Source organism: Clarias gariepinus, chromosome 11 (assembly GCF_024256425.1).
Source record: "Clarias gariepinus isolate MV-2021 ecotype Netherlands chromosome 11, CGAR_prim_01v2, whole genome shotgun sequence".
Classification (NCBI taxonomy): Eukaryota; Metazoa; Chordata; class Actinopteri; order Siluriformes; family Clariidae; genus Clarias; species Clarias gariepinus.
The window spans coordinates 20,117,378-20,189,466 of NC_071110.1; the positions used below are offsets into that span (position 1 = coordinate 20,117,378).

A 72,089-nucleotide genomic window follows, 5' to 3' on the forward strand; every position below is an offset into this window, starting at 1 on the left:
AGGGGCAAAGGTGACTGATCAGCATGGGCTTCCTTGGTCAGCAAGTGGCCACTTAAACAGGTAAGCAACTTTTGCTTATATACTTAGATTGTGTTGTTTGCTGGGGATCACCCATGGTGGTAAGGACGCCTGATAAAGGCCTCTCCAACTTAAGTAATTTAAAATGGGCTTTGTTTTCAGAAGAGAATGCATGCATCAGTTTACTAACTGTTGTACTGATAGTAAATTGATAAAATAAGCATTGCATTGGTCTGGTTTGTTGTCAAGAGGGCATTGATTGATGGCAGCAATAACAGACGGTATGAGAGTGCGCATTTGAGTGTTTATTTGTGTTGTCAAGTGGGCTTTGATAGATGTCAATGCAAAATAAAGGTAGATAGTGTAAGGGTCCGCCACTAGAGGGCACTATTTTTTATTTTGTAGTTTTTTGTTGGCTGATGCGAGTGCACACCTGAACCAAGGTAGCCATCAATCCACCTCTATAAATAGTCATTTAGACTGGGAAACTGGGTCGAGCATTTTTGGTATCACCACTGTCACTTGTGTGGGCATTTTGTTTTAGTTTGTTTTTGTTCGTTGTTTAGTTTATTTTGATTTTAGTTGTGTTGGCTTGGGCTCTCTTATTGGCAATGTTTCTGTGTATGTTCTGTGTGTCTGTGTTAGTGGAGCTGATTCAGTCCTGTCCTCCTGTGTTCTTGTGTGTTTAGCTAGAGTCAGGTAAGTAGTTAGGTGTGTGTTTGGCTAGGAGTGTGTTTAGCTAAAATCTATGTTGAGTTACAGTAACTAGCATGCTTCTAGCCATAGCCCCTCTGTGTCTCTAGCTGTCCTGTGTTTCCTACCTCCCTAGTTGCCCAGTGAGCCTAGCCTAGCCACTGGGTATTCCTCGTCTGTGTTTCTGTGTCCCATTCCCTAGTGTGTGTTAAGCTATTAGGTAAGTGTAGCTTAGTGCATGTTGGGGCTAAAGACATGCTTAGCTAGGTGTATGTGTAGCTAACTGCCAAGGTTAAGCACAGCTTAACCATGTTTAGCTAAAAGCCATGCCTAGCTGATTGCTATGTCTTTAGCCCTCGTCCCGTCTCTCTCGGCATCTCGCCTCTAGTGTCTCTACGTGTCTCCCTCTAGTGTCTCTCGTCTTTTTGGTGTCTCCCTCTAGTGGTTCCCCTCTCTCTAGTGTCTCCCTCTAGTGTCCAGTCTCAGCTCCATGCATAGTCTGTGTCCTGTTATGTTTGTCCTCCCCCTGCCTGTGTCTCGCCACAGGGCGTGCTATGTGTCTCCCCCTGCCTGTGTCTCGCCACAGGGCGTGCTATGTGTCTCCCCCTGCCTGTGTCTCGCCACAGGGCGTGCTATGTGTCTCCCCCTGCCTGTGTCTCGCCACAGGGCGTGCTATGTGTCTCCCCCTGCCTGTGTCTCGCCACAGGGCGTGCTATGTGTCTCCCCCTGCCTGTGTCTCGCCACAGGGCGTGCTATGTGTCTCCCCCTGCCTGTGTCTCGCCACAGGGCGTGCTATGTGTCTCCCCCTGCCTGTGTCTTGCCAGAGAGCCCCTGTTAGCACAGAGTTAGGTATTGTTTGATTTTGTTCCCTTGTTTGTGTATTTATTTATACTTTGTGTTTAAACATCATTAAAAGACTCTTTTTTTGATTACACCACCCCTCTGCCTGCTCCTTCCGCCCACGGCGTTCAACACCTGCCACTACACCCCGTTCGTGACAGTCTCTATATTAATTTGTACTTATTGTCAAGTGGGCCTTGATGGATGACAGAGTGGAAAGCAAGTTAATAAGGAATTGCGCTTAATTAGTATTATTGCTTGTGTGAGGATACGCAGCAATTGATAAAAATACCCTTTTGTATGAGGAACACCTTAAAATTTTTATTGTTTAAGGTTGTGTGGCTTTTATTGATATCTTTTCCCATGAGGAATGTACTGTTGTACATAAGTATTGTGTAGCCACTCAAAAAAGGTATTGTATGAGTTTTTGTGGCTTTTATTTTATATCTTTTTTCTATGTGGAGCACTATTTTGTGCCAATAAGTTGAATGCAATTGTTTGTGTCTAATTGATGTTGTGTCTGTCTGTTACTGTCTGAGTGTGTGAGAGCTGTATGTTTGCCTAAGTGTGTGTGTGTGAGAGAGAGAGAGATGGAATCTGGGTAAGTGATATCATAAGCTCTGTGTGTGTGTGTGTATGAGCCCTAATTAGCAAAGGGGACAAGTATGCAAAGAATAAGCCCTATTTTCTAGGAAAAGAGGGACAAAGTATGAATGCATAAGCCTATAAATAAATAGTGTGGAGTGGTAAATGTGTCTAAACCCCATATTAATACTGTGGCATTAATCAGTTATTGATGGAAGTGTTCACTGTGTATAAGAATACTGTGCTTTTTGGCAAGCTAATAGGCAAATAGTGAAATATTGTATATTAAAAAGTGGTTATAACTGTAAAGCGTTGTTAAGGGAGGTGGATATTTTTGTGATTATACAATATTGTATGTTGTAGGTAAATTTGGTCGCTAAATAAGTGCATAAGCATAAGATAACGTAAGAATATCTAAGTTGTGGTGACAGGCTATAAAGCATAATGGCAGCCTCTCCAGTGGAGATATTAGTGCTGAAGCATCCTTTATGTGCAGATCTCATAACTAAGATCTCCAATAAATGGCAAAAGCGAACTAAAGATATGATTACAAAATGGCCAAAGGAGGGGACCTTAGATGTGGCATAGTGAGGAGATGGAACCTTAATTATAATTATAAAACGGCGGCAAGAAAGAAAAAGCGTGTCCAGAGAAGTTGAAAAGATAGCACGAAAGAGAGGTCCTAGCTCTGTTTTAGGAAGAATGAGTAGAGTTGGTAAGAAAGAAAAAGCAAGTGAGGAAAAAGTTGAGAAGGTCAGACAGTGAGGCACAGAAAAAGAGAGTAATGGATAGGAAACGCTAGTTACATATGTGCAGACAGAAGGTCATTGTGAAGTCAGGTGTGAAGTTAAGAAAGGAGAGGAGAAGGAGTAGGGAAGAAAGCACACCATTTGATTGTTATAAGAAAGTAGAGGCAGATTTACAGAGAATGAAAAAGCTATGTGGGGAAGAGGATAAGATAAAGGAACAGAAAAGGGTGCAGATAAGTGAGAGAGGTTAGACAGGAGCACTAAAACACCAGGACAAGTAAGAAGTCAGATAGATACAACATTAAGGACTGGGCATAGGTCTTTGTACAGTAGAGGGGATGAAGGTGAAGAGGATTTGTTATTTAATATGGGCAGTTGGAAACAAAGAAGGAACACTGGAAGACTTAGGAACCTAGCTCCATAATTTCCAATTTACCTTAAATTTTAGTTAAAGGTGCACTGGGACAGTTATACCATGGGCAGCTCAAGATCTCGAGGGACTTGTCAACCGCCTCCCTAACATTCACGAGGGTGCAGGGAAATGGATTAAGGTCATAGAAGAGGAGACCTCAGGCAAGCTTTTATCGGTGCTTGATATGAAAAAACATGCTTCTGACTCGAGTGAGGCTGTGAATACATAACACATGGATGAACTGTCTTTGAGGCTTACCGCCCTGTTGTTTGGAAGGCCTTGCGTGCCGAGTATCCACCTAAAATTGACCCAAAGACATTAAAGGGGCGACCTGGAGGCAGTTACAGCTTGAAAAACTTACAGAGCGAACCAAGAAAAAGGTCCAAGCTACTCTGATTACCAAGGAACAGAGAGGGCCCCAAGCAGTCCTTTACCAAGGATCCAGCCAGCTGCAGAAACAGTGAGACATCATCAGCAGCACTACCTCCAAACTCAAACCAGATGCCTGCACCTGTCATTAACGTTTTCACTCAAAAGCCAGGGCAGAGGGAGTGGAGAGCCAATCAGCAACAGAGAGGACAAAGGAACACACAGTCTAATTTTCCCCCAGGCATATGTTGGGGGTGTGGACAGGCTGAACACAACCGATCAAACTGCCTAACATTCATGGCCCCACCCCCGAGTGATGCGATGGGAGGGGGGTGGCAACATCCTCCCCGAGATCAAGTTCAAGGCCCAGTAAATCCTTGAAGAGGGGGATCCAAAACAGGGGTGTTAGGGGGCCCAGAGAATCCAACCTGGGAGAATCAATCACCTATTTTGACAGCTAACAAGAACTCATGTTACACACTGAGATAGATGGTAAGAGTACACCCATGTTAGTTGATACAGGAGCAGTTTATACATGCTTAAATTTAAGTCATGCCTCACATTGCCTCATGTTTGGGGAAAATTTGCCAAGACAGTAGGATTCTTGGGACAAAAGCAGTTAGTTCCTACGACTGCACCAGACCGTCTACAAACTAACAATAAAAGTATGACCAACTCTGTATTAGTCATACATGAGTTAATTTACTAAGCAGAGAGGCAGTAGGTAAATTAGGACTGCAAATATGGTGTTTTCCAGAAGGTGTGTATGTTGATCACAGATTCCTGAAGCACAGTTACCCTGTTCAGACTTTCACTGTACAATGATGTATGACCCAACCAAAGATACTGAAACAAAGATATGACTATCATCATAGGCCGGCAAGGAGCAGCTATCAGTGTAGATGAGTGTGATTTTGTAAAGAGGTGGTTCAATGTAATTGATTCTGTTCTTCAGGTGACATTATATGTACGGTAGGATAAATTACAGCTCAAAGGACATAGGACTGATAAGGAAGAAAGCTAAAGAAGTCCAGTGGAAGCCAACCATAAAACCCGTTGATTTTTCATTCTACAAATAAAAACTATATTAAAATCTTGTGTGGTAATAATTTGATTGGTAACCCTTATAGGAAATTGTAGTTAGCCACAAGTCACAAACATAATTGGCATCAGCATCTAAGGTAGTTGAGCCTGTCGAAGATGAATTGTAGAGGGAAATGGAGAGTCAGGTCCCACCTGAATTTTAGGTTGGCATGACACAGTTGTAGGCCTATTTAAATCAGCCAGCTCAATTCAAGTACAACTTAAACCAGATGTAAAACTGCTCAGAATAAGACAATATCCTTTGCGATCTGAGGCAGAAGCTGGCATAAAAAACATTATTGAAGGCCTAGTAAAGGCATCTGTACTAGAAGAGACAACCAGTTTTGTAATTCTCCTATTTTCCTGGTGATCAAGCCAGGTACAAATAAATGGCGTCTTGTGCATGATTTGGATGCAGTTTGATAGTATAACAGATACTTGTCCAGCAGTTGTTCCAAATCCACACACACTGCTAACTAATGTCCCTCCCAAAGCCATATACTTCACTGTAATTGATCTTTGTTCAGCCTTCTTAAGTGTTTTAGTGGCAGAAGAGAGTAGATATTTGTTTGCATTTACATGTGCTGGTAAACAATATATGTACCAAAAATGCCATGAAGGTTTAACCACTCACTGCATATATTCAATCAGATTTAGAAGCTGATTTAGGAGGTTTAAGGATAGAAAATAGCCTTTGTCAGCATATGGATGAGTGTTTAATATGTTTATCATCATTAGAAGCATGCCATAGGGATTCCATTAAGGTACTCAGCTATGTAGCTCAGGGAGGGCATAGAGTGTCCAACGCTAAACTACAATACTGCGAGCCTCAAGTTGAATGGGTAAGGTGACTAATTTCACATGAGACGATAGCCGTAGTGCCTACCTAATTAGAAGGCATAAGTAAAGCACCAGTGTCACAACCAGATAAACAGTGATGACCTTTCAAGGGGTAACAGGTTTCATGCTGACTGGAGTAAGGAGTATGCAGTAAAAACAGATCCACTATGGGAAATAATGAGAGAAGAGAAACTGCAAGATCTAAGTGCTCCATTAAAATGGAACACAGATTAACTGTTAGCATTTGAATCCATCAAAAAGAAATGCAGACTGCACTTACTTTAGGTATACCTGATTATATCAAGCCGTTCTATCTGTATGTGGCTAACCGAGCTGATGGATCTGCCTCAGCTATATTGATGCAGGAAACTTGCAGTTGGAAAAACCAGCCCTAGCTTACTACAGCACTAAGCTAGATAATATAGCTCAAGAAAACCCACCATGCTATCAACAGGGTCTTGCAGCTGTACCTTATGCATATGGAAAATCATCTACGTTGACTACAGATTACCTATGGTTTGTATAAAGTGAAAGGAGGGGAAATTTGTTCTAACTTAAGCTCATTCTAGGTTATTCTTCACTGCTCACATATCCCGACATTACTATAAAGCGATGTGACACAGCTAACCCAGCTAAATTAATCTCTTATGCCTATGAAGAAGTGTCTCATGATTGTGTGGAGAATTCATTGCCATTTACGGCCTGATCGAGTCTAAACCAATATCTGTTGCAGAAATCACTTACTTTGCTGATGGGTCTAGTTTAGAGACCAGGTAGGAAGTCAAACTAGGTATTCGATAACAATGAAGAATGGAAAAGACTTTAAACCGTCTTATGTTCGTAACCATGTTCTACTCAATTAGCTGAGCTGAAAAGTGCCCCCAGTCACCTGCCAATTATGAAAAGGGCTAATGGCAATTATTTTTACAGATTCAGCCTCAGTTGGAGGATATTATTCGGGTTCAACATCAAGCAGGTCCATACGAGCACTCGATGTGGCTCCAGATGGGAGCGCAGAAGGACGCACAGGGTATTTGGCGTTCACATTAAGGTCTGATCATAGCACCCACAGCAATGTTAAACATTTTGATTTCAGATGCTCATAGATTTGACTTTTGTGCAAGAGAAGAGGTTGTGAGAAAAATCAAGCAACCTGGGTATTGGTCTTCATATCTGCATGCTATGCTGGATGAATTCCTAGCTTCATTTGAAATATGTGCTAAGCATAATGTCATGAAGGAAGCAACGACACCTATTGGTCATATACCGGTACCAGAATGACCATTTAAGCACTTAGTGGTGAACTATGTGGACATGATAAAGTAGGGTTCGAGGCGAAAGGTACATGCTTGTAATAACTGACAGATTTAGTAGATGGGTAGAATCAATACCATCTGCAGACGAAGGGGCAGGAACAGTTATCAAATCACTGAAAGTGATACCTAGATTTTAAATTTCGTTAGAGATCAGTTCAGATAATGGATCAGTATTCATTCAGAAAATGTAAGGCAGGTATTACAACGGTTGGTAACATAGCAAAGATTTGGGTACAGTATGTGCACAGTCCCAGAAGAAGGTAGAAAGTATAAATGGCAATCTCAAAGCCAAAATTAATAATATTTGTAGTAGTACAAGGCTTAACTGGGTTGAGGCTTTACTTTTTGCACCAATGAATTAACAAGCATGCAAACTAACAGAAATATCCACTTAACCCTGCATGTAATGCTTACGGGTCGACCCATGCCTCTGCCATTCTGTAGGAGCCATATAAAGGCCCACGGCTAAAACAACTGCAACAATCTTATATGAACATAACTAACTGCCATATATGAAGCAATTATGTGCAGGAAAAGAGCAAGGAGGCGATGAAGGAAAAGACGCTCCATGTCCCACCACTCCAGGAGACCAAATTCAAATTCAAATTTTATTTGTCACATACACAGTCATACACAGTACGATATGCAGTGAAATGCTTATACGACCGCCGGTGACCTTAAAAAGAAAATAAAAAACTATATATAAGGAATAAATATTAATAAAAGAAATAAAATACAAAGGAAAATGAATGTAACTAGTAAAATAAACAAACTGTACAAATAAGGGCATGTAAAAATATCACAAAATATAGAATATAAGAATATGGGGGAAAATATATATATAAAAATTTTAAAATGTTTTAAAGTGGCATTAAAATGTCTTAAAGTGTCAGAGTGGCAAAGTGTCAAAGTGTCATGTGCAATAGCAGGTAAACATGTATTGTATAAAGTGACTTGTGCAATGGCTTCAGATATGTAAATATGTATTGCATGAATGTGTCCATGATTGTCCAGTCAGGGTCAATGTTTAAAAGACATTACTCCTGTATGGTGTGATGTGATTGAGAGACCTTATCGCCTGCGGGAAGAAGCTCCTCCTCAGTCTCTCTGTGTTGGCCTTCAGGGAGCGGAATCGCTTCCCAGACCGCAACAGAGAAAACAGTCCATTGTTGGGATGGCTGAGGTCCTTCACAATCTTCCTGGCCTTGGTCCAGCACCGCTTGCTGTAGATTAAGTGCAGGTCAGGGAGCTCGGTGCGAATGATGCGCTCAGCTGATCGCACCACCCTCTGTAGAGCTCGTCTGTCCTGCATGGTGCTGTTTCCAAACCTGGTGGTAATGTTTCCCGTCAGGATACTCTCTATGGTACAGGAGTAGAAATTCCTGAGCACCTTAGAGGGCAGTCTACCAGGTCTATCTGCGAGTGTTCAGGAGGATATGGCACAAGCCCAGGAGGGAGGGGTCCCACAAAGTTGTGGCAGCCACTCAAACAGTGATTCAAGTGAAAGGCAAAACCATGTGGTATCACTTGAACCGTTACACAAGATTCCCCAAAACATGAGTACCGAAAACGATGGAAAAAAGAGAGAGGGACCTAACATCAAATAGTAACAAAAGTGCAAAGAAAGTAAATCTTTATTGGGAAATAACCAACTACTGGCACAAGTTGGATACCAAATTGCGCAACGTCAAACACTACGCTGCTCCAAATTAAGTATGAGAAACTGCTTAAGAGCAGCACCCCACTTCTGATACAGACGAGACTGACTGACTGAGACCAGTTTTCCCCCTTACACAATTGACAGGACAAAGAACTGTACAGATTATGTGTGACAATGATTCATGTCCTCTATATTGTATAAATGCATTTCTGTTTAACTAACACCATATTGCTTTCACAGATAAAACAGCAGAAGCGACAACTAATTTTAATTTCCTCCACAGGAAAAGTGCACGAGAAGGAAGCAAGCCCTAAACGAATTATGACAATGTGTAATGCCACTAAACAACATTCTCTTTTATTCCAGATGCAGAAATTTAATTGAAGCAGCTAATGGGTAATGTTATTGTGTCTAATGAATTTTATGAATGTGATTTATATTTAACCAAAGGTTTTCTAAAATTAACAGCATTTCCTAGCAACAACAGACAAGGATAAATTTCTGGACACGGTCATCAAGGATATCCCTAACTCACCCATATATAATTCTAATAAGAGACTTTACTGATTCATATATTGATGCGTATCGTCCATGGCATGAGCCCATAATGACGTGCTGGCAACCTCTCTTGTGGGTTCCAACTGACTCTCTACGATGCGCAAAGCATCTGGGTTAAAGACTATTATATTACGACAAGGCTGTCTATTCTTACAAAATTGTATTGTGTTATGTATGTTACATTGTAGGTTATATGATTTATCCAATTGATGTAATCCTAGAAAATCACTGTATTATTTACATGTTCCTGTAATATTATTGGGTTATGGGAAGTATAAGGTCATGGAGGTCGAGTCTTTTACTCTGTCCTAGTCAAATAAGGGCAGAGAAGTTTGGCTTGATCTTCCCTAGGATACGAATCCATAGGTTGGTCATTGATAAAAATCCAGTGATTTAATTTAATCACCAGTTAGTGTAAGGAAGACTAACGCATGGAGTCGCACTCTAGAGTAAACAATTAGCATGGGACTTATAAGCCCCAGAGGGGGGGATATGGGAGAAATTTTTATTAAATTTTATTTGATTTTACTTACTTTTGGGGAATAGAAGGTACCATATCTGTATATAATCGGGGATGTGCGTGCAAAGCTGAGACATAGGCTTTTCTGTGTGCGCGTGCATAGGAAACCAGAGCTTTACATTGGGGCCCCTTCATTGTGAGCTAAAGAGGGCCCCTAATGGGAAACAGATGTTGAAGGGATGTACAGCGAGCCCTGCATATATAATGGTGAAAACGGACCAGAGATTTAGTTGCGTCCATGGTGCAGCTCCGGCCGTTATTGCATGATAATAGGGGTCGTAATCTTCTGTAAGCAAAGCCTGACTCTGAGTATTTTTCCACAACAATACGTAGGTTACATTTACATAAAGGTACAACTGCAAGTAAATTACAAACTGCATGTAATGTTGTAAAATATGAATGAAACAGTATTAGACACAAATATATGATATGGTAGTATATACAATAAAAAAGCTATTTACACAAGAGTGCTCAAATGTAAAGCAAACGCAATTATTAGTTCATTGTGTATATTTAACATTATTCACGTGCCTACCAGACACTATTATTTTTGTTCCAATTTAAAGATGCCCGCATGTGTGCAAAAAGACAAAGTATAACAAATAATTTAAAAGTAAAAGTGAATAATCTTTAATAAAGTTAGCCTAAAACAATATTGTTTCCAATGCTAAAGCAAACATGATTTTGTTTTAATCTATTCACTACTCAGCAAAATAATTTGTTGATGGTGTGGGTGGAGGGGGGGGGGTATTTTGAAAAATGAACACATTTTATTTTAAACTTAGAATATCAGCCTAAAAATATATCACCATAGGAGCACGGCTCCGGAGCTGCAGCAGAGGCATGAAAGAGCTGCATGTGGCTCCGGAGCCGCAGGTTGGCGACCCCTGATCTAGGCTATATATTTAAATATATGCATATATATTAAAAGAAAGACTGACACAAACATAATAAAACTCGACCTAAATCCAATCTAGTGTTTTTTTTTTAAACTAATGTGTATGACGGCTGCTGGCCGCACGCACCCGACTTTGCAACCAATCTAAAGCGCTGCTATTTTAATGTTATGACTTTTAATAGCTTTTGTTTTAACAATAAAACCTCATAATATAAAGTTATGATATTAAAAACTAAAAATATTACAGTAAATATGATTTCCACACGTTTACTTAATTAAACCTGAGAACTGCCACCTAAAACATGACTGCCACCTACTGGTCTGAGACATGGCATCTCTTGAAATCTCGCACACTGCCGCGAGTCACCATTAGATTCCTGTCCCTCTGACGCGCATTTTTACTGCCCCATCTGTATAATAAAGCTAAGTTGTGATTTTCAAACAGAAACACTTATCTGTCGGGATTTATTTTTACATTTTTTTAAAGGTAACGTGCAGGTTAATTTGTTTTATTTTGACTTTATATTTTGTGTTAATTATTTTTATGTATTTATTTTTTTTGGGCTATAGAAAGAATAATTTGAGTTTCCATTATTTCTTATGAGAAAATTAAATTTGGTTTATTAGTGTTTTGGAATACGAGCTCACTTTCAGGACGAATTATGCTCGTAATCCGAGGTTCCACTGTTGTATGTAGTTTGATACAGCATTTTATATCTTAGGACCTCCCCTCCTGAAGATAGTGTGGATGTTTTGATATTAACTGCGTTTACAAAAACCTGGATTACCAGCTGGAACGACTGTGACATAGTTAGGACAACTACAGTATCACTATTTGCACTTGTAATCATATTTGTAGTTATCAAAGTCATTGTATGAAAACCATTTGTACTTAGTGTGAATAGAATCTAGTGGTATTTGTATTGGGCGTTAATATGTGCTAAACATGAGGATAAAAGCTAATAGAAATGCAAATAGGCCTATACAAAAACTTTTTAATACAATTTTTTTTTGTGTTTAAAAATATTATTATACTGTAGCAAACATCGACATGACACTATTTATATGTAATAATACATACCATACATATGCATATTAGAAAGGAGACTTAGGGCAAAGAGGTTTTAGTCATTAATGTCGTTTAGTCATTAAAGTCGTTTAAAGTCATTATAATGCATGATTTAACAGTAATATTCAGATAATAAAGTCAACACTAGTTGTAAGTTTTTCAAAATAAAGTTAACACAACATTGACTTTTTTATATTGTTATTATACTCATGCAATATAAAGATTAAGTCATATGCCAAGGAGGCATTTTTATTAACACTAGATTTACTAACTGCGCAAATGTGCCAGGCCTCACAGGTAATAGGTGGTTTGCACAACAAAAATATCAATCTGAAGAACTTTGAAAATCTCAGCAGAAGTGAATAACACCTCGGGACTTGCACCAGAAAATAAAAAAGTTATTAATTCTAGTGTTAATACATTAATTTATACACAAACATGCCTACTATTTTTATTTACATTTTAACTAATTTTTACTCAGTCTTAGAATATATATATATATATATATATATATATATATATATATATATATATATAGCATTAATCTGTTTTCCTTTTATAGCACACTTTTGAGTAAAGTTTCGCTGCATTCACCTGTCCTCATACAACTGTTTCCTCCACAGATGAGATAAGGCACTGTTTGCCAACATTAATGTAGTGTGTCTTTTTAAAAACAATGTTACAACAACAATATTATTATTATTATTATTATTATTATTATTATTAATAGATGTTTGATTTATTTCACATAAGTCCGTCACATAAAACAGACTTACGATTTACTGCAATAGACTTAATGACCATGCCTTGGATGTTCAGTGGTTGTAGAGGAGGATGTTTGTGCCTGCGGAAGTCTACCACCAGCTCTTTGGTTTTTCCACTGTTGATCTGGAGGTAGTTCCTTTGGCACCAGTCCACAAAGTCCTTGTTAAGTTCCCTGTACTCCTTGTCATCCCCTTCAGTGATGAGGCCGACTATTGCAGAGTCATCAGAGAACTTCTGCAGGAAGCAGTTGGTGGAGTTGTGATTGAAGTCTGCAGTGTATATGGTGAAGAGGAATGGGGCCAGAACCATTCCCTGTGGAGCCCCCGTACTGCAGACCACCATGTCCGACACACAACCCTGAGATCTCACGTACTGTGGTCGGTTAGTGAGATAGTCCAGTATCCATGTTGGGAGGTGATGATTCACTTTTGTGTACTCCAGCTTGTCCCTTAAGATTGTTGGAAGGATGGTGTTGAAGGCACTGGAGAAATCAAAGAACATGATTCTCACAGTGCTCCCAGCAGTCTCCAGGTGAGAGAGGGAACGATGCAGTAAGTGAATGATGGCATCCTCTACTTCAGTGCCAGGCTGGTAAGCAAACTGAAGTGGGTCCAGTGATGAGCTCACCAGGGGCCGAAGCTGAGCCAGGACCAGTCGCTCCAGGGTCTTCATCAAATGGGATGTCAGAGCCACCAACCTGTAGCTGTTTAGGTCCATGGGATGTGGAGTCTTCGGCACTGGTACCACACAAGAGGTTTTCCAGAGCTTTGGAACTCTCCCATGTTAAAAAATGAGCTCCATCACCCCACACAGTTGATCTGCGCAGGACCTGACAACTCTTGAGCTGATGCTGTCTGGACCTGCAGCCTTCCTGGCTTTGATCCTCCTAAGTTCCCTCCTGACCTAAATGGTTGAGAGAGATAGACTGGGGCTGTGTGTTGGATGTGTACTGGATGCTGTTGTTGGGGGTGGGGAAAAGTGAGCAGGATGTGTAGAGGAGGTGTAAAGTGATCCTTGGGTCAGAGGTGGAACAGCAGCAGTGGGGGTGGGAGTGTCTGCAGCCAATGTTAAAGACCTCCTAGAAGAATCAAACCTGTTAAAGAAGTGATTCACTTCATTTGCCCACCCCACATCCCTCATGAGTAGAGAGTTTTGATCTTTGTGGCGTGAGATGGTTCTAAGGCCTCTCCAGACTTTGCTTATATTGTTCCTCTGAAGCTAGTTTTCCATCTTCTGCCTATAGCTGTCTTTCCCATCCCTGATCAGTCCTCTCAGCTCTCTCTACACCCTTTTCAGCTCCTCCTTTCCTCCAGATTTGAAGGCCCTCCTCCCCGTGGTCGTCACAAAGCACCTCCCACACAGTAGACTCAAAACAGTCCTTTAGAGCCTCCTCGCTCTGCTTCGACCATCTCTGTACTGTGCAAGTGCAGGTGGCTCCCTGCGTACTAGGGGTTTGTACACAGGAGCAAGGTGCACCAGGTTGTGATCAGATCTTCCTAGGGGAGGGAAAGGTGATGAACTGTATGCTTCCTTTGTATTGGCATACAGTAAGTCCAATGTTTTATTGTCTCTGGTGGTGCATGTCACATATTGGGTGAAGGTGGGCAGTGTAGAGTCCAGTGATACATGATTGAAGTCCCCAGATATTTAAAAAAGGGCCCCTGGCGATTGCGGTTGCAGTCTGCTGGCTACAGAGTGGAGAGAGTCACAGGCTGCCTCTGCGTCGGCCAAGGGTGGAACATACGCTGTTATCGCGAGTACATGCGATAATTCTTGTGGAAGATAGTAAGGACGCATGCTAATGGCTAATAGCTCAATGTCTCTGCTGCAGAGTTATTTTTTCACAGTGATGTGCCCCGGGTTACACCATCTGTCGTTCACAAACACTGCCAGTTCCCCTCCTTTCCTCTAACCGCTCTCCCTTGTCCTGTCCACTCGCAGCAGCTGGAAACCGGGCAGCGATACATTCGTGTCCAGTGTTAGCGGTGTTAGCCAGGACTCTGTTAGCATCATGATGCTACACTGCCGGTACTCCCTCTGAGATCAGGTTAGCGCTGTCAGCTCATTCATCTTATTTCCGAGAGACCTCACATTTTCCATGATAACAGAAGGGATAGATGGTCTGTAACGTCTCCTTTTAAGGCGATGACGCTCCCTCCCGGCTCGACACCCCCATCTCTTCCTTCTCACCTCGCTGGGGATATCGGGTATATTCGCCGGCAGCACCACTGCTGGGCGCAGGGCTAACAGCTGATCCCGAGTGTAAACAAAGGAAACACGCGCTGGATCTCCAAACACAGGTGAAAAAAGAAGTAAAGACCACAGAAAAATGCCCAGAACTATAACGAAACGGTAGTGCAAAAAGAGTCTTTTAATATGGGTTGTCACAAAAATAGAGACACAAAACAAACAAAGGAACAAACAAACTCAAACAATACTTAATAGCATGGGGTTAAACATGGGCTCTCTGGCAGGACACAGACAACGGGACACCAACAGGCACTAATACCCGTTACACTACGTTTAAGATTGGTGAAACACAGGCAGGAGGACAAAACACGTGACAGGACACAAACTCCACGGGGAGCTGAAACAGAACACAACATGACGAGACTAGACCCCCGACGAGATGGGAGAGACGGGAGACACGTAGAGACGCAAGACACGTAGAGACGGGAGACACGTAGAGACAAGAGATAGACGAGAGAGAAGAGACAAGAGAGAGACAAGAGACAGACGAAAGACAAGAGACAAGAGAGACAGGACGAGGGCTAAAGACATGGCTTTTAGCTAAACATGGTTAAGAGCACTTAACCATGGCAGTCAGCTACACATTCATCTAGCTAAGCATGTCTTTAGCCCGACATGAACTAAGGTACACTTACCTAATAGCTCAACACAACACTAGGAAATTGGGGCACAGAAACACAGATGAGGGATACCCAATGGCTAGGATAGGGGACCCTCAAAGGCTAGGCTGGGGGACACTCAAAGGCTAGGCTAGAAGACACTCAAAGGCTCGGCTAGGGGACACTCAAAGGCTAGGCCCACTGGAAAACTAGGTAGGCAGGAAACACAGAAAGGCTAGAGACACAAAGGGGCTATGGCTAGAGGCATGGTAGTTAGCTCAACATAGATTTTGGCTAAACACACTCCTAGCCAAACACACACCTAGCTACTTACCTGCTCCAGCTAAACACACAAGAAAACAGGGGGACTAAAACCACAATACTCACACCACCACACATGACACGACTGAATCAGCTCCACAGACACACAGAACATATACAGAAAAGATTGCCAAACTGAAAGCCCAAGTCAACACAACTTAAATTAAAATATAAACTAAACAAAGACCAAAACAAACCAAAACAAAATGCTTACACAAATGACAGTAGTTAAACCAATAATGCTCGACCCAGTTTCCCAGACTAAACAGCTATTTATAGTTGGATTAATGGCTACCTCGGCTCAGGTGTGCACTCGCATCACCTGACCGAGGTACCTTCTGGGAAACTGAGTCAGCCAACAAAAACTACAAATGAAAAACAGCGACATCTAGTGGTGGTCCCTTACACCAAGTTTCTTTTTTGGGTTCTGCCAAAGATAGCTAGATAGATAGCTAAAAAAAAAGACTGCGTGACTTCGCGCATGACTTCGCGCGCGACTCCGCTTCTGAAAATGCACGCGACTTTGGCAGAACCCAAAGAAGAAACTTGGTGTAAAATTCTGAACAAATAGCTACAGTTCTTATATATTGTGTGATTTTGTGTGTGATCTTCACACAATCACTAAGTTTCATCTGCATATAGACTATATTGTACATTGCAGACTTTATACGTCACATTATATGTATAATCATTCAACTTTGCAAAAAAGTTCACGCTCAGGATTTTTTTTTACTTTAACCCCTGGAGCGCTCACCTGAACCGAGGTAGCTAATTAGTTATAAATAGTCTGCCTAAGTTCAGTTTACTTATCTAGCATCTGTTTATGTACGGTTATGTTAAAGTGCTGTTTTAGTTCCATTGTGGTTCTCCTGGTTTGTGTTTCTAATGTTCTGTTTACCTCCTAGTCTTGTTTATCTCTTAGGGTCCGTTCTTCGTACGTCGCTTGACACATCCGAGATGAATTGACACATCTAAGATGAGATCATTGTGCTAATTACGATGCGGCTAATTCGGTTCTTCGAGCTCACCTGTTGTTGATGATTAGTATATCTGGATTTAGTTGTCTAGGATTATTGCGCGCTCGTGCGTTGGTTTAAAAGGTGATATGCAAAACACTGATCACAAGCCCTCCGATTGGTTAAGAAATGGAAAAAGAGCAACTCAACTTTTTTTTTGTAACACGTGTGATGCGCTGAAATGCCCCCTGCCATGGATTGCCCCCCCACATAATCGCTATCAAATATTATATTAGAACATAAATTCATAGGTTAATGGTTTACAAATTACATGGGACAATAAAATTAAATAAGCAATATGAAAATAAATATGTTGTAAATGAAAAAAATAAATATGAATATTTTTTCAAATAATAAAATGTATACTTTTATATGGTTTATTTTATAATAAAATTAGTTTTGTGTAATTTATCATTATAAAATATTTATTTTTAATATATATATATATATAAATATTTATTTGCATATTTTTATCACAAACCCCTAAAAAATAAATGTGTTACAAAATAAACATTATACAAGAATTTGTATTAATGGTCTTGACGGCTGTCTCGTGCCTAGGGTTTATTACAATAGTAATATAATATTTAATAAACCTATGAATTTATCTTCTAATATAATATTTGATAGCGATTATATATGCAAGATACTTTTCTTTTCCCACGTGAGTCAGTCCGCGTCAGTCGGTGCTCTTTAACTAATCAGATTGACCTCGCCATTTCAACTAATCATAACCCGCCAGGAGCGCAGGCTAAATCCTGTTTACATGAAATAAACCTGCTTCCGAGCAGGTTCAAGCTTACGGATATGTTGCTATGACAGCGCATCGAAGAACGAAATAATCCAAGATCAGGACAAATCCACAACAATCAAATTCAGCTAACTGAGTTAGCGACGTACGAAGAACGGACCCCTAGTCTTGTTTATCTTCTAGTCTTGTTTATCTTCTAGTCTTGTTTGGCTCCTAGTCTTGTTTGGCTCCTAGTCTTATTTAGCTCTTAGTCTTGTTTAGCTCTATGTTATGTTTTACCCCTTGTTTAGTTTAGCTCCTTGTTTATGTTTAGTTCTTTGTTTAAGTTTAACCTCATGTTGATCCTAGCTCTTGTTTTTTTAATTACTGTGATGTTAGCTCCAGTTGAATGATCTTTCTGTTGTGTTTTCTATTATTAAAAGACTTTCAAGTTATTCACCTTCGCGTAATATGAATTTTCCAAAGCCTAGGTACAGCACCAGTTACAACACTCTTCTTCTGATCACACATCTTCATCGTATCAGAGTTCCTGCTGGATCAATAATACGCATCCTCTCTCTGACCCTTTGTCTTGAACTCTGTATCCCATGTCCACGACATTGAGATTTTTTTGAAACAACAAAGAGTCGATTGCCACTGCTTTTGCAAATATATTCAGCTATCATCCAAATTACTCAACTTCATACTGAATACAAGTATGGTACAATCAGGTGTTATAGCCATTTAGTGAAATTTGTTGGTATATGTAACATTTAATCAGCTTTATAGTACATCTAAAAAGAAAGGATAGGATAGAATATTTTTTGGTATACATTTATTGTAACAACTTGTCACAAATTCTAAATTCATTAGATGTCAAGTAAAATATTTAAAGCCTTTTATTTTAATTTCAATGATTACAGCTTACAGCAAAAATATTAGAATATGTACTAAAATAAATCAAAAAAGGATTTACAATACATAAATGTTCCACTTTGGTTTCACAAAATGGTTCAACCATTTATATTTATGCACTCAGTACTTTGTCTGCAATGTGGATATGTTCTTTTGGAAAAGGGAATTGGCATCTCAGTTTGTCAGCAGACAGACAAATTTTCAATGCAATTACAAAAAAACTACTTCTAAAGTAGACATTTGCTTATGCAGTGATTGTGGTACTCATCATTTTGGTGGCACTGACTAACAGGGTGACAAAAATGTAATATAAATGTTAACATATGAAACATTTCTTAAGAAGAACCATATATCTTGAGGACAGTATGGGGACACTCCTGCATCGGGCCACAGATTCTTATCCACATAACAATGTAGCAGTAAAATAATTACTTTTACTGACAGTAATTTATCAATCCAGGACACATTTACATAGAAAAACTAATTTAAAAAAAGGCTTGGCTCATGCAGTTTACTTACTGTATGATGTCTTGATGAAGGATCTCATGGACCTTTGATGCAGACTATTTAACAAAGAACCAGTATAATACATTATCAAGAACCAGTATAATTTTATCAACTCGATATGAGGCTTAAGCCATTGATACCGTAGGGAACTCCAGACATATATGTTGTATAATATATATAAACCTATATATACATATATCCAGACATATATATCATATAAATAAATAAATTAATTAAAAAAACATTTGTAGTTTATTCAGTAGAATAAATAAAATATTCTACTGGCACTGCTTTTATGACGTGCCCAAGTGACTAGATAACGTGGAGAGGTTGTACAGGTTGTTTTTATAATTTTCAGAGGTGTCAAGTAACGAAGTACAAATACTTTGTTACCTTACTTAAGTAGAAATTTTGGGTATCTATACTTTATTGGAGTAATTATTTTTCAGCCGACTTTTTACTTCTACTCCTTACATTTTCATGCAATTATCTGTACTTTCTACTCCTTACATTTTAAAAATAGCCTCATTAGTCCTATTTTATTTCAGCTTGTCAATCAAAAAAAAAAAAAAAAAGAAATTCAGGTAAATCACGCCATTCGGATGGAGCAAATTTGATTGTGGTTGGATGTATAAACATACCATTCCGACACCCTATTGGTTGGTACGCGATCCATCGCACCTGCACATGACGTCATTGTCACACACTCCAGCAAGGGCGTTTGAATAAAATAGCATTTTTGGTTGATAAGGTTGTGATTCGTAGATGAAGATGTCCGTGATAGAGACTTAAGATTCAAGCGAAATGTCACAACCAAGCACCATCGAGGAGGTTGGTAGCCAGAAAGACTACATACAGTATATATATATATATATATATATATATATATATATATATATATAATCCTTTTTTAATCACTTGGATTAATCATTCATTCTGACAACACTAATGTCTATTGCAGACAATTAGTGCTGTCAATTAGGGTAATTGTTACTAAGCCTGCCCTGGGTACACTAATTTTCTTGTATGTTGCACTCACAGATTCCTGCAGCTAAGCTTTGATGTACATTTACATTCCAATTAAGGCTACCGATGGCATGCCTCTGAAGTTTGACTTTTTGCACCATTAAAATACTTATAGGCAACTAGTTATCATAGCTTCTTCTCCATGAAACATGTTAATGCTCAGTAGTACACATATATGGTTCTTTAATGTATTTGCATTGTACTAAAATGCATTATTTTACAATTGTCATATACACTTGAAAAAATACAACAAAAAAAACAACATTTTTCTTTTTTTTTAATGAGGTGTTAGTGCAATATATAGGCCCGTGGCACAGCCTAAGCTTTTATCCTTAATGCTTTTTTTCCTTCTTACGTTACTTTTACTTTTATACTTTAAGTAGTTTTGAAACCAGTACTTTTACACTTTTACTTAACTAAAAAGCTTAAGTTGATACTTCAACTTCTAAAGAAGTCTTTTTAAACTCTAGTAATCTATACTCCTACTCAAGTAATAAATGTGAATACTTTTGACACTACCGATCATTTTCATTCTGAAATAAAAAGCGCTATACCTAACGTCATTACAAAACACTGGGTTGTCTCAGTGTGGGAAAAGTTTATCTATTTTAATAGTGATTTCTCATTAATTATAATATGCCAGTATACCAGTTATAAAACACAAGTATACTAGTGACTTAAATACACACAAGTGACACGATTGAATGAGCAACGGCAAATAACACGGAAGGAATTTATATTCGATGGAGATATATTTTTTTATGTACGAGACAGTACGGCACCGCCATCTGCTGGTTGTTGAGGCAAAATGTTGAAATTGTAAAAATATTTTATACACAATTACTGAACATGTTGTGATTATACACATAACTTTGAATCAAGTTAAAGATAATATACATGGTTAGCAACAATATTCAGGCAGGCAGGGCATTTAAACATTGCTCAAATGGTTACTAAGTATATGCCAAGAAAATATCCCCCACATCATCACAGCACCACCACCACAGGTCTAAGCCACTAATATAAAGCAGAATGGATCCCTGCTTTCATTGTGTTTACCCCAAATTCTGACCATACCATCCAAATGTTGCACCAAGATTAGTGAAGTAGGCTACAGCTATTGTACTGCTGAAACAGAGACAACATCAAAGCATCTTACCTATGAGAAAAATAACTTAGCCAGTGCACTGTGGTATGAAAGTAAATTTTCCATTTCATTTTGAAATTAAGCATTTGGAGCGTACATAGAGAAGCACAGAATTTAAGTTGGTTGAAGTCCACTGTCAAGTTTTCCCAGTTGATGATTTGGAAGTGCCATGTCATTTGCTGATGCTGGTCCACGGTGCTTTATCAAGACCAAAATAAGTGCAGCTGTCTACCAGGAGATTTTAGAGCAAAAACCCAGACCAAGTATTTAGTGCAAAAATTACCAAGTTTTCAGAATTGTATTGTTTATCCTTTTCTAAATGAGCTGAGGAAATACTCAGTATATAAAACACGTAACGTATTTTATTATTAGCCATAAGCTGTATTCACTGAAAATAAAACAAACAAAATAGGCTTGTAACATTTTACTTCATATTATGAATGTACTAAAAGAAAATGTATATATTTTTTTAAGACACATTGTGTAGTGTTAGACTCATTTATTTATTTTTTTTACCTTTAATTAGTGGATAGGCTCGATTTTTACTCAATGTCCCCTTTTTACATTGCAAATGCCTGTGGTTTTAACAGAGAATGTTCCCTTTAAAGAATTTATAAATCCAGCCTATTGTATGCATACAGTATATTTTATCATTTTATATACTGCATTAAAATGTCACAGTTATTTAGTTCTTTGCAGAGAGTATTTCTTTGCGCTGAATCAGATAATTCCATCTGTATCCACTACACACCTTGGTACTCTTCCTCTTACTGTTACATATTGTCCTTGTATTGCCATGTATAGTGTCCTTGTGTATAGTGCTGCTCTTCTTTCTTTCTCTAATGCTGTATCCAGGTTAAAGTTGCAGTAGATACCAAAACTAGCACTGATGCCAGTCCATCTCATTAATTAAACTCCTTTGTTTTGTGCTGTTTTACAAGTATGCTTTGTATTTGAATGCACAATTAACCTTAATTTATCATTAAAACACAGCAATAAATGCAAATACATGCCTTCTTGGTTGCGGGTTTGAGCCTCAGCCCGGGTAAGTTATTTAGCTGCCTCGGGCAAGAAGCAGTTTAATTTGGTGCCAGCTTCAGGACAGTTTCCATAGCCCTCAGCCAGACTGTGTGTTACACCACAAGGCTGCAGATACTAGGCTAGGACATACACACAATAAACCAAAACTGAGGTGTAAGGCAAGGTCTGGCTGAGGCCTATGGAAACGGAGTTCAGCATGCCCTTATGGCCCAGAAAGGACTTTACCATCCCAAGATTACATCAACAATACTGTACATCAACTAGTACATTCATAGAAAAATAAGGTTTTATTTACATAAAAAAAGTCAATATTACATGATTTTTTTGTAATCATCATAAAATTGTGTGTATACTTTCAAAAAGTTATGCTTATTAGCTTTTATGAAATGCATTTTTCCCCCTGATAAAACATAGATCATCCATAAGGTGACATGAAAGCATACTATACAAATATCCTAACTTTTAAATGGGCAAAACAAATTATTAGTCTACATTATGGCCTAAAATTGTTTTTAATCTTCACGGAGGTAAGCCTCAGGAACATCCTCCAAATCCTGTAAGTTAATACTTGATGCATACTCAGCCATTCTCTGAATCTCTTCGGCTTTCATTTCAGCCAAACTCTTCTGTGCCACCACTTGCAGTTTTCTCATTTCTTCTACTTTAGACTGTGCTGCCTGAATGCTGCATTTTAATGCATTGGATGCAGATTGTGCTCCTGAAAACAAAAACATAATTAGATGATTTAAATAACAACCATCAAGGACAATGTTTCCTCCACATACAAATACAGTAGTAGTAAAGGTGGCTCACAAACACTTGCCTGAATTGTAGGCGGCCTCAGCTGACAGCTCACAGATGTTAACAGCATTTAGCCAGTTTGATTCAAAACGTTTGCATTCATCAAGCCTGTCTCCAACCTGAATAAAGAAAAACAAAAAATTATTTTGGAATATATCTAAGTGATAAGCTACATCACAGTACAGAGGTACAGTACATCACATTCCAGGTACTTAACTCCAAAGTACAGTTTTCTAATTATCTTTGCAGAACACAAGCTGTTAAAATTAAGATAACAAAATTGACTTATTATAGGTACTTTAATTAAAAATATAATAATAAATACCTCCACTCGCTGACCAATGATCACTTGCCAAATGCTGTCTTCCTCAGCAGGGGTTAGCTTTCCAATTGAAGACAAATAACGCTTTTGAAGAGCAATGAGAGTGTGCAGAGCCTGAGAATAAAAATAGTTTGTGTTACTCACTGCACAATAATCTTATGTTATTGGATATTTACTATATGTGACCCAAACAGTATTCCAATAATTACATTTTTTTAATGTGAACAAACTACAAGACCACATGAAAGGTCAAGTTGGTGTTCTCAGCTGAACAATGGTTAACAAAAATTAAGACCACTGAATAAACTATTAAAAACAAGCAAAAGACCTTTGTATAGAGCGTGAGGGCATCTACAAGGGCCATGGTGGTTTGGGAGAGGTACGTATTGGCGCTGTCTGTGACCAAGCAGGATGCACGTCGAATCAGAGACTCATGTGAGAGATTTTCTGCATGCTGTAAAAGAAAGCAACAAAAAAATATATTGAGAATACAACCTTGGTGTATTTAATTTACTTTGTGAGTTAAATTGTCACGTTTGCATCCACTGTTAATAACAACTTACCTGTACAAAGGGGACAGTACATAGTCCACAACCCATGCTGAAGGACACAATATTTGTCTGCTTTATTTCTGGCATTTTTAGAAGACGCTGTAAAGTAGCTTTTTTGCTGAAAATCTCACTGGATGTGGCTCTAAAAAAATATGCGTTTAAAACCCATGTTTAAACATATCATATTTTAATAAAAATGTACGTCACCTTAAGTTGCATTGGCTACAAAAAAAAAAAAAAAAACATTTCTTAAAACATACTAAACAGAATGTCACGCTGTTATACTAGTTTGCCGATTAGAGTACTCAGAATACAACCGTGGCTTACAGTGCACATACGTAAACAACATACGAAGCACAATACTTCCATTTATGACATACCGATCTCTACTTTTTTATGTTCCAAAATCAGAACATTTATAAAAATAGACGTTTTATTTACCTGAATAAATGTAAACATACAGCCACTTGACGGATGGCAGCCATGTTGGCCCGCGTGAGCAGGAAGTCGGTCCGGCTGTAAAAAAGCCCTCTAGACAAACACAAGCCGCAATGCTTCCAAGCCTGCATTTCATCCGACGTTACAGATTAATCCGCTTTTGTTCAGCTGTCTGACTTTTATCGTAGTCTATGCCTGCTATCCAGACCTATATAAATTCCGCCTATGAAATTACAGTATTATGTATCCTGAGTAGCGGTAAGAAAGAGAGCCTGTTCTTTTGCTGTTTTCAGTTGCATTAAACCATGCAATACTCGCGCATTTTATACTTGGCGTGGACCAAGCAGTTTATTGACCAGTGTACTGAAAAAGTCCTATCAGAAAAAAATAAAGTTCAAGGAGAGACGTGCGATGACGCACAGACCCATACCGCGTCAGCAAAAACGCTGACCAGCTCGGTTTATAGTAAACACACAGGGCCAAAGGCTGATCAACAAGTGCCAAAAAAAAAAAAAAAAAGCAGCACGTCAGAGCAAATGGCAGGGAACAAATAACAAAGCTACGTGCAAATAAATCAAGGGACAAGACTAAGACAGGAGAGTTATACCCTTTCTGGTCATTATAAAAATCTTTACAATTTATAAATAACCAAAATGAAATAATTCACATTATATGTTTTTAATGTTTTAATATGATTTTAAATAGCTTGTATTGTATAGTGTTATACACTTTAAAACAGTGTGACAGACAATTCTAAACCAGTATATTCTAGTGAAAAAGTAGACTTTGTTTGCCGTTGTCTTTGCATGAGAAAAATACAAAACGTCCAGCAGGGCATGGACCATGAGAAACTAAGAAAATTAGTAATTTTATTAATATTAATTTTAATACATTTCTCCAAATTAAATGTGGAAAGATTCGATTACAAATGCAATTTGCAACATAACCAAATAAACGGCTAGTGTTAATTGTATTCAAGTATTAAAAATACTTATGAAGCATGCCACCTTATGGCATAAACATGCCTTGGTGCCAGAAGAACTTGTTCTTTTGTATTTATTGATTATGTGACTGCTGACAAAACTAAAAGGATGATTTCTGAATTGAACATGGCTTTATTATTTGCTCAAATCCAGTTAAAATTCCTTAGCCAGTGCTGCATAGTGCAAAAGGGACAATTACATGCAACTTTATTTAACAATTGCGAAAGTCAATACCTGTAATCTGTTTATTGAAAATTTCACTTGCTAAAGGATAAATGCTCCAAGAACCTGCAGGAACTAAAAGAATATTAGATAACAGTCTAGATGAGCAGCACTAAAAAAAAACAAAAAAAAAACCAGCAACTTCAGTAATGTCTAAGGATTAATTTTGTTTTTTAAAAAAGGGGAAGGGAACCCACATATAAAAGGTAATTTACAGTGGGGCAAAAAAGTATTTAGTTGCACCAATTGTGCAAGTTCTCCCACTTAAAAAGATGAGAGGCCTGTAATTTTCATCAGAGGTATACTTTAACTATGAAATAAAAAATAAGAAAAAAAATCACATTTTAGGATTTTTAAAGAATTTCTTTGCAAATTATTGTGGAAAATAAATATTTTGTCAATAACAAAATTTCATTTTAATACTTTGTTATTCCCCCCTTTGTTGGCAATGACAGAGGTCAAGCGTTTTTTGTAAGTCTTCACAAGGTTTTCTTACACTGTTGCGGGTATTTTGGCACATTCCTCCATGCAGATCTCCTCTAGAGCAGTGATGTTTTGGGGCTGTCGCTAGAAGATTTTCTGCTTCGTTGCCCGGGTGGTGTGTTTAGAATCATTGTCATGCTCAAAGATCCAGCCACGTTTCATCTTCAGTGCCCTTGCTGTTGGAAGGAAGGTTTTTCCTCAAAATCTCACGATACATGGCCCCATTCATTCTTTCGCATGGATCAGTCGTCCTGGTCCCTTTGCAGAAAAACAGCTCCAAAGCATGATGCCCCCACTTCACAGTAGGTATGGTGTTCTTTGGATGCAACTCAGCATTCTTTCTCCTCCAAACACAACTTTGAGTTTGGACACAACTTGAGTTTTTACCAAAAAAATTCTATTTTGGTTTCATCTGACTATATGACATTTTCCCAATCCTCTTCTGGATCATTCAAATGCTCTCTAGAAAACTTTAGACGGACCTGGACATGTACTGTCTTAAGCAGGGGGACACACACGATTAAGTCCCTGGCAGCGCAGTGTGTTACTGATGGCAGCCTTCGTTACTTTGGTCCCAGCTCTCTGCAGGTCATTCACTAGGTCCCCATCTGGGATTATTGCTCACAGTTCGCTCACAGTTATCATTTTGACTCTCTCATCCTTTTAAGTGGAAGAACTTGCACAAATGGTGGCTGACTAAATAAATTTTTTGCCCCACTTTAAAACAGTAACTTCCTACACACTTTCTCTGATTTGGATGTAAACCATATTTTAAAACATACCCATATGAATGTGCTTAACTTGAGTTCGTTAAACTTAAATTTTTTTTTTTAAACAAATTCATAATATAAAGATAACTTTACTTGTGATAGGTGGGTGTTAGTGAGCACTCTGACGGAGAAGATATTAGCACTAGAGGAGCGCATCCAGACTTTAAAGAGAGTTAGAGAGCTCGAGAGCAGCGTTATACTCGGCGGCATACTTGTTCAGCCAAAGCTAAGGCTAGCCCACCGGAGCACACCTCCTCTACGCTTCACGTGTCCAACAGGTTTGCTCTTCGCAGTGATGCACCCGCTGAGAAACCTATAAGAGCTCTGGTTATATGAGACCATGTTCGATGAATTAATATGCTCTGGTCCCATCCCAATGAGACGTGGCAACATAGCTTACAGCAGGTTATGGTCGCTAAACCACTGGATGTCCAGGTGGTGCCCCGAAAATAATGTGGGCTTCATAGATAATTGGTAGACATTTGAGGGCAAAGCTGGCCTGTTAGGGCGGGAAGGTGCTGCTCTAATTTCCTGTAGTATAGCTCATAGTCTCAGAAGAGGCCTAGTTAATCCGTGACAATCCAGAGCCCAGGCCAGGGAGCAGACAGACAGGCTAAACCTGCTGCTGCATAGAGTCGTCACTTAGGGTTCATCATATTGAGACTGTGTCTGTTCCCCGAGCTAAGCAAAATGGTAGAAAGACTCAGAAAGTCTGTTTTAATAATTTGGTTACTATAGATACCACAAACTTGGATCACACGGAATGCGCAGCCGGCACCTCTGATCTGAAACAAGGAGTGTTAAATATTAAATCTCTTGCATTAAAAGCAGTTATTGTTAATGAAATTATGACGGACCAGAAAAATGATATACTCTGTTTAACTGAAACATGGATTAAACAGGATGAGTATGTAGCTCTAAATGAAGATAGTCCTCCAGAATACAGCTACATACACCAGCCTCGGTTAACTGGTAGAGGAGGAGGCATCGCAAATATTTGACTATTGTTCAAAAACACGGACACAAATTAAATTCATTTAAAGTTCTTTATAGTAACATAACAAGTGTAGCTACAAATATAAAGGCAGCTCAGCCATACTCTGAATTTCTTTGTAAATTTGCATATTTGCTCTTAAACTTAGTTGTTTCTGTAGACAAAGGGTTAATTGCTGGAGATTTCAATATTCATTTTGAGAATCCAGAAGACCCTCTGCGTAGAGCACTTATGTCCATACTGGACTCAGTAGGAGTAAATCAGTGTGTAGTAGGACCCACTCATAAATCAGGTCACACTTTAGATTTAATAATATTTTTCAGATTAAGCATAAGAAATTTATTCACAATTCCACTGTCTAAAGTTATATCAGATCACTGTCTTGTCTCAATTAAAGTGTGTTATACTGATAATGTACGCGCAGCACCACGCTACCGTATTAAACGTACATTCACAACAAATACTGTACCACACAGAGCTTTACTAGTAATCTCCCAGAGTTAACAACTTTGATTGGATTACCGTCTGACCCCACAGAACTCGATCAGGCAACTGAATATTTAGAGTTGACATTCTGTCATACCATAGATATTGTAGCTCCAGTTAAAAGAAAAATTATTAGAGATAAGAAACTCACTCCCTGGTATAACAACCACACCCGCACTTTAAAACAGACAGCTCAGAAATTAGAACGTAAATGGCGTTAAACAAAATTGTTAGTATTTCAAATAGCATGAAAGGAGAGCATCCTGAACTATAGAAAAGCTCTTAGTGTAGCTAGATCAACATATCTCTCCATTTTTATAGAAAAATTACAAAAATAATTGTATATTTTTATTTATTACTATAGCCAAATTAACTAGAAATAAGACCACTTCAGAAGTCTCCACAACAATGTGCAATAGTGAGGACTTTATGAACTTTTCTAATAATAAAATTGTAAATATCAAGCATAAAATTGAGGCTTTAAAAACCAGACAATGCAATTGATGCAGATGAAAAACTGACTATGCCAGATCAGAACCTAGAATACTTTACTCCCCTAGAAGAGAATGAACTAATTTCACTCATCTCTTCAGCAAATTCATCAACCTGTATATTAGATCCTAAACCGACACATTTTCTTAAACAGATAGTACCAGCAATAACAGAACCCCTGTTGAGAATAATTAATTCCTCACTCAGCATTGAGTATGTTCCAAATCTTTTAAATTAGCAGTTATTAAACCAATTATTAAGAAACATGACCATGGCCCCTGTCAGCTGTCCAATTACAGGCCAATATCAAACATCTCCTTCATCTGTAAGGTTCTCGAAAAGATAGTAGCGGAGCAGCTATGCTCATATCTACATAGAAATAGCATACATGAACTGTTTCAGGATTTAGGCCTCATCACAGCACAGAAACAGCACTCGTTAAAAAAGTAAATGATCTCCTATTGGCTTCTGATCAGGGTTGTGTAACTATGCTTGTATTACTCGACCTAAGTGCAGCTTTTGACACCATTGATCATAGTTTTCTTTTTCACAGATTAGAAAATGTAGTAGGAATTAAGGCTACAGCCCTCTCCTGGCTCAGATCCTACAGATGGAGCCACACCAAATAGCCGCGACCGTGTGAATGGCGTGCGAAAGGTGTGTCAAGATTTCACAGTAAACACGCCCATTCAAGCCCTATTTATTCATTTACCTGGTTCCACCACTAGATGGCGTTTCGTTCTCAAGAACACGTTAACACACAAGCCAGCAATTTAGCTGTGCTGAGTTGCAATCACGTGATTTTAACAACCCACCCCCACCGAACTGACGCTACCAAACTGCACTACAGAGATGAAGATGGCGGCTTAATGGACTATTCGCGGTAAGTGGTGTTTTATTTTATAAAAATTTGTTTGGGATTAGTTTACAGTTTATTTCCCAGTTTAGTTTTTTATTGCCCGTCACTGGCAGCACCAGCAGCGGTCAGATGTGACTTTAGATACCTTAATGATCTGTTTACCAAGTCTGGAGTTAACATTACAGCCTACTGTCAGTGTCACAAACTCACAATGTAACTCATCTTTACCTCAAAAAGATGCTAAAGCTTCGAAAATACTATTAATGTGCCTATTACAAAAGCTGCATTACCCGATGAAGAGTGTTTGTGCTCTATAAAAATGCCTTTAGAGTCTGACCGCGTGTTGTCTGGATAAATTTAGCATTTATTTATTCTTTAGGTAAGTTAATCTGCAGGTTATATCTGTGAATATAATGTGATGCAGTTCATGAAGGACACAAGCTGAGGATAGATGTACAAGAGCTCGCGAGCTAAATGCTCATAACCAGGTTTATATTTTTCTCAATTTGGCCGTGACTTTGCGCGGTAGCGCGAGCGCTTAGTTAACGAGCTTGATAAAAACTCTCAAGTGTTTATCAGTTAAGGAGTGGGGGGAGGTGTGCGTGTGTGGGGGGCTTTAGTACTCGGTAAGTTATAGTTTGGCTTCAGAGATGAACTAATGCTCATATACGAGTGTTATATCGCTTAACTTATTTGTATGAAAAGTGCATTAAGTAAATTCTCAGTTAATTTAATGCAGACGATAATACAGACAGAACGCTAACAACGTTCACTGGTTAAAGTTAGCACAGGCAGTTTATTTACATTCCAAAATTCCCCAAAACAGTATTTTACACACTCTGTGGTGTAGGTTTAGTAATATCTTTTATATTTATTACAACTAAAAATTCTGTAAAGTTTATTTATCTTTGTCTTCACTAAATTCTTCTGTTGTCTTTAAGCAGAGCTCCGATGTGGAGGATTAGGGGGTCAGACGGATGACGGTTGGCCTTTTGAAGCAACTGGATGAGCCTGAACAAGCTGTTGAGGGAGCTGTAGGAGGGATGACGTCACAGTGCAACTGCTTTAGAATGATGTTTGGTCAGGTCTACTGTATATTCTGAACATAGAATTGCAAAACGTTTGATACTTTAGGGAGGAAACAAAGAATTAAACTGTTCCATCTTTAATATTTTTAAAAATTGATATTTTATTATAAAAGAACCAGATAGAGACTGATATGCAGCTGGTGTTATCCGGGTATTTTAATGACCTTTAAGCAAAAAATGTATTCACCTATTTTATACAAATTACTGTTTTACATTTGACTAGTTTTGAAAGAATACATTTTATTTTTAAAGTCATGTGTGTGTGTTTTTAATTGTTGGGGGATTGTTTGGGTATTTAAAAATACATTTACTTGAGCCAACAACTTCAATGTGCAAAAAATGGGAAACGACGTCGTTTTAAATAGTCAAAGAGTTAGGCTAATAATAATAATAATGATAATTATTAATATTATTATTAATATTATTACTGGTCATAGAAACAAATGAAAACAACAGTTAAACACTTGATCATATGTATCTGTGATAGTTTGTGTTTGTGATTATGTGACCCATAATAATTTTTTCTCAGTATAAAAATTTTGGGGGGTTTTAAGAACTCTATCAAAAGAGCAAAGACAAACTTAGAAGGAGTACACAATCGCTATTTTCAAAGAATAGCCACCACCGATTTTCATTCAAACGTGTTAGCGAGTGTTTTTCTTTCCCTGCGCTCGGTTTTGTGAACTCAGTTGCACAGATGGAACTCAGTAACACGATGGAACCAATTACCTAAACAGCAGCAACAACAACCATTATGATCACACTTTGTTGAATTTATATGGCTTAAATATTTCAAAGCTCTTTCCTATTTGCATTGCTACTTGTTTATTTACTTACCTTTTCGCATCACATGTATAATGCACTCTAAAAACTTGAAAATGATATAATATTCAATCAAACATCACGTTATTAAAAGTAACGAATTTGTCACTACTCTTCTCTAATGCAGCTCGGCTAAAAAGATAATAAAAATTACGCCAAAGTGCTGCAGGTTTGGTGTCAGTGAGCTTTTTCTAATCAGAGTTAGATGGGGGGGATAGGGGGTTACACTGTACTTAGATATTGCACAGAGGGGAGTTCATTTCTGTTCTCTTCATCCTTTCCAAGTTTTAGGAAGTCTGAGTTCATCTTCACAGTCAGTGTTGTGTATGGGCAGGGTAGCATCATGGCAGGGTTGTTGTAATTTTAATTTTATTTAGGCGGAAGTGGATGGTGTCCACTTCCGGCTAAAACTTTGGTTCGTTTCTCGTCCCGCAGTTTTGATAAAACCCACACATATGTTACATCGTTTCGTGCGGCTTAATCGGGAATGGTTTGCTATGACTTTTCTAAGGGATTCGTCAGGCGGTTTTCCCGAAATTCCCGAAAAACCCCATTTTTCCCAATTCATTTCTATGGAATTTTTTTTTGACGGCTTGTAGCGCAGAGGGGGAATTTTGTAGAAACGTCAAATTTACCACATCTGAAGAGGTTTGCAGCCTGTGTCAGAAGATACGATGCACAAGGGTATATGTTTTACCTTCGGGGCAAGAGAGGTCCCGAAATTTGCCCCATTGACTTATAATTGTGATTTTGGCAAATAACTAGTCCCGCATCGTTCGTCGTAGACCCACGATGAGTGAGGTGTCAAATCGTGCAGAATATTCGGGAATAGTTTTCTTTGACTCTTGGTAGGGATTCGTAGCACGGTCGTCCCAAAATTCCCAAAAAACTATTAATTTATTTCCCCACTAATTTCAATGGAAAATGACCCGAAAAAGGGTGACAACCCAGGCCACTTTGAAAGCCTACCGTTCGGCCATAGTTTGTCGTAGAAACATCAGTCGAACTTAAACAGGTCACAGGACTTTTACGGATTGAGTCCATGTCTTGTTATCTTTTACGGTTGTTTCACAAGAGCAGTTTAAGTTTTATGAACATTAAGTTTTCATGAAATGTTTGTGCCACTGTCAACTGCCATACTCACAGAGTGTGAAAAAAAAAAAAAAGGGATTTCTCCTTGTTTGCTGCCCAACCCTTTTGCCCTATGTGTATAATTTATTCATCAAAATGTAGATATCGTTGTCTACTTTCATGCAGTGTCTTTCTGATTCAGATCAGATCTAAGTTTTTTTCACAAATGCCATCGGAGTGCGGCCTCATCCCTCTCGTTCCCCCATAGACGGAGAGATTCAACAATTATAAAACTGCTCAAAATTTTCGTCTCAAATTTAAAATCAAAGGGTGTCTTTACACTGTCACTACATCGGTATAGTACACTCTACAGGCACAAGGATTCAATATGTTCTAGACGTTCCGGCCACTCACGGTGAAAATTTTTTTGCGATTACGGTTCTCCATTGGGAAGCATTTGTTTGAGAGCTTAATTCCTGTTTCCCGTTCTCTGTGTCTGTCACAGAGGAGTGTGCATGCGCCCCCAACACCCTCCCCAACCACCACCCCCTAGTGACACGGCATGCGCATAGACACACTAAAAATTTCTTCATAAATATTTGCTCTCTAGTTACTCTTCTTTCCTAGAAATCATTGCGCAATCGGTTTATTATATCCCTAAAAAAAATTTTTGTGCTTCCAAAATCCCCCAAAAAACGCCCCAAAAAGTCCCATAGACTTAACATTGCGACCGGCCTATTCTGTGACATCATGGCTGCGACTATGATGCAATGGAAGGCTCAACGACGCACTAGATGGTATTCATGCCCATTAGGAGTGGCCCGGCCGTCGCAGAGGCACACTTAAAATTTCTCCAGAAATTTTTGCTGTGGAAAAAGTGATGCGCTGTGAATACTTTCCGGATGCACTGTATATCCTATTTAAATGAGCAGGCAACTAAGTTTAAATAGTTAGTTATTGTTTTATTGATTTTGTAATCAACAACCAGATTAAAAGAAAACTTATTTATAATAATATGTCTAACAGAAGCTTCAGGTAAGGTTTGGAATATGGAAAACAAAACAAAAACAGTTTACAATTTACTTAAATTAATTTCACTTTTGGACACATATTGTATATGATTTTGTACATGCAATTTGTTGTTTTTCCTGGGCATCTTAAAAAGACAAAGATTTAAAGGTTCTGTTGTCCTCACATTTTTTATTTTCAGACCAGAAAAAGGTTACAGTAGAATATGGCTCGGGCTATATATAGTGACTTCTCTGAGATTTTTTCAGAGGTCATTCACATTTAAGAATGAGCAAAGTCAACAACTCCTACTTTGTACTCTGTACTCTCATGAGCCTCTCAATTTCTGTTTTACACACCATACACTTCTGTTAAAAATGGCATCATTTTATAGCTACAGTTGCTAGAGCTTCTGTAGCTCTTTTTGGACTGTGGACAGTCATCTAACCAATCAAAGATTTAGGAATAAAGAATCCTTATACTCCATGCTTGGCCTCTGGTTCATATAGTCATAGATTGATTTGGATTAGGTATGAGCTAAATATGTTACATTCTGTAATATACGACCACTGTCCACTTTATTGAGTGTCCTGTAATACTGGCTTGGAGCCGTCTCTTCTTTTTTGTCTATTGTAACAGCCCCAGTTCTGGCATGGATTTCAAGGAGCTGGAAACATTTTCTTGAGGTTCTGGTGGGTTCCAACATTATTTAGAGTGTTGATATAATTGAGACAGATCACATCTCTGCTGACCACAGGCTACCAAGCCTATTTGCCCCAAGCATCCACATGTTCATTGTTTTGAAATGCTTTTCTGATCACTGAAGTTTTAAATGATGGTTATATAAGTTACCATTAAAGCCTTCCTGTCAGCTTGACCCAGTCTCATAATTTTTCTTTGACCACTATTATTAAAAAGATGTTTTCTTCTTGCAAACCACCATACAGTGAAATCAGATCCACTGATGTCAGATATTCCCCATTTTAAGGTCTGTGAAGATCATTAGTTGAAGTTCTTGAACTTAATCATATGGTAGAAGCTCAGTGCATGTAATCAGGCAAATTATCATCAGTTTTTCCTAAGAAAGTAGATGGTGAGTGTCCCTCACTCACTCACTCACTCACTCATCTTGAGTACCGCTTTATTCTGTATTCAAGGTGGCAGAGGGCCTGGAGCCTATCCCAGTGTAAGTGGTTCTCAACTTTCAAGCCAGCGACCCCTAATTGAAGATCGACAAGATCTCGCGACCTCCACTATCAAAAACAAGCAATAAACATAACAAGCTGTTCACAGTATTTTGACTACATTTACTATACATCAAAATAATTTTGGCTTACTTTTGGAAGGGTGTACTTGTTTTTTGTTTTGTTTTTTTGCTTGTTGAGCAATCATGTGTTTTGCCGGGCTTCATACCTTCATGAGCAAGCAATTCCAAACAGATTACACATTGAGGGAAATCTACGTTGTCAACAGTAGTGCAAGTGAATCCATACTTTATGAATTCTTCCTGATATTTTCCTACTTTGGTCTGACGGTGTCTTGCTTTTATGCTTGGTCGATGTACATGGTTCCGATGACTCAGGCAATCTCGGCAGTTGCGGTTTTGTGTGCTGTGGCAATAACTAGTGAGTCAGTCGCTGCACAGTGATGTCATATCTTTAAGTCACGAATTTATTTTTTTAAAACACTCAGTTAAAACACTTACAATCAATCAGGAATATATTTACAAATCAGAAAATATTTATTTATAGCATTTACTGAAAAGTGTGTGTTATAATCACAAAAAAAGACATATTTTTTAATCCCTCTCGCGACCCCATGAAATTATTCCGCAACCCCCAGAGTGGTCGCGACCCTCAGTTTGGGAACCACTGGCTTAGGGCACGAGGCGGGGTACACTCTGGACAGAGTGCCAATCCATCACAGGGCACACACACATACACTCCACTCATACACTATGGGCAATTTGGGAATGCCAATTAGCCTAATCGGCAGGTCTTTGGACTGTGGGAGGAAACTGGAGTACCCGGATAAAACCCACCAAGCACGGGGAGAATATGCGAACTCTAGGCACACAGAGATGGGAATCGAGCCTGGCCGGGAATCAAACCCGGACCCTGGAGGTGCAAAGTGACAGTGTTAACCACTACAGGATGGTGAGTGTATATTTTTCAAATATGATTTTATATGTTCAGTCACATGTACACACCCCGTCTTGTATAATTGTATAACATATATATATATATATATATATATATATATATATATATGTTATACAAGACAGGGGTGTGTACATGTGACTGACAACTTTACTACTCTCATCAGTAGAAATTAATCAGTATTTAGCCTATTTACTATCTGAACACAGTCCTTGTTTTCCACACAAAACAAATAAGGTTGAGCAATAAAGCAGAGACTCAAAGTTCAATTAATAAGTAAAAGCTCTGTGTGTATTTAACAGCCATTTATACTACTCTGTTTAGGTCACAAAATTTTAAACAAAAAAAATTACATTTTGGACATATTCTTGATCAGTTATAAACGAAAAAAAGGATACTTCTAATTCTGCCAGAAAAGTCTGTTTTCACTGAAGCTTTGGATTTGCCCCCAAACCATTGTTTTACTGTAAAAATATAACACACACACACACACACATACATACATACATACTGTATATATGACCATGTCTCCAGGGGGAGAAAAACCCATTGATGTGATAACCTGTTTATTTAGTACATTCACGTCATCAGCTGACTTTTGACATTTTAGTGCCACATAGTGTTGCTGAGTCTAGACCTAACCAACTGTAGCAACCCCAGATCATAACCCTCCTTTCAGAGGCTTATACAGTGGGCACTGTCAATGATTGGTGCATAAATTTTTGTCCTTCCCATATTACCCTTATTCACCCATCAATTTGGAATAAGGTCTATGTGGATTTATCAAATCACATTACATTTTTTCCATCGCTCTAAAGTCATTCATTTTGCCTCTTAGCAAATTAAAGCCTTTTTCTGATTAGCCTCCTTACCAAATGGATTGCTTACAACATACCCCTTTTCAAATAAAAACACATTGATATATATTAATCATGATGAATTATGATAAAAGGCTAACAAGTTCATGATGTGCATCGTTCTTGCATATTAGTAGTCTCTAAATTATGCATTAAATGTGATACCAACTGATAAACACAAGAGGGTGCAGTCTGGACATTCCATAGAAAAAGTGATGAATAACTTTGAATCGCAACGACTGACAATTTTGTTATATGCTTACACAACAATTTTTTTATTATATTTTTATTCATATTTTATAACAACAAAAGAGCAGAGCCAGATCAATATACAATCGACACCCACAGCAAAAATTTAAACACAAACAATAATTTTTTAATATAAGAGTGAACATGGAAACACCCGAGGGCAAAACAGTACAGTAAAAGAAAACAAATAAGAAAGACAGTCATGATTGTTCAAGTAGATACCACAAAAGGGATTTGTTCTGTAAGTCGTATGTAAGTTTTTCGAATGGTAGAAGATTACCCACTTGTCCCAAACACATCTTTAAAGTTGGTACACGAGATGATGACTATAAGATAAGTATACATTTCTTTGCCAGATAAGTAATGAAATTTAATAAACAATTTAAATCAGAAGGAAGATCTAGTGATATTTTACAATTAAACACAATTGGAGACATAGTGAATTTTCCAGCAAGTATTTTTTTAACCAGATCATACACTTTATACCAAAAAGTAAAAATTTTCTTACATTCCCAGAATAGATGCATTAATGGTTCCCTTTCTAAATTACTGTAAAAAATCGCCACTAGAGGGCACTGTTTTGTCGTTTGTAGTTTTTGTTTTGCAGACTCCCAGAAGGCACCACGGGAGCACACCTGAACCGAGGCATGTCATTAAATGTTCAATAAATAGCTGATTAGCCTGAGAAACTGGGTCGAGCATTGAATGTTTGTTTGTCTGGACTGTTTATGTGGGCACTTTGTTTGGTATTTTGTTTTATTTATATTTTGGTTTGTTTTATATATTGGTTTTATGCTTTATATATTGCTTTACCTTGTACTATGACTTAAAAACTTGTCCCAAGGCACTACTCTATGTAAGTTTTTTGGGGTTTAGTGTGTGTGGAGCTAATTCGGTGTTGTCAAGTTGTGTTGTGAGAGCAGGTAAGTAATTAGCCTTTGAGTGTCCCCTAGCCTAGCCTTTAAGTGTGCCGAGTCCCAATTTGTTCTCAGGTCATCAAGAGTAGTTTCAGGCTTCCTTAAGGTGTTGTGGGCAGGGCTTAGCTACATATATTGAAGGTGTCTCCGCTACAGACACAAGTGTCTGTAATGGTTAATAAGCATATCCTGCAACAAAGTTAGTCAAAAATCTAGATAGCAAGTGCACAGAGAATTGACTCAAACTCTTGTTTACCAAAAAGTTGCAAGTTTTATAGACCATTACCTCAGTCTAGCATGTGTCTTCAACCTATCCCTGTTCTCACAGACCAAGATGCTCTTACTCACACAGCAGAGGCAGATCTCCCAGAATCGCCAATCTGCTGTAAAGAAAGCAGGTTTTATCTCTGCCCTAGCTACCCATTACTCTTTTGACTTTCTGGCACTATCTGAGACCTGGATATCTCCTCAGAACTCGGCTACACCGGCTGCCCTATCCTCTGCCTATGTATTCTCTCACTCTCCATGAGAAACTGGCAAAGGTGGTGGTACAAGTCTCCTGTTGTTCAAGAGATCCTTCTCGCCTATGCCCCTGTCTCATCTCAGTTTTTCATCATTTGAATTTCATGCAGTTAAGGTAACCCCTCCAGTTAACCTCCACATCTTGGTTATTTACCGTCCTCCTGGCTCTCTAGGAAACTTTCTAGATGAAATGGACATGCTTCTTAGTCTTTTACCTTCTGCTAACACTCCTCTCACTGCTCTAGGAGATTTCAACCTTCCATCTGACAAACTCAAATTCTCTTTCCTTCTCCCTCTGCTTAACTTCTTCTCTTTAACTCTAAACAGCTGCCCTCCCACACACAAGGCAAGAAATTCTCTCGACCTCGTTTTTTCCTGCCCTTCCCCAGTCACCGATATCACTACTATTCCTCTTCATAAATCTGATCATTACCTGGTATCCTTCACCATAACCCTGCCTATTCTATGTAAACCTAACCACCAAAATGTCTCTCTTACCCGCAGAAACCTTCACTCCGTCTCCCCTTCCTGTGTCTTCCTGCATCCTATCATCCCTCCCAGACTCCTTCTCCTCTCTACCACTAGACTGTGACTGAAACTTTCCTCTCCTCTCTCTCCTCATCCATAGATCTCTTTTGCCCGCTGTCTCCTAAACCAGGGAAGACTTCTTGCTCCTTGCCTATCTGATGTACTGTGCAACAACAGGGGAGAATTAAGAACTGCAGAGAGATGGAAGAAATCGCAACTTAATGCAGATCTCATCTCTTACCAGACTCTTCTCTATAATTTCTTATGCGATGTGACCTCTTCCAAAACTACCTTCTTCAGAGAAAAGTTGGAAGCCTTTGCACATGATCCTGGCAAACTCCACAACATCATTTCCTCACTACTCAACCCACCGACTCCTCCTGCCCCTTCCTCTCTGACTGCAGACGATTTTGCCACATTCTACGATTGGAAGATTGCAGCAATCCGCCAGTCCTTCGCTCCCAACCAAACTCCTACGGCAGAACCTCAGGACCTTCCCTCCCTTAGCAGAATTCTCCAACCTGTCATCTGATGAGATTCAGCAAATCATCTTGTCATCTAACCCCACCACATGTTCATTAGACCCAATCGCTTCCACAATGCTCCAGGCATTGTGGAATCATCATCTCACGAGACCTCCTTCCTTTCACCACAACCATCATCAACCATTCAATATCATCTGGTCATGTCCCTGCTGCTTTTAAGGAGGCAAGGGTTATTCCCATCCTCAAGAAACTCTGCCTGGACCCATCATAAGTTAACAATTATCTCCTGGTATTACTTCTCTCTTTTTATTTTCCAAATTTCTTGAAAGAACTGTTTATAACCAAATGTCTCTTTATCTCTCACAGAACAACCTAAATGATCCCAACCAATCTGGATTCAAAGTGGCACATTCTACAGAGTCCCTTCTGTCAGTCACTGAGAAGCCCCATGCTGCTAGATCTGCTAAACTGTCATCTGTCCTCATCCTCCTGGACCTGTCAGCTGCATTTGACACGGTGAACCACAAGATGGTTTTCTTCTTCTGCCCCACGTAGACTCGTTTTTAACCTTCCCAAGTTCTCCCACACAACACCACTCCACCACTCCCTGCACTGGCTTCCTGTAGCTGCCTGCATCAAATTCAAAATGCTGATGCTTGCCTACAAGGGATTGCATGGTTAAATTCCCGGGGAGGTGGGGATATTTTTTGACATCTTCCCAAGCCAAAAGGTTATTTAATAACAAAGTTTTCAACAACTGGCCGGATCTCCTTAAAATTATTAATAAATGGAAAAGATGTTAATGTTCTCGTGGCACATGCAAAAGATTCCATAGTGACCCACAAAGAGCCTGTATCATTTGAAAACCATCTAAGCATTTGTTTGATTTGAGCAGCCCAGTAGTAAAACTAAGCTGTATGTTGGGCAAAGATCCGCCTCCACACTCCCTTGGCCTAAGGAGAGAATTGAATTTAATCCTGGGTTTTTTATTATTCCATATAAACTTACTGATGGCTGTATTCAGACCCTTAAAAAGTTAGAATTCACATAACAGGGTATGCACTGAAATAAATAAAGTAAACTGGGAAGCACATTCATTTTAATTGTGCTAATTCTTCCCAAAAAAAGAAATTGGCAAAGAAGTCCACCTATTCATATCCTGTTTGAGTTTTGTCATTAAGGGTGAATAATTCTTGGAGAACAAGTCAGGAGTTACATGTATGCCCAAATAAAGAAACCCAGAGTCAGTGATGTAAAAGGGACCCTGTAATTTAAGATTCTGTGGGGCATTTAAAAACATGGCTTGGGATTTCCCCAGGTTTATTTTGTACCCACTATGCTGGCTATACTGATTAATTATCTCCAATACCCAAGGAATTGATCATTGTGGCTGCCTTAGGTAAAGAAGGACTTCATCCACATATAATGATATGCGGTGTTCCGTCCCACCTGCCTCCACGCCCTCCAATGCATGCGAATGCCTTCTGCCAAGGGTTCGATGAACAAGACGAACAGGATCAGCGACAGGGGGTATCCCTGACGGCAGCCTCTATGAATTGAGAATTTACCTGATAATAAACTATTAGTGTTAACCACAGCTGTTAAATCAGAGTAAAGAAGTTTGACTAGTCTGATGAAGTTAGAGCCGAAATTAAATTTTTGTCCAATATTTAATAAATGAAATAAAAATCTCCACTCGACCCAATCAAACCCTTTTTCTATATCCAGATATATTCAATTCAATTCAATTTTATTTATATAGCGCTTTTAACAATGGTCATTGTCTCAAAGCAGCTTCACAAAGATGAAATTAAAAAAAAAAAAAAAAAAAATATATATATATATATATATATATATATATAAAATAATAATAAAATAATAATAATAAATTGTGTATGTGTGAGAAAAATGTGTCTAGCTAATAACGAGATGAATGAATGAAATTTCTCTGATGAGCAAGCCAAGGGTGACGGCGACAGTGGCAAGGAAAAGCTCCCTGAGATGGTAATAGGAAGAAACCTTGAGAGGAACCAGACTCAACAGGGAACCCATCCTCATTTGGGTGATAACAGATAGAGATGATATAACACTATGTGTGTTATGCAGCTGAAAGTACAATATAACAGAAATTCTTTAAATTAACATGAAGTCCAGTTCAACATAGGGATGAGTCAGTAGGTGCAGAGGGCAGATGGAATCCGGATCACTGGGAGCACAGGAGCAGGATGTGTAGCTCCAATCATAATAAAGCAGAATTCAGCTGAAGCTGGTCCTTCTCTGGATGCCTTAGGATCCTCGCAGGATTGGCCTTTGTCTACTAAAGCTGGTACAATCACCAGATGCCTCGGGATGGGTAAAAAAAGTACAGAACAGATGGAGAGAATTAGCGTAGTTGCCATTCAGGATAGATGTACTGAAGTATAGAGTTATGGGATGAGTTACGCGTATGCCAGATTAAAGAGATGCGTCTTGAGTCTAGTTTTAAACTGAGAAACTGTGTCTGAGCCCCGAACACTGTCTGGAAGGCTATTCCACAGTTTTGGAGCCAAATATAAAAATGCCCTGCCCCCTTTTGTAGATTTTGAAATTCTGGGAATTACAAGAAGTCCAGAGTTTTGTGATCTTAAGGAGCGAGGCGGATTATAGCGTTTCAGAAGAATGGTTAGGTATGTGGGAGCTAAACCATTTAAAGCCTTGTATGTAAGTAATACTATTTTGTAATTAATTCTAAACTGAACAGGTAGCCAGTGCAGGGATGATAATATTGGGGTTATATGATCATATTTTCTGGATCTGGTGAGAACCCTGGCGGCTGCATTTTGGACTAACTGAAGCTTGTTTATTGAGGATGCAGGACAACCACCTAGTAATGCATTACAATAGTCCAGTCTGGAGGTCATGAATGCATGAACTAGCTTTTCTGCATCAGATACGGATAAGATGCTCCTAAGTTTGGCGATATTTCTAAGATGGAAAAAGGCTGCTTTTGTGATATTGGAAATATGATTTTCAAAGGACAAGTCTAATATTGCAAGTCTAATATTGCGCCCAGGTCTTTTACTGTTGAGCTAGTAGTAACAGTACATCCTTCTAAACGCAGGCTGAATTAAGAAGGCTATTGTGTGCTGGTTTTTGGGCCGATGAGTAATATCTCTGTCTTGTCTGAGTTTAGTAAAAGGAAGTTATTGGTCATCCAATTTTTTATGTCCTGGACACACTCGGTTAATCTAGACAATTAAGGTATTTCGTCTGGTTTTGTTGAGATATATAATTGGGTATCATCAGCATAACAATGGAAACTAATCCCATGTCTTCTAATGATGTTACACAGGGGAAGCATGTATATTGAGAACAGCGGAAGGTCCTAAAACTGACCCTTGTGGGACCCCATATTTCACTTATCCTGGCAATATTTCTGAGGTGAAAGAATGCTATCCTGGTAATATTATCTACATGTGCTTCAAATGAAAGGCTGGAATCAATAATCACACCAAGGTCTTTCAGTGTTGCATTTGATGGAACAGAAAGGCCATCTAAAGTTACGGTGTGATCTAAAATTTTACTCCTAGCTGTATGCGGTCCTATGACTAGAACTTCTGTCTTATCCGGATTTAGCAGAAGGAAGTTAATTAGCATCCAATTTCTTATGTCCTGCACACATTGCTCAATTTTAGTAAGCTGTTTTTTCTCATCAAGTTTTGCTGAGACATATACAGTAACTGTGTATCATCAGCATAACAATGAAAACTAATACCATGCTTACGGATTATGTTGCCCAGAGGAAGCATGTAAAGGGAAAAAAGCAGTGGACCTAAAACTGAACCCTACAAACAAACTCCATTAGAGAACATGCAGAATAATCACCATTTAAGTCTACATACTGATAACGATGGGTCAGATAGGATCTGAGCCAGGGAAGGGCTGTACCCTTAATTCCTACTACATTTTCTAATCTGTGAAGAAGAATAGCGTGATCAACGGTGTCAAAAGCTGCACTGAGGTCAAGTAATACAAGCATAGTTACACAACCCTGATCAGAGGACAATAGAATGTCATTTACTACTTTAACAAGTGCTGTCTCTGTACTGTGATGAGGCCTAAATCCTGACTGATACAGTTCATGTATGCCATTTCTATGTATATATGAGCATAGCTGCTCTGCTACTATCTTTTCCAGAATCTTAGAGATAAAGGGGAGGTTTGATATTGGCCTGTAACTGGACAGCTGACAGGGGTCGAGGTCAGGTTTCTTAATTATTGGTTTAATAACTGCTAATTTAAAAGATTTTAAAACATAACCAATGCTGAGTGAAGAATTAATTATTCTCAACAGGGGTTCTGTTATTGCTGGTACTATCTGTTTAAGAAAATGTGTCGGTACAGGATCTAATATACAGGTTGATGAATTTGAAAAAGAGATGAGTGAAATTAGTTCATTCTCTTCAAGGGGAGTAAAGTATTCTAGGTTCTGATCTGACATGGCTAGATTAACATCTGCATCAATTACATTGTTCGGTTTCAAAACCTCAATTTTATGCCTAATATTTACAATTTTATTATTAAAAAAGTTCATGAAGTCCTCTCTATTGCATGATGTTGTTGTGGAGATTTCTGCAGTGGTCTTATTTCTGGTTAATTTGGCTACAGCATTAAATAAGAATCTAGGATTATTTTTGTTATTTTCTATAAGAGTGGAGAGATATGTTGATCTAGCTACACTAAGAGCTTTTCTATAGTTCAGGATGCTCTCCTTCCATGCTATTTGAAATACTAGTAATTTAGTTTGACGCCATTTACATTCTAATTTCCGAGCGGTCTGTTTTAAAGTGCGCGTGTAATCGTTATACCAGGGAGCAAGTTTCTTATCTCTAATAATTTTTCTTTTAACTGGAGCTACATTATCTAAGGTATAGCGAAATGTCGACTCTAAATATTCAGTCGCCTGATCGAGTTCTGTGGGGTCAGACGGTGATCTAATCGAAGTTGGGAACTCTGGGAGATTACTGATAAAACTCTGTTAGTTGATGTGAATGTACGTTTCATACGGTAGCGCGGCTCATTTAGATCTACAAAATGGTATTGATCAGACAGGTATGATCTAAACCATTTTAATGCCTGTCCCTGAATACCTATGTGATTTTGTAAGCGATCTATGAGAATGTTATGATCTATAGTGTCGAATGCAGCACTAAGATCAAGCAAGACTAGAATTGAGGTGCAGCCTTGGTCCGAAGCTAAAAACAAGTCGTTTGCAATCTTAACTAGTGCAGTTTCTGTACTATGATGGGGCCTGAAACCTGATTGAAATTCTTCAAGGATGTTGTTTTCCTGCAAAAATGTGCATATTTGAGCTGATACTACTTTTTCTAATATTTTTAATATAAAGGGGAGGTTTGAAATCGGTCTATAATTTGTTATTTAATTTGCGTCCAAATTAGATTTTTTAAGAAGCGGCTTAATAACTGCCAACTTGAAAGGTTTAGGGACGTGACCAACCGTATGCATCACTTCTTTCAAAAATCTGGTTGGGATTGGGTCTAACAGGCACGTTGCTGAATTAGTTGAGGTGATAAGTTTATAAAGCTCTTCCTGTCCTACACCTGTAAAGCACTGAAAAACTAAATGTGAAACTTTAGGCTGAACTAGATCATGAGATGCTATTAGAGGTTGAACTTCCGTTATTTTATTCCTAATGCTATCGATTTTTTCATTAAAGAAGTCCATAAAATCTTCACTACTAAAATGTTGTGGAGTACTCTCTGCAGGCATCTTAGTTTTTGTTAGGCGGGCTACTGTACTAAATAAGAACTTGGGATTGTTTTGGTTTCTTGCTATCAGTTGGCTAAGATGCTCGGTCCTAGCAATTTTTAGAGCCTGTCTATAGCTGCACATACTGTCTTTAAATGCAATTCGAAAAACTTCTAATTTAGTTTTTCTCCGCAACCAGTTAGACGGGGCTCGTGCTTATAAAAATATCCTGACGGAGTAGACTCATTCAGACCAATATATTCATTCGGTTTAAGCCAGGTTTCAGTGAGGCAGAGTGCGTCAAGGCAATAATCTGATATCATTTCATTAACAATAAGTGCTTTAGGCACAAGGGATCTAATGTTGAGAAGTCCAAACTTTAGAGGTAGATTTTGATTACTTATTCGACCCTTTTCTGGTTTAATGGTTACCAGATTGTTTCGGCTGGATTTAACGAATTTATTCTTTTTTCTCACTATTCGGGGAACAGACACAGTTTCTATAGTACAAGCTATGTGTGTGCGTCTATTAGTATGGTGGGTTGTATTGTGGCTGATATCTAAAGAATCTAAGGTATGACTTACCGGCAGTCAGATGGTTGGTAGTGTCCTGGAGATGTTGTCAGAGAGGACCGCTGCTCCAGCTCTGCTAGGGTGCAGGCCATCTGTGTGGTAGAGCCTAGGACGCTCCCAAAAAACATTCCAGTTATCAACAAAGGCAAATAATCTACTGAACCTCTCGATTCCTCGCTGAAATGTAGGAAGTGGTCCAGATACGACGATCTTTGTCGTGGGTGATGTGCTGCGGACCTTCTCAACCAGGCTCCTGAAGTCCTTCTTTGGGATCTCCGTCTGCCTCAGCCTGATGTCGTTCGTGCCAGCATGAAGAACCACAGCTCGAATGTTCTTCTTCAGGGCCGCAGGTACCTGTGCAGCAACATGAAGAACACGTGCACCAGGTAAACAGCGCGTGTACGCCTTACCTTTAGCCTTGGTAGCACGCACGTGCCGAACGATGGAGTCTCCGATGACCAACGCATTGTGTGCCGTCTCGCGGAGAGGATCGAAGCGGTTTCGGGTCGCAATCTCGAAGTCTGGTGGTGGCGGAGGAGGAGAGGTCCTCGCCCGGGGCATGGCGCGCGTTTTCCGCTGCTGCAGTATCCAGGCCTCGTGGTATCCCGGCACCGGGGTGAAGGAAAACTGGGCGGGCTGTGTCCTCGGTGCGTTGGACCTGGGCAGAGAAGCACGCGGGGTTGAGGTTGTAGGAGAATTCTCATGCCGAGAATTTACCTGGGACACGTGAGCGTCGGTTCGCGACGATTCCAGCGTGGCTTTCCGCTGCTGTAGCCGGGCCAGCTTCACCTGTAGGTCGCTATGTAGATATATTATAGTGGCCGGGTCACCATCTGTATTCAACTCATGTATTATATTCAGGAGACGACGTACATTGTCTGAGCCATAGAAGATTTAACGTATCCAGTCTGATCAGGTTTAATGATCTTAGGCAGAATTCTCTCCAGACCAAGGCCTTGGCCACGATTTTAAAATCTACTTTAAGTAAACTTATTGGGCGATATGAGGCACAGTCCAATGAGTTCTTTCCTTTTTTAAGAATCAAGCTAATAGAGGCAGTCATCCAGGAACCTGGAGTAAGACTGTCTTCCAAAAGGTTATCAATTACAGGCATGAAAATAGTAGCGAGCTCGTGCCAAATTTTTTAAAAATAAAATTCCAGAGGAAAGCCATCCAAACCTGGCACCTTCCCACTAGGCATAGATTGAATAGCCGCAAAAATTTCTTCATTTGTAAGAGGAGTGTTAAGAAAAGCCTGATCCTCCTCTAAAGTTGAAGGTAACTGCATCTTATCCAAAAAACTGATGGGGTCTTGGGATGCACATACTGTAAGGAAGTGTACAGATTCTCATAAAAATCTTAGAAACTGGAATTAATTTTAACCGGATCATATGAAATTACTCCTTCAGTAGTTTTAATAGCCTTAATGGATCTTTCAGCTCGTTCACAGTTGCCTTGATATGCTAAAAGATGACTAGGTTTATTTCCATATTGATAAAACCTTTGCCTACTAAATGTTATTAATTTTTTTTACATGTTCTGAATAGCCCAGGTTTAATTTAGATCTAGCACCAGTTAGAAGATTCCAATTGTTTTGTGTAGGTGAAATTTTATAAAGCAGTTCCAATCTTTTTACCTCTTCTTCTAATTTTTTTTCTATTCTTAGCATTTTGTTTTTTATGCCAAGTAGTAAAAGAGATGATGTGACCTCTTAAGGTGGCCTTGGCTGCATCACATTTGGTGGCGCTATTTACTGAACAAAATTCATTATTCTGCCAGTATTGGGATATTTTTTCTTTAAGGAACTGGCAAAACAAATAGTCATTAAGGAGGTTACAGATGTGGCCATTAAGACTGCGTGTGTTTTCCCGCGAGATGCCACAATTTAGCGTGCGGCGTGCCGCGACTTGCCGTAAGCAACATTCAGGAATTTAAATAAATGTGTTGTGCTTTGACCTAATCTGGCTTATTTTTTTGGGACGTCATTTGGACGTCTATGGCAGTGGCAGTATAAGTGTATTTTACAAAATTGAGCCTGTCAACAATATATAAATAGATTTATATATTTTATATTAAAAAAATCATGGAAGCCTAGCCTATCCACCTTATTCATATCTTACAAAAGAACCGACAGCTGCAAAAGGATCAAGGAGGATTTCAACCAGTCAAAAACCAGTCAGCATCACTCTGATTGGCTGAAACAAGCACATCATCATAAACGCCACTCTGATTGGCCGAGGCATTTGGCGGCTTGGCGCGAGTCAGAGCCGTAGTGTTCTGGACGGCACAGCTTTTCAGATCGCTGGTGAACTTGTTTCCTGGAAATCGAAGGTAAGTTCGGTCAGCATTTATTTCAATGTCCATGTATACGTAGAGTTTTTGCCGTTATTGTCTTACAATAAAGCTGCAAATGGTCAAGGGTCACAGCACGCATTTTTTCGTTTTACATAGCTTGCTGCTCATGGTTCATTTTCAGTTTCGATGTTATTTTAGCTGTACACAAGATAACATGTCATGTCATGGTACACAAAACTGCACGTATACGTTACCGATAGCAGCATGCTATCGTAGTATAGTCAGAGTTCTGACTGACTAACATTAGCTTTTTGCTACCGTAACTAATGTTACAGTTTGTGTCTTTATAGCTGCCAGCTACGGGCTTTACAGATGATGGGAGAGGGGTAGCTCAGTGGTTAAGGCATTGGACTACGGTTCGGAAGATCCCAAGTTCAAACCCCACAACCACCAAGTTGCCACTGTTGGGCCCTTGACCCTCAACTGCTTAGATGTGTAATTTGATAAAAAATATAAGTCGCTCTGGATAAGAGCGTCTGCCAAATGCCTAAATGTAAATGATGCAAGGTTGGTTGATGTTACCGTCCCTTAGTCCCTTTAATCGTTCATAAAATTAACATTATACGTTTTATTGTAAACTATTGGTGTTTTGTCTCTAATACCACAGAAACAAACACTATAGGTTAATGGTCCACGTTGTTATCTGGCTGCTGGTTAGCTGCTACCTTTAAATCATGCTAACTCATTTTGGCTGTTTTAGGGGCTTTTTCCATAACATTTACATTTCTAATATTGTCAGACATATTTTTTTTATTTTTTTTTTTACCACGGAACAGGGTCATACAAACTCCTAATGTTGTATAACCTTATGTTATAACTTACTAAACCTTATAATTTACTCATCCCAATGTCAACCAAGATGTTCATGTATGTCTTTCTTCAGTCAAAAAAGAAATTAAGGTTTTTTTGCTTGCACATGTGGGGATTGAGTGTATGACTGCAGATTGCCTTTGAATATATTTAAGTAATTTGTCTATTTCTGCTTGTGCAGAGGGGATCATGAAATTCGATAATGCAGCCACTGAGGACTTCATCAAGGGGAACGTGTCTGAGCACCTCAAGCATGCGCCACAGAGAATAGGAGGTGGAGGATTCGCAATGCCCTGATGAGCCTATGCTGTGATGAGAATTAAAATAGTTTAAAGTAGTCCAATAAATTGTCTTTATGTTTGATGCCATTCAGGGCATATTGTTTCTTCTTTTTTATAAAGTTTGAAAAAGCAATTATTGAATTGTGATTTATTTGAATGTGTATAACTATACTGTTGTAAGTATGTATGTAGTCCCATGTTTCCCAGAGGGTGGGGGACATGTTTTCTGTGCCAGTTAATTTTCCTGTAGCTTAGTTTGACTTAGCAGCTAGTTTGAACTGGAAATGCATTACACCTTTGTATGCTTCTCAAGTTATCACCTGCTGCTGAGACAATCAAATGGAGTTTTGGGAAAATTATCTAGTCCTATTTCAGAAGGTGGCATACTGTTCAAGATCATTTCCAAAAACTCTATTTAATTTTCTCAGCAGCAGGTGATAAGCATACAAGGTGTAATGCATTACCAGTTCAAACTGCTGAGCCAAACAAAGCTACAGGAAAATGAATACATGATACAGAAAACATGTCATCCACCCTCTTGAAACATAGGACTACATAGAAGTTGTATAAAAATGACGTGTTAAGTCAAAATATTATGTTGAAAAGGTGTTAGACGTGTAAAATATTAGACGTTGAAAAAAGACATTGCTTGGCGTTACAAAAGAACCCCATCAATGGACGGAAATTGGACAGCCAAAAATGACATGGAAAAGACGTCACTACGACGTCACGTTGGGCAGTGGGTCTCCTCTTTAATTTACTACATAGTTTTAATTAACGCTCAGCCGGATGCATAAAGTTTTTCAGAGTGCACCGGCAGAAGTAGACTAATAATTATGAATGCGTCGGCAAAACAGCAAGCAGACTGACTCTGACCATTTAAAAAAACGTTTGCATTAATTTTCTGACGCGCTCAAGTTCACCAAAAACAATACAGAAAAGCGCACCTCATTTGCTTTCAAACATTTTTTTATTGCTTTTTATTGCATTTTACCTATGCACGTGTACATACAAATATCAATGTACCAGATAAAACATAAATCAACAAACAAACGAGCTAAACAAAACAGAACAAAACCAAAGGCTTTTCAGTATTTTACAATAATATACAACGTCTTTTCTTAGTGTTCTATCAAAATATTTCCAACTCCACCACATTTTACAAACAATTTGAAAGGTCCCCAAACTCCATTAAAAATTTCATATTTATTTTTTAATATATAGGTTATCTTTTCCTATGACATGTTTATTACCATCTCTTTCAGCCAACGACCTATACTTGGTGCACATGTACTTTTCCAATTTGAAGAAATAAGCCGTTTCGCTTGAAGAATACATATATTTATAAATATATGCTCTGGTTTTTTTTTTTACTTGAGATCCTTAGGGTAAAAATGAAATAAAAAGATTTAAGGTGACAGTGGTATATTTACATCAAGGATCTTTTCTATTATTCCTTTTGCTTTTAAGCATTTACAAAATCACAAAGTTTTTTCGTTATTGTGAGTGCGCTTAAATAAAAGTTGAGTCTTATAAAGGCTATGTAGTCTTATATAGTTTTATTATATAGTTTTTGCACAATAATCTGAGTCCTCATCTGTTACATTTTTGAGGACAATAGTTTTTTCAGCCTGTCACGGCGTGCGCCCAAATCAATATCACTCCTCGCTCACTAGTTAGGCGTGCTTCCCTTCAGATATGCGAAGGAGCGGGGCCACGGAATTAGGCACGCTGGTAATAGTTAAAATATTAACAAGGAATGTTTGATATCATGTGGGCATTATAAGATTTGTATTAAAAACTTCTAACTACAAAGTGGCAGCTGGCACGCCTAAAATTAAACGCAGGTTAACTTTTTTATAGTCTAAATAAAAATCTTCCTCTTTAGTTCCTCCTATTCCTATTAATCCTGGGTTGTTGTTCTTTAAGTGTCACTGTGTGTGCTTTACAATGACAGACAACATTCAAAAGTTAAGGGCTTCCCCAAGATGTTGTCATGACTGTGTAGGGCGGAGGCGAACGCAGACACAGGGTTATAATAAAGAACAAAGTTTAATAGATAACAAAAAGAATGTCCAGAACCAAAAAACAAATACACAAAAGAAACAGGGCTGGGGTTACTTTCCCAGGCTGGGTCTGCAGGCGGTTTTTACAGAGCTAAACTAGGTCACACCAAACGAACTGGATTCTCAGCCTTCGTGTCGGACTCAGCGCTGACTCTTGGTCAGCCTTGAACTTGAACGATGCAAAAAACAAAGAGCCTCCGCCTGCAGACTCCCCTCTTGGGTTGAACATACAAGAAAAACACAGTGATTAGTTAACAGGTGACACAAAACACGGGTTCGGCCGGAATAAATAGGGACACACATGGGGTAGACACAGGTGAACGTAATCTAGTGATCAAATGGGAAACATTACACATGCAGACACACTAGGGGGAGACAAAGTGACGGCTCAGTTTTCAGGTGAGCCAGATCTTACTCCCCAGGACTGAGGTGGCTCTGATGTGACAGATGTGACCGGTAATCAAAATAAATCTGCCATCAGGATCCTGTTCAGTCTGTTCTAAGATAAAAGGTAAGTTTTTATAAATCAAAATAGCAACTCCCTGCTTGTTTGATGAAAAAGAGCTGAAATATACCTGACCAATCCAATCTCTTTTGAGCTGGAAATGTTCCCTATCTGACAAATGTGTCTCTTGTAGAAGTGCAATAGTTACCTTTTCTTCCTTCAGGAATGTTAAAATTTTCTTTCTTTTGACTACATTACCCATGCCCTTCACGTTCCATGTGACCACCCTAGTCAGGTTGAACATATGTTAGTACAAAACTGCAGTGAAGTACACGACATACATCTGAAGTACGATCAGCTCTGCTAAGCAATAGGGCTCAAATAACCTAAAAAACAAGACGTCACACACACCTTTCCCCAAATCCTCCACTGACCGACCAGAAAAACAACAGCTAGAGAAGTCCGCCTCAAAACTCCCCATTAAAAAAAAATTAAGTCCACTGTAATGATAGTACTAATAAAAAATATTTAACTAAGACATTAAAAGAAAACAATGTATAAATAAGTAAATGGCAGATGACAAACAAAAATAAATTAATAAAATAAATCAACGTTTGTGCAGATTCGGCACCACAGTCATAAAATACAGTATACAGGCTGAAAGGGCCTTGTGCATGCATACCTAATTTCACTGGATAGCTGCATTACCTTAAATAAGCCATTTATTCACAATTAAGTAAAAAAAAAAATACCCTAAAATAGTTTTAAGAAAGAAAAACACCACGAAAACTGTCTTAAAGTCCACGCCAATTAGTCAGGAAAGCTCACTTGACCGGAACCTTCAGGAATTTAGTGGCTGATTCAACATTATCGAATAAAATGATCTTTCCGTCATGTAAACAGCGGAGTCTAGCAGGGTACGCAAAACCCCAGTAAACACTTCATTTCACCATAGACGTGCACACCACCTGCCGCCTCCGCACAATCTCCGCAGATATGTCTGGGAAGAAGCGTAATGTGGCACCTTTATAACTGACTTTAGTTTTCTTAGCTGCTTGCAAAACTGCCTTCTTTACCGGGAAACATAGGAAACGCACAATAACACTCCTCGGCGGTGCGCTTAGTGTAGACTGGGATGGAAGCGGGGCCCTGTGCGCTCTCTCAATCTCAACAGCAGGAAAATTTGTGGGAAGCTGTAACCACACTGGCAACATTTTCTGAAGAAATGCCGTCAGAGGCTTGTTGCCCTCCGCTTTCTCAGGAAGCCCAACAACCCTTAAGTTTTTGCAGTTCTCCAAGTCATCCACTTTCGCTTGGAGATGTTCCACAGTCGCGTGCAAGTCGGCCATCTGAGTGCCGCGTGCGCTCCCCGAGTCCTTTACCGCAGAAATCTGCTGCTCAGCTGTACTAAGTTGGGTTTCAGTGTCGGTAACTCGTGCGGTTAAAGCAGCAAAAGAGTTCTCAAACACTTTTACTAAGGCAGCTATTTTTCCAGCTGTCCCTCAATACCGTCTAATCGAGCACCAACAGCCCTAAATTTGGTTAAAATTAACAAGGTGTCTGACTGAAGACTAGCGCTGGCCTCTTCACCTTCTCCATCACGCGCACCACTTTGTGATCTTGTCGCTGTGAAAATAGGAAAGTCTTTATCCCCTCCACTTTCCATTTCTAAATATGTTATTAACTAATCACAAAGTGGGTAAAAAATAGGGCGTAATAAGAAAAACACTGAGTTTTAAGGCGGATCAAAACTCCTAGGCTGTCATCCTGCTTCGGGTCACGTGACCTCCATTACACAACAATTTTAAAACAGTTAAAACCCATTCTGCAGCTTTTCAAGGACACCAGCCATAAACTGCTACAAGCTACAGCGTGTTGGAAAAAAGGTCGCAAGCACGTTTACTTTTATCACACTTTGGACTTTTATTTGCAAAGTATGGTAAAAATAAAAAAAGTATTTTGCTGTGGCCCGGTAAAACCTCCTGTTCAAACAAACAAACTCCTGTATTTGGCAGACAATCAATTTAGATTGTTAATAAAGTGAAGGATGTTTTTATATCCACTATGTCAAAGCAAAGCACTTTAACCCAAAATGCACTCTGGATTTAGGGTGGTCAGCGCACGTGTACATGCACAGCAATGTGCATGCCATACACTCAAAAAAAATGCTGGGTTGTTTCCGTAAACACTCTGAGGATTTTGGGTTATTTCGGGTACTTTAACCACATTGCTGATTGTTCATGCTGACATGTGGAGGTTCATTTACAAATGAACATAACCTGGTTGGGGTATTTTAATCCAACAACTGATTTATTGTTTATTCTTTGGTTTCTTAAATGGCCACCTGCAAAATGTGTTATAAATTTTGCTTGGCGGGGGGGATTTTCTTCCTAATTTAGTCGTTCGGCTCCCACATTGAGGCTACTACTACTCAGTCCAAACCACTGTTTCCTCCAAACCACGTGATGCCAGCCACCGCATCTTTTCAAACTGCTCTGCTCGGACTTCTAAAAACTACTGCTGGCTGTGTCTCTGTAGTGGTTAAAACAGAGGATATTTTGGTATATTAAGATTATGGTATAATATTATATCTCTAAGTTACTTGTAGAACAAAGAATAATCTTATACCCAGACCGTCTCTGAGCCATGTGTTGTGTTTGAATGTTCTGTAGCACTTGTTTAACCTGATGTGGAGAATAAAAAAATTAAAAGATGAGCGATAACAATCTGCTCAGCATCTTGTACCATCACCACACAGGCGGCCACATCCCTGAGACAGACGGGCAAACCTTGTGCCACAGCAGGTAAAGTTTTAGATAAGGTTCTAGTCCTGTTAAAATACAGCATATGCAGTGCCCCCGTGCTCACAGGTGTATAGATAGAATGGTTTTTGATAGTTTTGACAGGGCCAGCGCTGGAGGGCCTTTTTCAGTTCCTGGGATGCCTAAATTATGTCAGCAGTCCATGTCAGAAGCTGTTGGAGTGGATCATTGTTGTCCTGATGCGTTTATCGTAGAATAAGCAGTCAGGAATCCACTGACGACAGTACACAGCAAAATCTGTAGTGTTAATTGGTGTTGAAATTTCTGGTGTTAATTGATCAGAGTTAATGGGTGTTAGTTTCGGGAGTTATTTTAACACCTACAGTGCTGAAAAACCTCTCTGGCCGGTGCTGTTTCAAGGAGTCAATTGCCAACACTCTTTTGTAATTACTTTCTACTTCCGTTTTTTTTCGCGTTTTCTTGCCTGGACACACCCCTTACCCAGAAGAAGCCTTGGAGTCAAGATCCATATTTAATTGATAAGGTAAGAACCACACCTAGCAATTTAAGTCAAATTATTGAAATAGTTAGTTTTTTCAGAGTTTTAAACTAAACGAAATATGTGTGGATTGGGAAAAGAGTCACCAACAGTTTTGATTTGATTACATATGCGACTAGCTACCAACTAAGATAGCAGTACATAGACTAGATACCTTAGATGTGTGACAGAGAATGATTCTGTGTCAGAAATATTCTGTTTCCCCCACTTTCTTCAGCGTTGGGACATGTTGCTGAAAGTAAAATGCCTCAGTGTAAAGAAGTACATCAAATTTCACTCAGGTTTCACCCATGTGGAATTCATCAATGAAGGTAAGATATCCTTAGAGGCCTAACAATGTGTGTTGTAATAAACTACATCAGATACGTTGCTCGTTTTGGCGGCTAAGTCAGGACGAGTTCCACAGCTAGAAAATCGTCTAGATTCAGCTTGTTTATTGTGGAGAAACACCTGTTTATAGCTTATAAATAACAACCAAACCCTGGTGTGTGTTTATTATTTAGGCCTTAACTTCACATGTGATGAGTATTTAGGCACAAAGGTTTGTATACCCATTTGCAGTGAGTCAGTACCAAATTGTCTAGTTTAGCCAGCCCTCATATATTGTACATTTAAAATTGTCTAGTTTAGCCAGCCCTCATATATTGTACATTTAAAATTGTCTAGTTTAGCCAGCCCTCATATATTGTACATTTAAAATTGTCTAGTTTAGCCAGCCCTCATATATTGTACATTTAAAATTGTCTAGTTTAGCCAACCACAAGAAAAGGAAATGCCAAGTTAATGATTAATGATTGTCATGATGTTGCTCTTAAGTATTTTATTATTTTAGAGTAATTTTAAAGATAAAGATACAATTCAGCCTGTTTGAGAGAACTTTGTTTCAGGTGACTTTTTGATTACAGTTGCTCTTTCTACAGTCAAAATCAGGTTTGGTCTCCCTGAGGCTGCTAATCTTGACATTTTTAATGAAACTGGCACAGCAGTTGATGAAGATATTCTTCTTGACTTATTGGAGGCTCATCCAGACCTATGCCTGACCGTATGTGAAAGGACTTCAGATAAAGGCAGGTGTTCTCAGAAAATGTGATGTTCTCAATGTATAACTAAGTTTTGGCTAGCTCTTAATGCAGATGATATTGACCTTTCTTTATGCAGAGGGTAGGTTTTGGTTATATTTATGTAAGGTCATCTGCTACTTAATATATATTTGTTAAATTATTAATGTTTCTAACTGGATTAATAGAAATCTAATTAAAATAATTTTTGAGAATATAGAAAATGTTTGCCAAAATTGACTGAGCTGCAAAAATGAAATTAATCAAATGGTCTCTTTTGAAGATTTTTTTCCTTTAGCTCATTCAACACCATCATCCTCGGATGCTATGTCTTCCTTCACGGATACTGTACCTTGTCACTTTCATCAAGTGACAGTGACCTAAGGGAACAGGGTATTCCCACAGGCTGCAGTAGATCCTGCAAAGAAGACTCAGGCAGTTCTTCAGTAAAGGTTTCTGTGTCAGAGGCTGCGAAAGAGGTAATTGTCAGTAGTAGTTTATGTAATTAATATAGTGTAAAACTATTATGCACAATTGAAATTTTCACCAATCAAAGGATGTAATTTCAAACTTGCCCTTTATTAATGTAAGTATTATTGATCTGCCCCCTCAGATGTTTACCTCTTGCTGCTGGGTTTTGACATTTCTTTGAAAATTTCACCTTTAGTTTATCTAAAAAATTATGTATGTTTTCCTTCCAATAATTTTATATAGAAAATAGAAAAAACACTAAACTTTTTTTCCCCTCTTTATGTGAGCAGATGGTTGAAAATGCCTTGCATAGGAAGCCTGGTGGAGAGGATATTCTTGAAGAGTACCGGTCAGAAAAGTCACTCAGTCATCGCACCCGGAGACAGCTTGTCAACATATTGGCAAGTGATCTGACCGAGAAACATGGGTAAATGGGTTAGTTAATATTATAAAGAAATGTAACATGCAGCCAAATTCTTGTAATGATACACTGTAACTTAATAGAAGGAAAACTCATTCAAGTTTGATCAATTTTCTTTTCTCTATAGGAGGATTCCCTCCTGTCAGCAAAAGGAGAAGTATGCCTTAGGAATTATTACACTCTTTCCTTCACTGAAGGATCCATTTTCTCCAAAGGGCTATGTGAGTCGTGCAATGATAGTAAGAACTCATGTAACTAAGTAAAAGTGAAATTATTTCGGAGTTTTACTATTTTCATTTTGATTGTGACTAAACATAAAGTCTTGAAACCACAATTGAACCTGTTGAGTATTTTATTGAATTTAACTTGTTCAAGATAATGATCACTGATTAGCCCTGATTGGAAATAGGTTGAGTTGTAAGAATATGAGGAGTGATGTTCTTTGGTTTCCTTCTGCTGCATCTACACATGCTGTAAGATATTTTGATGTTGATTTATCCCTTAAATTGTAACAGGAGCATTTCTATGATGGGGTGAAAGGCACTGGATATTTAGCATGGCGCCTCAAGACCATGTCCAGGTGTACAATTAAACGACCAGTGAAGGAAGCCTCGGTGCCTCAAGAACAATGTCCAAAGTGTCATAGATCAGCAACCACACTGCCTCAGCAACTTGATGGAGATGCCTGCAGGGAGGCTATTTCATTTCTTGTTCACTGTCCTGATGAAGCAAGTGTATTTCAGAAGATGAAGATGACGTTCCAACACCGCCAGGAACTAGTGCATGATGCAGAAAGAACTGCAGATGTGTTCAAAACATTTCCACGCTTTATGGATGTCAAAGGACTAGTGAGTTGTACATTTCCTTTATTTTCAACTTCAATCTTTAATGCTCAGTGCAGTCTTTAATTGCAGCGGTAAAAGATGCACTCATTGGTCATCCTGGTCATCTGACTAAATGTTGTTGTGTTCTCACAAAGGTTTAAGAAGTTATGAATAACATCCCATCTTTAAAATAGATCAAAGATGTGAATATACAATATAACAATACCAAACCCTGACTTATATGCTTGTGCATGATCAACAGGTGAATCAAGACTTCCTGCTGCTGTTTGGTGCTGAAACCAAGTTGCTTGAGAAGTGGTATACCTCCTTCAAGCCCAAAATCATCAAAGAGGCCAAACAACTGACTCAGTCAGCTGACCTGTGTCGTTTGTTAAAGGCTGCTGAGAAACTTGGTGAGAGCAGAGGTGTGGACTCGAGTCATGTGACTTGGACTCGAGTCAGACTCGAGTCATGAATTTGATGACTTTAGACTCGACTTGACAAAATATAAAAAGACTTGCAACTCTACTTGGACTTTAACATAAATAACTCGGACTTTCACTTGGACTTGCGCCTATTGACTTGTAAAGACTTGCTACTTCCCATAAAAAGCCCAAAGATAAAAAGTATGTTAACACGGTCCGCTCTATCTCTGTTTATGTGTCTGTGCGCGTGTGTGTGACAGAGAGCATGCGCGCACTCGGCACGACATCCAATCAAAGTACCGTAGATTCTTTTGATTCGACAGCGTCCAACATGACAAGAACGTGCACGCGCCAGTTCGCAAAATGATACTGAAGGTAGTTTCTTTTGGCTATAAACAATTGGCTATATGTGCGGACCACTGAGCTTCTACGGAATGCAGTAAAGGCCAAAAAGGAAATTGTTAGTGTTTTTTAATCCCCTGACGAACTCTAGCCATCAGGATGTGTTTCCCTTGTTATCTTGGACATATTTAGAATGATGAACCCTGGCTGAGTCACTTGTAGGCTGTAAACATGTCAGTACATGCGTTGTATTGTTTATATTTAATCACTGGTATACACTACCAATGATTTGTTTATGCTATTTAATCAAGGGATTTCTTTTAAATACAGTATATATTTAATACAAAGAAATGGACCACTACGAGTGCTGATTTCTTTCATATGCAGTTTGGGTTTATTCAAATAATGTGACCTAGTGAATTGACATCACGCGGATAAAATGCTAATTATCTTGCATAATAATAATAATAATAATAATTATTATTATTATTATATACTATTTAATTATAATAAAACTTATTATTAATATTATAATATATAATATTTAATTATAATATACTAATACTAATATGTATTATTAATTTATATATAATAATTATTATTATTACTATTAATATTATTAATGTCTTGAGACTGTATCTGACGGGTCTCTATTTTGGCATTATGGTTTTGCTGAAAAGGCATATTTGATATGAAATATCAGACAAAATACTGACATGTTTACAGCCTACAAGTGACTCAGCCGAGGTTCATCATTCTAATTATGTCCAAGATAACAAGGGAAACACATCCTGTTGGCTAGAGTTGTCAGGGATTAAAAAACACTAACTGTCCTTTTTATTCTTTACCGCGCTCCGTAGAATCTCAGTGGTCCGCGCATAACCCTTCGCGGGCGAGCCTTCTCCTAAATGCGCGTTCCGTTTTACATTGCTACTAGCATTTACTAACATTTGCATTTTTATGTATCTGAGCAATGTTCTTTCATAAAAAAAGGTTTGTTCAATAAATACAGATCTTACAACCATACATAATCTGTATACATTTTTTTTTCTGATAAAAAGACTTGAAAGACTCGAAAGTCAAACCGTAGGACTTTGGACTTGACTTGAGACTTGTTGGCCTTTGACTTGGGACTTGACTCGGGACTTGCCTGTCTTGACTCAGGACTTGACTCGGGACTTGAGGGCAATGACTTGAGACTTACTTGTGACTTGCCAAACAATGACTTTGTTTCACCTCTGGGTGAGAGTGATGGAAATGGTAAGCATCACATCATGCTTTGTTGATTTTACCAATATTCTTTCACATTTTCCTTTCACAAATTAATCATATCCTTGTTTTGCTCGGTAGACTGGGACAGTGACATGGCTTCTCTGCTGCTGCTGCTTTATCTTTTGCCACCTTCAGCTGGGCGTAAGAGGAGGACCAAAATAAGTTTGAGTGATGCAGTGGACAAAATGGTGCACTTTCACAAGGTAAATTATATTGCCTCACGTTTTTAAATTCCACAAGAGACTTCTTCAGTTATATGCAGTTTCTAGTATTTTCTCTCTATGTAGAGTGTGATTTTTTTTTTTTTTTCCAAATCAGTGACTTGATACAGGCCAATTATTTGTGAGTAAACTAAATATAAATGGATCAACTCACCTCTGTAATCATACACTAGATTTAATTATATCCCATGGTATAGATGTCTCTTATATAGAGATTTCACCTCAAAGTGATGATATCACAGATCATCACCTCCTGATATATACTCTACCCGTAGAACAGATTAGCTGTGTCTCTCCACGTTATCGATTTGTTAGAAATATGAATCCGACCACTAAAGACAGATCCACAAGTAATCTACCGGATCTGTCCCAAAGTCTTATTAGACCCCTAAATGCAGACGATCTAGATGAAGTGACTAGCAGCATGGGTACTATTTTTACCAGTACATTAGACAATGTTGCTCCCATCAGATTAAAAAAAGTTAGAGATAAAACACTTGCTCCTTGGTACAATAGTCATACTCGCGCCCTAAAGAGAGCAACCCGTGACCTTGAGCGAAAATGGAGAAAAACTAAATTAGAAGTTTTTCGAATTGCGTTTAAAGACAGTATGTGCAGCTATAGACGGGCTCTAAAAACCGCTAGGACCGAGCATCTTAGCCAACTGATAGCAAGAAACCAAAACAATCCCAAGTTCTTATTTAGTACAGTAGCCCGCCTAACAAAAACTAAGATGCCTGCAGAGAGTACTCCACAACATTTTAGTAGTGAAGATTTTATGGACTTCTTTAATGAAAATATCGATAGCATAAGAAGGAAAATAACAGAGGTTCAACCTCTAATAGCATCTCATGATCTAGTTCAGCCTAGAGCTTCACATTTAGATTTTCAGTGCTTTACAGGTATAGGACAGGAAGAGCTGTATGAACTTATCACCTCAGCTAAATCAACAACGTGCCTGTTAGACCCAATACCAACCAGATTTTTAAAAGAAGTGATGCTTACAGTTGGAGAGCCACTTTTAAACATTATTAATTCTTCATTATATCTAGGTCACGTCCCTAAACTTTTGAAGCTGGCAGTTATTAAGCCGCTTCTTAAAAAATCTAATTTGGACGCGAATCAAATAACAAATTATAGACCGATTTCAAACCTTCCGTTCATATCAAAAATATTAGAAAAAGTAGTATCAGCTCAAATATGCACATTCTTGCAGGAAAACAACATCCTAGAAGAATTTCAGTCAGGTTTCAGGCCTCATCATAGTACAGAAACTGCACTAGTTAAGATTGCAAACGACTTGTTTTTAGCTTCAGACCAAGGCTGCATCTCAATACTAGTCTTACTTGATCTAAGTGCTGCATTCGACACCATAGATCATAATATTCTCATAGATCGCCAACAAAATCATATAGGTATTCAGGGGCAGGCATTAAAATGGTTTAGATCATACCTGTCTGATCGATACCATTTTGTAGATCTAAATGGAGTACCGTCTGATGTAATGCCAGTGAAATATGGGGTCCCACAAGGGGCAGGTTTAGGACCTTTCCTGTTCTCAATTTACATGCTTCCCCTGGGAAACATCATTAGAAGGCATGGGATTAGTTTCCATTGTTATGCTGATGATACCCAATTATACATCTCAACAAAACCAGATGAAATACCCAAGTTGTCTAGATTAACAGAGTGTGTCCAGGACATAAAAGATTGGATGACCAATAACTTTCTTTTACTAAATTCAGATAAGACAGAGATATTGCTCATCGGCCCAAAAACCAGCACACAACAGCTTTCACAATTCAGCCTGCGTTTAGAAGGATGTACTGTTACTACCAGCTCAACAGTAAAAGACCTGGGCGTGATATTAGACAGTAACTTGTCTTTTGAAAATCATATTTCCAATATCACAAAAACAGCCTTTTTCCATCTTAGAAATATTGCCAAACTTAGGAGTATCCTATCCGTATCTGATGCAGAAAAGCTAGTTCATGCATTCATGACCTCCAGACTGGACTATTGTAATGCATTACTAGGTGGTTGTCCTGCATCCTTAATAAACAAGCTACAGTTAGTCCAAAATGCAGCCGCCGGGGTTCTCACTAGATCAAGAAAATATGATCATATAACACCTATACTATCATCCCTGCATTGGCTACCTGTTCAATTTAGAATTAATTACAAAATAGTACTACTTACATACAAGGCTTTAAATGGTTTAGCTCCCACATACCTAACCAGTCTTTTGATACGCTATAATCCACCACGTCCCTTAAGATCACAAAACTCCGGACTTCTGGTAATTCCCAGAATTTTAAAATCTACAAAAGGGGGCAGGTCATTTTCATATTTGGCTCCAAAGCTTTGGAATAGCCTTCCAGACACTGTTCGGGGAGCAGACACGGTTTCCCAATTCAAAAGTAGACTCAAGACGCATCTCTTAAATCTGGCATACGCGTAACTCATCCCATAACCTCATACTCCAGTACACCTATCCTGAATGGCAACTACGCTAATTCTCTCTATCTTTTCTGTATTTCTCTACCCATCCCGAGGCATCTGGAGATTGTGCCAGCTTTAGTAGACAAAGGCCAACCCTGCGAGGTTTCTAAGGCATCTTGAGAAGGACCTGCTCCAGCTAGATTCTGCTTTATGATGGCTGGAGCTACCATCCTGCTCCTGTGCTTCCAGTGATCCAGACACCATCTGCCCTCTGCACCTACTGCTGAACTGAATCTACACAACTTCTGTTATATTGAACTTTTACCTGCACAACACACATGATGTTATTTCTATCTGTTATCACCCAGATGAGGATGGGTTCCCTGTTGAGTCTGGTTCCTCTCAAGGTTTCTTCCTGTTGCCATCTCAGGGAGTTTTTCCTTGCCACTGTCACCGTCACCCTTGGCTTGCTCATCAGAGACATTTCATTCATCATTCATTCATTTCATTATTATCTAGACACATTTTTCTCACACATACACACTTCCAAATATTTTCTTTTCTTTTCTAGAAAAAAAAAGAAATTTCTTTAATTTTTTTTTTTTTTGTGAAGCAGCTTTGAGACAATGACCATTGTTAAAAGCGCTATATAAATAAAATTGAATTGAATTAAATTGAATTAAGTAAAGTCCTTAAGGCACATGATCTCACACCAAAGGGGTGGTTTATACTCAGCATTAGTGAAAGGTGTACATTTTATTTTTAATAATTTTTTTAAATAATATGTTACAAATCTCATTTGTTTTTAGTCATGCTGCAGCATCGATGAACATCTGCAAGAAAGAGAGGGTAAACAACCATATATCCTTGCTGTTGGCCGAACACAGAACAGGATTGACACCTTTTACATTGCAGTTGACAAACAACTCATCCCCTGCCAAGCCACCAGCTCATTGAATGATTTTGATCAGCTTTTCAAATCCCACTATGTGTTCAACTTGTCTTATGAGGAGTCCCTCGTTCATCTCTACACTTTTGTGCAAACCACCGTATTCAACATTGATGTAACTTCAACAGACGAGTCACCCCGTGTCTGTGAGTTGCGTGCCAAGATTCTGAATGAGAATTGACAATGTATAAATGTTTCATCTGTCAAGCTCTGCATATCACTAGTCAGGCTTTGATAAGTCATTTGCGACTTGGCCATAGTTTTTATCCAAGCACCAAATTTAAGTTGGTTTGTTCACAAGAGAGTTGTAGGCGTCAGTTCACTACATATCCTGGTTTTAGAAAACATTTAAACAGTGTTCATGATAAAGATTCTTATCAAAGTGGTGATGCAGTAACTGATGCAGTTTACAAGATACTGTAGAAGTAGCGGGAACAAGTGTCTTGCAGAATGCTAAGGCTGGTTGTTCTAAAAACAATAGATCAGGCCAGTGTATCGAAGAAAATACTAAAGACATTTGTGCTAAAATTATTGCTAAACTCAGTGGTAGTGGTGTGGCAAACAGTGTAGTGTCAGCAGTTGTTTGTGATTTGGAAGATTTTGCTAATGGACCGCACTCTCACTTTAAGCAGAAAGTACTGTCTGCTGTGCCAGTAGATAATCCTGTTAGATCTACTTTGGAAAAATATCTTGAGACTTTTGAAAACCCAGCTGAGAGCTTTGATACAGAAACTAAAACGAAGAAGTATTTAAGTGCAAAATGGGGGATTGTGGAGCCTGTGGAAAAAAAATTAGGAATTCGTTATGATACACAGTTAAATAAAAATACAGGAACTTATGACCAGGTCTCGGTAAAGGACACTTTTGTGTACATTCCAATTTTGGAAACAATCAAATTTATCTGTCGCAATTCTTATATTTATGAACTGCTTGCAAAACCTTGTGAATCAAAAAAAGACAGATATGAAGACTTCTGTGATGGAAGTTACTTTAAGACACATCCATTGTTTTCAAAACAACTGACTTCTTTGCAAATTCAGATTTTTTATGATGACTTTGAGACTGCTAACCCACTAGGTTCCAAACATGGTGTTCACAAAATTGGTGCATTGTACTTGTCCACAGAAATCTACCACCAAAGTTAAATTCTGCATTGATGAACATTCATTTGATTGCATTGTTTCATGCAGAAGACATAAAAAATATGGCTTTGATCCTATTTTATAGCCTCTGATTGATGACATAAAATTATTGGAGAGTCATGGCATTGATTTACCCTTCTCATCTGAAAAGGTCCAAGGCACTATATGTCAGATAACTGGGGACAACTTGGGGATGCATGCAATTTTAGGTTTTGTAGAGTCTTTTAGTGGACGTTATTTTTGTCGTTTGTGTTTGATTGAAAAAGATGATGCTCAGAACGTGTATAGTGAGGATGACCCAAAGATAATCTTGCGAGGGAAAGAACTTCCCATGAAGTGCAGTGAGTTGCAATCTAATCCTCAAAAGTTGCATGTGTTTGGCTTAAAGAAGAATTCGACACTGAATAGCCTACAGTACTTTCATGTTTGCCAGAATTTTTCATTCGACATTATGCATGACATTCTCGAAGGGGTGGCTCAGTATGAGCTAAAGTTATTGTTGGAATATCTATCAGAGAATTTTTTGTTAAAACCTGTTTGTCACGAATATATGCTTTTTACTATGGCTACTTGGAGCGCAAAAATCGTCCAACAAGGGTTAACTTGGACAGTAGTGGCAATAGTATTGGACTCAACTCCATTCAATCTCTCTGTCTGGTAAGAAACATTCCTTTGATTTTTGGTGACCTTGTGCCAGAAGGAAATCAGAACTGGGCATTGTTGTTACTTTTACTGCAAATAATTAACATCATATTTTGTCCATCTGTTACACTTGGCATGACTGTGCATTTAAAGCATTTAATAATGGAACACCATGACTTGTTCAAACGGTTGTATCCAGGTAGAAACATGATTCCTAAACATCACTATATGTTACATTACCCATCTTGTATAAGAAAAATTGGACCAATAATACACATGTGGAGTATGAGAGGTGAGACCAAACATAGGGTATTCAAAAGCACCCTTAAAAACTTCAAGAACATCATGGTGTCACTTGCCAAAAAACATCAAATGTTCATAGCATACAAGTGGGAGACATCTCCTTTAAACCCTGTTGAGTATGGACCCTTGAAACCATTTGATGATGGGGAAAATAGTGAAATGATCACCCAAGTCTTGCCTGCTGTTGCAGAAGACACCTTCTCTACTAATTGGGTTAATATTAGTGGAACAGAGTACAGAGCAGGATTTGTTATTTGCTGTGGATCTGAACATGAGATGCCTGTGTTTTGCAGAATAAAAATGATCCTTCTTGTTAATAGTGTCACCTTCTTCATAGTTAACAAGCTTATGATAGAAAACTTCAGTGAACATCGTCATGCCTACAAAGTGTTTGACACTAATGAAAAAGATGTCATCAAAGCAGACTGTATTGAAATATACAAGCCCTTTGACCTACAAAGTGCTTATGGTGGTGATGATGGGCTTTATGTTGTGCCTTTCTTTTCTTTGTAAATGTACATACGTTCCAATGGTGCTTGGAATTTATTTAATAAAAAGGATTGTTTAATTCATTGTTCATGATTTTGTGACTCAACAAGGATTTTCAGAACATTGAATATAACATTGTACATTTGTTGAATGTCATAATTGCACTTCAATATGTTACTAACATGACATAATCATGTAGATGTACACATTAAGTATTAGTAATTTACACAAAGTAGTTAAATAACCGAATGTTTTGAAGTAACACCCCCAGTGAGGAGTTAACACAACCTAGTGTCAAAACGTAACACTATGGGTGTTAAAAATTGCGTAGTTAAAATGTTAACACTATGCAAAGTGTTAAATTAACTCTGTATTGGTGAGGATTATATAAACACTGGGATAGTGTTGAATTTAACACTGTGGGAGTTAAATTAACACTGACAATTTTGCTGTGTAGTTGACCAGTCCCAGGAAAGCCATGAGAGCATGTTTAGTGCTGGGACATTTAGTGTGGAGGATAATCTGGATTCGTTTCTTTGAGAGCCTTTTTTGGCCTTGAGAGAGTTTAAAACCCAGGTATTTTACAGTGTTTCTGCAAAACTGTAACTTAGTCTTTGATGCCTTGAAACCCTTCTGTGCCAGGTTCTTCAGGAGACAAATGGTGGCTTCTACGCAGACAGCAGGCGAGGCAGACAACAGTAAATCATCTGCGTGCAATAGGACAACAGAGTCAGTGGGGAGAGTTAAATCACCAAGTGCATCTCTTACTACAGCGGGAAAAAAACCAGCAGATAAGTCAATAAAACCCTGTGGAAGACTAGACCAGGTGAACTGACGTCCCCTGTGGGTGAAGGTGAACAATGGCTGTGTCTGCTCTTTCACAGGAACACTGAATAAGGCAGAGCAAAGGTCAATAACAGGGAAATGCAAATGATGACAAGGTATAGAAGAGACAATGGACAGCACATCAGCCACAACAGGTGCAACATTTATAATTATGTTATAATAATTATTATAATCTTCTTTTTCTTTATTGTCTTCCGGCTGTTCCCTTTCAGTGGTCGCCACAGCGAATCATCTGCCTCCATCTAACCCTATCCTCTGCATCGTCTTCTCTCACACCAACTAACTTCATGTCCTCTCTCACTGCATCCATAAATCTCCTCTTTGGTCTTCCTCTAGACCTACTGCCTGGCAGTTCCAACCTCAGCATCCTTCTACCGATATATTTACAATCTCTCCTCTGAACATGTCCAAACCACCTCAACCTGGCCTCTCTGACTTTATCTCCAAAACATCTAATATGGGTTGTCCCTCTGATAAACTCATTCTTGATCCTATCCATCCTTGTCACTAACAAAGAGAACCTCAACATCTTCAGCTCTGCTACCTCTAGCCCTGCCTCCTGTCTCTTTTTCAGTGCCACTGTCTCTAAGCCGTAGAGCTTTGCTGGTCTCACCACTGTCCTGTACACCTTTCCTTTCATTCTCGCTGATACTCTTTTATCACACAACATACCTGACACTTTTCTCCACCCATTCCAATCTGCCTGTACCTGCTCATTCACACACATGTATTCCATCTTGCTTTCCAGAGCATACCTCCACCTCTCCAAATTCCTCTGCTTTTCAGAGCATACCTCCACCACTCCAATTTTCCTCTACCTGTTCCCTGCTCTCGCTACAAAGCACAATGTCATTTGCAAACATCATAGTCCATGGAGACTCGTCCTACCTCATCTGTCATCCTGTCCATCACCAGAGCAAACAAAAAGAGCTAAAATTAGAATAGTCTTTATTGTCATTTCAACAAGTACAACGAAATTTAAAGGGCTATTCCTCAATACAACTTTGAAACATAATCACGCTCACACACACACACACACTTACACAAAGCGTACATTCTGTTATTGCATGATCTTTTTTGCATAAATTGCATTAATTGCAGATTCCTAAATAATTTAATCTTATTGCACATTGTTTGAACCTTTTTTATAGCAGCATTTAATAACATCTTATTGCACTGGGATAAAAACTGTTTTTATATCTACTGGTTCTAGTTTTTAATGTTCTATACCGTCTGCCATCTACCGTCTACTACTGACGGCAATAGATTAAACAGTTGATGTCTCCGGTGTGAGTTGTCCTTTACAATTTTATTGGCAAGTTTAAGGCAGCGGGAATAGTTTACGTTTTCCAGGTTGCTAAGGGGGCAGCCGACAATCTTTTGGGCAGTGTAATGACCCTCTGCAGTGCCATTCTCTGGGCCACAGTGCAGCTGCTGTACCACATACATATGCAGTCTGTCAGTATGCTCTCAATCAAGCACAGATAAAAAGACACCAGAAGTCTCTGGGAGATGTTGTTCTTCCTGAGCATTCTAAGGAAATTTAGTCTCTGCTGGGCCTTTTTTTAGCATCTCAGATGTGTTTACCCCCTAGCTCAGAAAAGCGGAAGTACGGAACCCTCTCCACACAGTCCCCGCTGATAAACAGTGGTGAAATGACCATTTTTTTTCTCCTAAAATCTATGATGACCTCCTTGGTCTTAGAGGTGTTGAGGAGCAGATTATTTTCTCCATACCAGACTGCTAGCTGTTCCACCTCATACCTGTACCTCCTCATACACCCCCCCCCCCCCCACTTGCATCCTCTGACTGCGACCATACAGGAAGCTCCTAATCCATAGGCAGATGGAATATGGAAGCTCCAGGTCCACTAGTTTCTCCTTTAGTTTTTGGGGGAGGATGGTATTAAATGCAGAGCTGTAATCCACAAAAAGTAGCCACACGTAGCTTCCTGGGTGCTCCAAATGGGATAACGCTGCCTGGAGAGCTGTTAATATGGCATCCTCTGTGGATCTGTTCACCCTGTATGCAAACTGGTATGTGTCAAAATTTGGTGGGAGGAATGAAATGATGTAACTCCGTACCAGCTTTTCTGAAGCACTTCATCACCACAGGGGTGAGAGCAACTGGCCGGTGATCACTAAAACAGGTAATGTGTAATTTTTTAGGCAGGGGGACTACAATTGAGGATTTTAGGTAAAGTGGAACAGTGGCCTAGGACAAGGACTGATTGAAAATCCTGGTGAGGACTCCAGCCAGCTGGTCAGCACAGTCCTTCAGCACCCTTCCAGAGATTCCATCCGGTCTTGCAGCCTTCCTGGTGTTTATGGACAGCAGGGTACGCCTCACCTCCCACTCTTCTATTGTCCATGCCCAATGAGCACCCGGTGTAAGTAGGGGTGCACCTGGTTGATCTACCTTAAAACAGGCAAAGAAGTAGTTCAGTTTTTCTGCCAGCGAAGCATCACCATCAGCAACACCAACGTTGGTCTTGTAGTTGGTAAGATGCTGAACTCCCTGCCACACCTGCCTGCTGTTGTGACTGTCAAGGTGATCCTCAATTTTCAGCAATTTTCCTAATTTTCCAGACAGTGGCAAGGAAAAACTCCCTGAGATGGTAGTAGGAAAAAACCTTGAGAAGAACCAGACTCAACAGGGAACCCATCCTCATTTGAGTGAAGCAGAGAGCAGGAATTGATCTGCATTCATACTGTGTGTTGTGTTAGCAGTTCAGCATAACAGGTGATGTTAATTGATGTTAATATGGAGTCCAGTTAGGTATTGAAAACTCAGGTAGACTTGTATAAAAATCCAGTCCTGAACTATCGAACAGTGAAGTCCTCAGAGAAACAGCTGCCAATACCAGTCGAGGCCAGAACCGTCTTCTAGGTAGAGAAAACCATCCCCAGACACGAGACGCATCCCAAAAAGACACACAGGGCATCCATGTGACAAGATCTCCAACCAAAAGCGGGGCACCAGGATGAGTCAGACAGGTCTGGAGGGCAGAGGGAGTCTGGATAACTGACAGCTCAGGAACGACATGTGTAGCTCGACAGAGAGAGATAAGGAAAGAGAGGGGGAGAGAGAGCAGAAGAAGAGAGATAACAATTAGGTCTGGTCACAGTCATATAATGTATAATGTAAACGTATATTTACTGTAGAGTGCAAGCAGAGACTCCAGCAGGACTAACTATGACAGCATAACCAAAAGGGAGAGCCAGAAGGAAACACAGACATGAGGGCTCCCTGAGATGTAAAGCAACCAATCACCTCACTGTCAACAAACCTGAGTGATCAATGAGAGTGAGGAGGACAGCATCTAAACATACTAGTTCACCATAATACTCTACATCCATGAGTCCCCCAGATCTGCTCCTTTACCTAAGGCAAATCTATTTATAAAAATGCTTGATTAAATAAATAGGTTTTTAGCCTGGACTTAAACACCGAGACTGTGTCTGAGTTCCAAACACTAATTGGAAGACTATTCCATAATTTTGGAGCTTTGTAAGAAAAAGCTCTGCCCCCAGCTGTAGTTTTCATAATACGCGGTACTGATAAGCAGCCTGCATCCTTTGATCGAAGTAGGCGTGACTGATCGTAAGACACTAGCAGTTCACTCAGATACTGCGGTGCGAGACCATTTATTGCTTTATATGTCAAAAGTAGTATTTTAAAATCAATGCAAAATTTTACAGGGAGCCAATGAAGTGAACATAAGATAGGTGTGATGTGCTCATATCTTTTGGTTCTAGTGAGGACGCTTGCTGCTGCATTCTGGACTAGCTAAAGCTTGTTTATGCACCTAGTTGAACAACCAGAGAGTAAATCATTACAATAGTCCAACCTAGAGATGATAAAAGCATGAACTAGTTTTTTCTGCATCGTTTAGCGACAGTATATTTCTTATCTTGGCAATATTTCTGAGGTGAAAGAATGTTATCCTGGTAATATTATCTACATGAGCTTCAAATGAAAGGCTGGAATCTATAATCACACCAAGGTCTTTTACTGTTGCACTTGATGGAACAAAAAGGCCATCTAAAGTTATAGAGTGATCCAGAATCCTACTTCTAGCTGTATGCAGTCCTACAGTGGTTACCTAATCGGAATGCGGCGCTCAGCGGTAGCATTTGGCTTTGTGCGTTTGCTGGCTTTTACGACTGAGTGGCGCTATATAACTATAGACTGGCGCCTCATGCCTTAGTGTATTCTCTGCAGGGTTAATAAGACAGACTCCTTTAGAACTGCATGTAGTAGCGATTAAAATTAGGTAAAACATTGTAGTTATACAAATTCATAATCACAGTACTAAAATTACAGTACAAATAAAATTTTTTAATTAAATTACATTTTATTAGGATCAAATTTATCCAAAATAAATGTTAACACAGGGAGCCTTTAGATTTTATCATGTGTAATTAGAAAAGACACGTGTAGGGTTTTGTGTCATTTTATATCTTTTGTCCTTTAATTTGTAGTAGATTTATTAACTGAAATAGATGACCATAAAATTATAACATTGTCAGGACATTCTACTGCGTCAGCTGATGTCAGTCATTCAGCCCCGCTTGTGTTTTTGCGTTATTATAAGAATAAAATGCAGTAGACTGTTATGATCTGTAACCGGTTTGACCCATGTTGCATGGGTGGCACCATAAGGCACGGACACGAGGCAAGGTCTAACGTGGAATTGGTAATTTATTCAGGTAAAATGCGTAAGGAAAGGGTTAAAAGAGGGAGAATGGAAAAAATGGGATAAAGGTGGTGCATGTGCAGTTTCGGGGGCTGTGCCACACTGGCATGCGGGCACACAGCTGACGATAAGTGTCAGAGTGGCAGAACTGAGCATGCGGAGGCAGCGCTCTTGCACGCTCTCTCATGATGGAGCTTTTCCCGCTGTCGATGGCCAGCGCAAGTCCTTGCTGACGTAAAAACTTAACACAGACCTCCATGCAGCCTTTTCCTCTTCGGCAGTGGAGCTGTGAAGGCGGGCACGGTGCGGGAGTGAAGATGGGCTTGCTTTTATAATGCGAATCAAGCTCGAGATCATATTAACGTTAGTTATCGCCAGCCGGCACGAATAGGTGGCTCCGTCCCTTTGCCGCCTATTCAGGGCGTCTACGGAGTAAGCAAGTAGCAATAGTAGATTTGGGCGCACGCCTATCACAGGTGCACGACGTGACAGATCATCATAATTGTCTTTAACTTGTATTTCATAAGGTTTTCCCAGCGGTGGTTCAGCGCAACGGGGGTCATTAGTTACTATTAAACATTACAAATTTACAAAACTTTATGCGTGCGATTAAACGCTAATTCTACGTAGGAATTCTTCTGTGTTGTTAACTGTCCCTTTTTGCAGGACAGTAACTAAATTACCTCACCTCTGCTGTTTTTCTAAGTTTGCGTTATTTGTATCAAGGATGAGAGAAACATAATTTTGATTTTCTATATGTATGCACTTATGTACAATTTCTCTGAATGTATAGGTGAGAACAGCTGATTCACACCTGGGGAGGGTGAATAATTTGCATTTGAATGTTGTCTGGCATTGTAAAGCACTATAGTGACACTAAAAGAACAACCCAGGATTAATAGGAATAGGAG

General features: G+C 39.0%; 2 protein-coding genes across 2 annotated transcripts; one reads left to right on the plus strand and one right to left on the minus strand.

The window, feature by feature from the left end:
• Positions 1–22,195: 22,195 nt before the first annotated feature.
• diabloa (diablo, IAP-binding mitochondrial protein a) lies at positions 22,196–24,506 on the minus strand. The gene is made up of 6 exons (XM_053506809.1): positions 24,043–24,506; positions 23,614–23,743; positions 23,379–23,504; positions 23,054–23,164; positions 22,751–22,847; positions 22,196–22,645 (listed from the first exon to the last, which is right to left on the minus strand). Exons 1-6 carry the CDS (start codon positions 24,168–24,170, stop codon positions 22,440–22,442), a joined length of 798 nt encoding a protein of 265 aa, XP_053362784.1. The 5' UTR covers positions 24,171–24,506; the 3' UTR covers positions 22,196–22,439.
• A 21,290-nt stretch (positions 24,507–45,796) lies between these two features.
• LOC128532794 (uncharacterized) lies at positions 45,797–63,238 on the plus strand. Its single transcript, XM_053506903.1, has 7 exons — positions 45,797–46,080; positions 55,989–56,169; positions 56,452–56,588; positions 56,710–56,803; positions 57,669–57,833; positions 59,592–59,648; positions 62,918–63,238. Exons 1-7 carry the CDS (start codon positions 45,797–45,799, stop codon positions 63,236–63,238), a joined length of 1,239 nt encoding a protein of 412 aa, XP_053362878.1.
• Positions 63,239–72,089: the final 8,851 nt, after the last annotated feature.

Excerpts from the sequence above, each read along its gene's own strand:
- diabloa (XM_053506809.1), bottom strand. The coding sequence starts at position 24,170 with ATGCAGGCTTGGAAGCATTGCGGCTTGTGTTTGTCTAGAGGGCTTTTT. Across the intron at positions 23,505-23,613 it reads GTACTGTCCCCTTTGTACAG|CATGCAGAAAATCTCTCACA; the intron begins GTAAGTTGTTAT and ends TTTCTTTTACAG. Across the intron at positions 22,848-23,053 it reads TCATTGGTCAGCGAGTGGAG|GTTGGAGACAGGCTTGATGA; the intron begins GTATTTATTATT and ends TTCTTTATTCAG.
- LOC128532794 (XM_053506903.1), top strand. The coding sequence starts at position 45,797 with ATGGAGTCTCCGATGACCAACGCATTGTGTGCCGTCTCGCGGAGAGGA. Across the intron at positions 56,170-56,451 it reads TGTCAGAGGCTGCGAAAGAG|ATGGTTGAAAATGCCTTGCA; the intron begins GTAATTGTCAGT and ends TTATGTGAGCAG. Across the intron at positions 56,804-57,668 it reads CATTTTCTCCAAAGGGCTAT|GTGAATCAAGACTTCCTGCT; the intron begins GTGAGTCGTGCA and ends CATGATCAACAG.